This window comes from Sarcophilus harrisii, chromosome 2, assembly GCF_902635505.1.
Source record: "Sarcophilus harrisii chromosome 2, mSarHar1.11, whole genome shotgun sequence".
Classification (NCBI taxonomy): domain Eukaryota; kingdom Metazoa; phylum Chordata; class Mammalia; order Dasyuromorphia; family Dasyuridae; genus Sarcophilus; species Sarcophilus harrisii.
Window position 1 is genome coordinate 598,535,233 of NC_045427.1, and position 72,089 is coordinate 598,607,321.

The 72,089-nt window shown below is 36.8% G+C and overlaps 2 protein-coding genes across 2 annotated transcripts in view; both read right to left on the bottom strand.

Annotated features, from left to right (window-relative positions):
* Positions 1-11,372: 11,372 nt before the first annotated feature.
* CDHR1 (cadherin related family member 1) lies at positions 11,373-55,158 on the bottom strand. Its single transcript, XM_003755146.2, has 17 exons — positions 55,098-55,158; positions 53,876-53,971; positions 45,209-45,354; positions 43,015-43,065; positions 40,137-40,226; positions 39,553-39,639; positions 32,585-32,701; positions 29,319-29,462; positions 28,067-28,145; positions 26,900-27,000; positions 24,618-24,821; positions 24,072-24,224; positions 22,885-23,049; positions 21,728-21,795; positions 16,409-16,637; positions 13,968-14,222; positions 11,373-12,496 (listed from the first exon to the last, which is right to left on the bottom strand). Exons 1-17 carry the CDS (start codon positions 55,156-55,158, stop codon positions 11,957-11,959), a joined length of 2,586 nt encoding a protein of 861 aa, XP_003755194.1. The 3' UTR covers positions 11,373-11,956.
* Positions 55,159-71,438: 16,280 nt separating this feature from the next.
* The window catches only part of C2H10orf99 (chromosome 2 C10orf99 homolog), a 6,042-nt gene continuing 5,391 nt past the window's right edge, over positions 71,439-72,089 (bottom strand). Inside the window, exon 3 of the mRNA XM_023494623.2 lies at positions 71,439-72,089. This exon is cut by the window's right edge and continues 380 nt beyond it. The gene's annotated coding sequence lies outside the window, so the exon portion shown is untranslated.

Sequence of the window (72,089 nt, forward strand, 5' to 3'; positions counted from 1 at the left end):
GCAGCCACTGGCAGGTGGCTCCCATACCACAACACTTAAATATTGTGAACCAAGTGTTTGTGAGGAGTCCGTGACTGCTGTAGCTAGTGTGGATAATGCAGTTCTCAGATTCTCTGAGATGGGGGAAAAAGTAAAGTCTACCTGGATCCTTTATGTCTTGTGAAAATCTTTGATGCAAAAGTTACAAAATAAAGATAAATGCTGGACTGAGAGGTGGGGGACCTGGGTTTAAATTTCAGTTCCATATTAGCTTTTTAATTTTTATTCTCTGGAGTTTTGTATCCTTATTTGTAAAATTCTGAATGAGGAACGTGTATGTGTATGTTAGAATGGTTTTATATATGTAATATATTATATATAAAATATATAATAATATTATTAATTAACATATTAATTATATATGTATCATAATAATATATAACAAAACATAATATGTAATATATAGTAATATATAATTATATATAATAATAATATACATATTAGGCGAACATTCTCATTTTGTTCCATTTCAGTGTGCTTTTTTCAATGACAAGTCTAGAAGCATGCATTCTATTAGGATACATACAGGCTTTGCCTCCTTGCTAAAAACTTGCACAGTCAGAAACTCCTGCTTGGTCACTTTGGCTGCAGTCGCAGAGAGCCTCTGTCAATGTTGATTGCCAACTGAGTCAGGATGCCTTCCCTCTTAAACAGGCTAGATAAAGAAGCAAAGAGATAAATTCCTTCCTCTTTTTTCAGAGACCTCTTTGTGGAAACTTTGTGTGTAAACTCTCCCTTGGACTTTCATTGGGGGGTAGAAGGGATCTCTCTCCTCCCTCATCTTTCTCCCCTTCTCCCTGGAAGTCTGGATCCATTCAGTTATCAATCATTTTTGACATAGCATTATTCTATCATAGAGACCTACTCTGACTTATCATCTATGAGTCACTGATGGCACATATTCTTTATCAAGGGAATGGAGTCTGTATCCATCCTCAGGGAGCCAGAAGACGTGTTCCATAACCTTGCCCCATATTTTAAATGTTTTATTAATGTAATTTTAAAGATTTGTCATTTCCCAATAATTTCCCTTCACTAATAGAATTCTTCATTTTCAGTATGTTTTGTTTTAGAAGTGCAGCACTGTATTTTACTCAATTAACCACAATTATAGAAAATCTAGTTGTTTTCCCCACATGGCCATATCCCACAGAAGCTTCCTGTTGCATGTAAAATATTTGGGAAGAAATAGTCACTAAAGAGCTAATAGTACAAGCCCAAATGTATAAATTAGTGGTATATTTTCTACAAGTGTACAAGATTATCTGATTCTACTTACTATGTACTTTGAACCACCTTATTCATTGGTTGTTGACTATTATGTGGTGTTTGAAGCCTGATAGACAGGGAGTCCTTTTGTTCATTCTCCTGTTTTAGGGCTGATAAATTTAGTGTAACAGAAATAAGCTAAAGTAGAATTTCCATTATTTTCTCTGGACTTTTCTACAAGACTTTACTACTAACTAAACCCCAAGTATTAATATCCTCTGAGACCTTAGCTACCAGAGATAGCATGTAAGCCTTTGGATTTAGCTCTCTCATAACATGTTTGTTTTCTAAAGCAAATCATACTGTAGATATATAAATATAAGTAGTTAATTGGCCAGGGTTCACTTTCTTTCAGGGTTTAAGGAGACTGTATTTCCAAGGACAGATTTGCAGAGTAGATTTGTCTGATTATGACATTCTCTCATGTTTCTGGGTGTTGCTTGTTTCTATAGTTTCTATATTTGTTTCTATAGTTGTTATACATGTTTCTATAGTTGTGTGAATGCAAGGTTCAGTATGTTAACTATGTTTGGGCTCTGTGATGGGAAAGAATCATATTTAAATTCTTTTTGATGGAAATTTATTGAAGTTTCATAGGGCCCAAGTTATAGATCATGATTCACCTAAGGAATTCTGATCTATGATAGAGTTGGCTGTCTTTCAAAAATAAGATTCTTACAAGAGAAAATGAGGACCTTAGACCTTAGAGATCAACTGATTTAACTTACACATGAACACATACCCCCACTTCTATCCCCACCCAGCTACCTTTAATCCACCAAGAACTGGTTCCCTAACTTCTGCATGAAGACCTATACTGATGGAGAACTCACTTCTTTCTGAGAGAGCCCATTCCATTTGGATAGCTCAAATTGTTAACAAGTTTTTCTTTTCCTCAAGTATAAACCTTCCTCTGTGAGGGTTTTATCTCATTACTCCTACTTCCGTCATGTGGGGCTAAGAAGAACAAGTACACATGAAAGGACTTCAAATGAAGACAGCTTTCATACTTTTTCTATACGTCTTCTGTTCTCTAGGACAGATATCCCTAATTCTTTCAACTTATTCTTGTATGATATGTTTTCTAGCCCTCTTACTAACCTGAGTCACCCTCTTGTGGAAGCTTTACACTTTATATTTTCCAAAAATAATCTCAACTAATGGATCATTGGTGGAGCTATGAATTAGTCCAACTATTCTAAAAAGCAATCTGAAATTATTTGAAGAGAGTGAGGAAAATGTCCATACCCTATTGACCCAGAAATTCTGCCAAGCAGAGAAAGTAAACAATAAAAAAAGACCTAAGAAAGTAAATACAAAATGAAAGACCTCAAGAAAGTAAATAACAAAAAAAAAAAAAATCCCATCAATATAAAAAAACTTACAATAGCACTTTTGTAATGGTAAAGAGCTAGAAATAGAATTTATGCCCACTGGGTAAAGAGCAGTTTTGGTACATATCCATAATGGAACATTATTATACTGTAAGAAATGATAAACACAATGAATACAGAGAAGATTAAGGAGACATACACGAACTGATTCAAAGCAAAGTAAGCAGAACAAGTAAAAACAATATATATAGTGTAAATAGAAAAAAATAATTAAAGTTGAAGCCTGCAAAATTATGGTGACAAACTTTGACATCAAAGAAGTAATAAGAGAAGCTTTCTCCTCCCATTTCTTTGAAGAGATAGATAATATAGATATGAAACTTTTTAATATATTACTTAGTTCTGCTGGACTTCTTCTCCCTCCTATTTTTTGTTACATTAAGTAATTAAGTAGTGTTACATTAAGAAATACAGAAATTATAAAAACAAAATATATACAAAATTTTTCTTTAAAAATATGATGCCCTGAACTGTGGCTTGATCTGGGCAGAATATAGCAAAACTGTTTTTATGGACACAAGGCCATGCAATATAGGAAAGTACTAGCTTTTTTTTTTTTTGGCTGCCTGTTGCTTAGTTGAGTCATTGAGTTTGTAGTGAATAAAATCCCAAGATCTTTATCACATGAGATACCTATTTTTAATTATGAAGCTGATTTTTGAAAATCAAGTGCTATAGGCATGAGTCCAAAGAAATTTATTACGTTAGTTTTTAAACTTCATTTTCATGATGTCTGAATCTGGAAACAAATGATTCAATGGGAAAAAGTCCCAGGTCTAAAATTCCACATTGGGAAATGATGCTTAGAATAGGATATGATATTTCATTACAAGGAAGAGTAAAAAATTCCTGGTTAACACTCAAAGATATAACTTCATTGCCCACTTACTTTAGAATCGTCACGATTCCTGGGTTTGCTGAAGACGGTAATTGGTTGATTAGTGTTCCTCAAGCTGCTTAAGCTTCTATCTCAGATATTTGGCAAACTGTAGGATCATCTATCTAAATTCAGAGATAGCACTTTTTTTGGAAGACCAGGACAAGGGTTTAAATTTTTTCAAATGAAATATTTAATAAAAATTAAAACAATTGATAAAGAAATAATGAAACAATATCACAAACTTCTCTGGGGATTGTTGTCTCATCTCCTCAATAATGTAATGTTGATTAAAGTCACAGACATTAGTGAATAAAAGTACTGGGTCAAATTCACTGTCAATATATATGATGGCCCTATGACCCAGGAGCATGATTAGTTCATGTCTTGTCAGAAAAACAAGAACATTGAGGGATTTAGTTCTGTTCATGGTCATCTTCTCTGGGAAGGATATAGTTACAGAAAATTACTTGCTTCTAGTCAGCTCTTATTGAATGGCCCAACACTTCCCAAGCTCTTAAAATTCACCAGGGTGGAAATATCCATCTCAGACCATTATTTAGTCATTCGTGCTTAGGATATGGAATTCAAATCAGAAGAGACAATCATAGACATGAAGAAGAGTCTCAGGCTTGTCTAGACCAGCCATGTGATTTAATTGCCATGGTGTGAACATCTACCTTTACTGATGGGGGGTGGGAGTAAAGGGGGACAACAAATCACATCCCTTTCCCTCATAGGAAGCTTAAAGAAGAACTGTTAGAATCTCAAGCCACATGTGCAGGAGAAGAGAGCAAGAATGGAAGTTGTCTCTTCTATTTAAAAATCTACCAAATGGGCAGCTCTTCATGGCTTAGTAGCCTATTTTTTTTTTTTTTTGATATAACCTTTTTCCCTTGTTGCCATCAAGAGAAAAAATGAGTGCAGTATTATGCCAGAATGTTAAGTCCTTCAGCACTGAGCATATATGTTCCCAGAAGTTGTCTAGAAAGGGGGAATTCATCTCCATTATTGCTTCATAGAGCAATCTATCATAATCTCTCTTACACAGTTAATCTTGACTCACTTTATCCCATCATTTTATATCCTTTTTGGGTCTGAGCTTTGCCATTTAACACAGCAACTATTCCTCTAAGCTCTGTGTTATCTGCAAAGTTGACAGATTTGTTCCACCCAGACTTCATCTAAGTTATCTGTAACAATGTTGAATTGTACAAAGTCAAGGACAGATCACTAGAGCACTCCACTAAAGACCTCCTTTCAAGTTCATATTGACCCATATGTGATTATTCTTTGTTCCCAGTCATTCAATCAATTCCAAATCCTCCTAATGTTGCTTCTTTACGTAAAAATATAGCATGAGGTTTTTGTTTTGTTTTGTTTTTTTTTTTTTTTAGTTGTGTATGACTCTACATGACCCCATTTGGGATTTTCTTGATAAAAATACTGGAGTGGTTTGCCATTTCCTTCTCTAGCTCATTTTGCAGATGAGGAAACTGAGGCAAATAGGATTAAATAACTTTCCCAGGGTCCCATAGCTAGCAAATGTCTGAGACCAGATTTGAACAAAAGAATATCAGTCTTCTGGTCTCTAAGTCTAGCACTCTATTCATGATGCCATTTAGCTGCCCTATAGCATGAAGGACATTATCAAACACTTTGCTGATACTCAGTGAATACCAGCTTAATGAGCTTTCTGTATACAAGACCATGGTACTGGGAGACCTGGAGTCACTCACTGGATTGTCAGCTTAAAGCAATAAAGAAAAAAAATTTCCAAATACTTTGCTGATTCTGAATATAATAAATTATGAAATGTCCTTAATTTCTCCAACAAATCCTGTTCCAACTGAATATCCTTGTTAAAATGTGGTAACATTGGGTGAATTGGATCATAAAGCTGGAAGGGACTTTAGAGATCATCCACTCCAGATGTACTATAACTATCACTTCCTTTTGGGTACTATGCCTCTAATTTGAGCCTAAAAGATTTTTTGGATACCATATCATTCTGTTGACTCACATTAAGTCTTTTGTTCAATAGAACTTGCAGATTTTAGGGGATAAACTAACATCTAGCCACATCTGTCATGTCACCAATTGATATCTTGAATTAGATATCCTTTGGGCATCTCAGCCAATCAGTCAGCCAGTCAATAAACTTTTGCTAAATACCTACTATTTGTAGTGCTAAGTACTAGGGATACAAAGAAGGCAAAAGATAGTTTCAGACCTCAGGGACCCCACATTCTAATGGTGTAAAAAACATGCAAACAAGTTAAAAAAGACACATACACACACACACACACACACAGAGAGAGAGAGAGAGAGAGAGATTACTGGCGGTAATCAACAGAGGAAAGACACTAGAATAATGGGAGATTTTGACATATCCAAAACAGAATTCATCAATATTTTCCCAAGATACTTTTGCATTTTCCTATTACTGATTAGGGCACCCCCATCTTTCCAAACTTGCAAGCTTGGTGTCATCCTTTCCTTCTTACTTTCACTCATCCCACTTTTCCAATCCACTGTTAAATCTTATCATTTATGCTTCTGTGACATTTCTCAAATATGCTCACACAGCCACCAACCTAATTCAGATTCTCATCACCTCTTGTCTGGACTATTGTAATAGCCTTTTAATTGTTCTACCTGCTTGGTCTCTTCCTACTATAATTTATTCTCCATTCAGCTGCTAAAGTGATTTTTTTTTTTCTAAAGTGGAAGTCTGACCCCTCATTCAATAAGTTCTAGTGGTTTCCTATTACCTCCAGGACAAAATAAAAGGTGCCTCATTTAACATTTAAAGCTTTTCCCTTCCTGCTTTTCCAATGTTTTTATATTTTACTTCCTTCTATGTACAATATAATCTAGCAACATTAACCTACTTAGCATCTTTAATAGAATACACCATCTCCTTTCTTTTTGCCTTTTTAATGATTGTCTTCTTACTCTGGAATATTCTTCCTCCTCACCTATCCTTCCTACCTTCCAGCAAAGGTATCTTGGGAAAATATTGATGTATCCCACCTTCTGTCCTTCTTTCCTTTCTTCTTTCCTCCCTCCCTCTCCTTCCTCCCTCCCTTCCTTCCTTCGTTTGTTCCTTCCTTCCTTCCTTCCTTCCTTCCTTCCTTCCTTCCTTCCTTCCTTCCTTCCTTCTTCCTTCTTTCCTTTCTTCCTCCCTCTCCTTCCTTCTTCCTTCCTTCCTTTCTTCTTCCTTCCTTCCTTCCTTCCTTTCTCCTTCCTTGTTAATTTTTTTCTATTTTCTCCTGCCCCCAGTGTATTCCTTTCATTCCACGTTCCTTCAAGAAAAATGATGTTTTCTACAAACAAGGACCACATGAAAATATTCCTTTAGCCTTTTTCTTTTTTAACCTTCTCCTCTAGGAAGGGAACCAGCTTATACTTTGTAAAAACATACCTGTTACTTGATATTGGCAGAAACTCAACATAACCTGCTCTCTGCTAATCACTTCAAAACCCCCCCTTACCTCCATAATTGTTAGAAGCAAGGTCCTCAGTTCTCTATCCTTCTTGTTCCAGATTTTTGTGCATAGCTCACTTATCTGGCAATGTGGGCAAATTGGGAGACTCAGGAAAGAAGTTTGGCTTGGATTTCTGCCACGTTTTGGCCACTAGGTGGATCAGTTCATAGAGCACAGATCCTAGTCTTGGAGATCTGAGTTCAAATATGGTCTTAGATATTATTTGACCATGGGAAGGTCACTTAATCTCAGTTTCCTGAACTCTAAAATGGGGACAATTATAGCAACAAAAATTGTTGTGAGGATTTGGTATATAGTAGTTAAATACTTTCTTCCTCCTTCCTTTTAGAGGTTATGCAATAGATAGAGCACAATGTCTGAAATCTGCAAAATCTGAATTAAAATTCAGCCTCAGATGCTTAATAGTTATGTGACCCTGGTCGAGTGACTTAATCTCTGCCTTAATTTTCTCAACTGTAAAATGAGGACAATAGCATCTACCTTCTGGGGTTGTGAGGATTAAATAAGATAATATTTGTAATGTACTTAGCACAGTGTCTGGCACATAGGAAGCACAATAGAAATATTTCCTTCTTATAAGCTTGCTTAGCTGCTTTAATTCTTAAAAATCAGATATATTTTTTGAGGCAGAGGCAAAGTACCAATACAAACAAAAGCTATTCTCAGATATTATCTATGACAAGTTAATAAGTCATAATAATGATTGATAGAATTTCTATAGTGCCATAAGGCTTACAAAGCACTTTAAATATACTTTTTCCATTTCATCCTCATAACAACCTTGGAGAGTAGGCTCCATTATTATCCCCATAAAGATGAAGAAACTGAGGTGGATGTACTTGCCCAGTGGCATAGAGCTAATAAATGTCAGAAGCAAGATTTGATTTTAGATCTTTCCAGATCTACTAGTCTAACCACTATACTGCCGAACTGCCTGGGAAGATATACAATTTTCAACCATTCTTCACCTCCTTTTTTTTCTTATTTACTTATTAAACTTCAGGCATTTTATTTATTGCCTCACTGTCTTATGAAACAGAGAGGATGGGTGAAAGAACAGTGATAGAGATCATGTACATATGATAAAAAAAATGTCTTTGATTTAAAGGGTTTTATTCATAATTACAAAAGATGAAATACAACTTGATAGGAATGGGAACGTTCAATGAAAAAAAGTCCCCAAATATCAATCATATAAAACAAAACTACCCCACCCTAATATTTGTTGGACTGTCACCCTTTCCTTCTGGTTAATTTCATTTGTTCTTCTGGTCTTTCCTCTGTTCTGAAATTGCTAGATATAATTCTTGACCTTAAATAATGGCAGTGCTATTCATTTGAAGAAAAACTCCACATGGAGTCTGGGGATCAGGCAGCATATCTGTGCTTCAGGTTATTAACGGAACACATTCTATAAATACATTTATTCAAAGAAAAGTTATGTGTAAGTCAAATTTTAATAAATAAAATCATCTGAAATGGAGTTGGTGCTGAAATAATCAAGAAAATCTCCTCTATTTCTCCTTGGTATGTGTCCCTGGCTTTTTTAGAATGGATTTGCTTAAAGGAAATCCCATCTATATAGGATATGGATACCTTCCTTCCCCATTCTTAGGGAAGTACTATCAAACCTTTAAGATCCAACTTTTTAAATTGTAGATCATAATTCCACATGGGGTCTTATAACTGAATGTGGGTGTCATGAAATTATGATTTGTTACCAGTAAATCTTTGATTTATATATCTATTTTATATATTTATATACTTGGGGTAATAAAAAAATGTGAGGGAAAAGGAGTCACAAGACAAAAAAATTTAAAATGTCTACTTTAAGCATATGCCCAAGCTGAGTTTTATATAAAGTGTTGTGGGAAAAGTTGACTCAAGAAATCTGATTTATTGTGTTGGATCTGCCATTTGCTGTCTTTTGGGATTCTGAACAAATCACGTCATATTTCTAGGTCTCAATTTTTTCATAAATAGAATAAAGATATTGAACTAGATGAGTTTTAAGGAACCATTCTGCCTTTAATATTCTATGATTCTATGGACACAGCCATCTGAAAGCAAGGGAGAAAGGGTGTCTATAGGAATATTCTGTCACTTGATTTCTTATTTCTGAAATTTCTGTTGCTTTCTTGGCTGTTTCCTTTTATGATACTGAAATAAGTGATTGACTGAGCAGCAGAGTTGTTGTGCAAGAGAGTGACTCTATTAAGGAAAAAACTCCCAAAACTTGACTTCACACAAACATTGTGATTCTGTGGCAAACTCATGAGAGGCAAGGAAAACCCAATACTTTGTGGAACAACTGTGTTCTAATGAGTGTCTTACTAATAATGATCATTTTCATTTATATGATACTTTAAGGTTTACAAAGCACTTTCTTCACGACAACTCTGTGAAATAGGTAAAGCAAGGTATATACCAATTTTATAGATCAGAAAATTGAAGTTCAGAGGATAATTATCTTGCTTAGGTTATCTTGCTAGTAACTGTCCCAGGGTTCAAATACAGGTCTTTTAAATCTCAGACTATTTTTGCCGCCTTATATTTGCTGAATGCCTTGTATTTTCAAAGCATGTTCCCATTCCTTAGTAATTCATTTGATCCTCACAATTCTGTGAGTTAGGCTGACCTCTTTTACTAAAACTATTGGAACACAGAGCAATTAAGTGATTGACCCAAAGTCACATGGCAGAATCAAGAATATTCAGCAGAATACTAGGAGAATTTAATTCTTCCAGGTCTCTTTAGGCTTAGTCCAATGTTGTTTCTACCATAGTTTGCTGCCTCTTTAAGGAACTACCACACTAGGACAGCTCCATGGAGAAAGGACAAGCTTAGAATACTTGTGGGTTTGTATAGCATTGTGGTATATGCAGATGTATATGGTTCAGTTGGATGAATTTGAACTTGGGCACCATTTGTAGTTCCTGGATCATAGTCAGACGCTAATGGGCTATTCCCCCAGTGGGCTTACATACTTAAGTATTTGCTTCCACCAATGGGAAAATTCAGTTTGTATTTTTTTTCCATTCCAAATCCTGAAGGTACTAAAGATGAAAGCATAATCTATCAATTTTTCACCTTAAAGATATAGACAAAATATTTTCTCCTTCTCCTATAGTTGAATGAGCATTTTTAGATCACCTTTGACCTCCCTTTGTCTGTGTCTGCTTTCCTAACAGTTCTTTGAATTTGCTTTACTTAGGTCAAGACTGAACATTATTCCTACTCTCCCTGTCACCTTTTATCCAATGAGGTGTTTTACATTTTTTTCTATTTTTTTTTCATTTTTTGGGGAGGTTTGTTTCACTGATCTTGATGCTATATTGAGTCATTAGTTTCCATTTGTTCAATTCTAAATTTTAGTGAACTAGTTTCTTCAGTTATCTTTTAAAAATTTTTTTTTTTTTTGCATTTGGCTAATTGAACTTTAAAATTAGTTGTTTTCTTCATTAGATTTTTTTTCCATTTTGGAAATTTTGTTTTTCAGAACTGTTTTCTTTTCCTATTTTGCCAGAACTATTATTTAAGGAGTGATTTTCTTCAAACAATTTATGTGTTTCCTTTTCCAGAGCTCTCAGTTCCTTTCCCCATTTTCTTCTACCTCTCTTTTAAGATCCTTTTGAATTCTTCCAAGAGAGCCTTATGAGATGGACACCAACTTATATCACTCTTTGAGGCTTTATCTGGAAACGGTTTGCCTTTAATGTTCTCAGGATTTGAGGTCTGTTCTTCCCTGTCTCCATAAAATCTATCTATGGTCAGAGCTCTTTTTGCTTTTTTGCTCATTTTTAAAGGTTGAAGACTGTTCCTAGGACAAAGGGGAGATTGTCCCAAACTTCTTCTACAGGAGAGTGGCTTCACACAGCTGGAGCTGATGCTGCCAGCTTCCTTCCCATGCTGGGTGTGCATGGCATATTATGCTGGGGTACAGAGGCTCATTATTTGCTTTCTGTAGTTGTGTTGGAAGTCTCACAGCTAGTCTGCTGATCCTCTGGCTTCTGAGCCATGACATAGGAGCCAATAATGCTGTATATTTGCTAAGAGGCTCCCACTAGATTCCCCTGCACATGGAGGATTCTCTGCCATGGGTATCCCTGTGCTGTCCTGCACCTGTGCTGGGCTGCAACACCCCCTTTCCCCATGGCTGGTTGAGAGAGACCTTTTATGAAGTACTTCCAAAATATCTTCTACTGGAAATTTGTTCCATTCCAAATATTTGTGGATTCTGTCACTCCAAAACCTATTCAGAGGCTTGATCTGGTGTTGATCTGAGGGAAGCCAGGAAGAGCTCAGATAAAGATCTGTTTACTCTCTGGCCTCTAACACTTTTTATCAAGGAATTTCCAGTATTTGGAGTTTGTTTGATGATAACAGCCTAAGCTGGCATTGCATTTTCGATGTCTCATCACATCTGGCAGGAGTCCTGTGCATACATTTAAGTTCTTTTGGGTCAGGATGTTCAGAAATAATGGCCAAATGAGCTTTAGTTTTTCTAGGGATGAAAATAGGAAGAAGAAAACCTATGCAACTCCATTCAATGGCAACTTGAACACCAGTTATCAAATGAACACTTTGTTCACAATGGAACATTTGGTGAAGTTTCAGGGGAGAGAAGTTAAGTGCATGTGGTCAGACTATGATCTAATGATTGTTACCCACATTCTGGGCCACTGCAGAAATGATTTCCACTGTTAAATGGAAAGGGAAATTGGCAGAGAATCCATGCAAATGAACAATAAATACTTGTACAAAAACGTGAGTGACTGTGAAGCTGAATTGCTTTCAGCTGGTTCTAAGTCATCAGGGACAAGGATAGTGGGATGATAGCCTTGGGAGAGTCTATGGTAGGTTTCTCAGACATAAGGTTTATTGTTGGCAGCCCTCTTTTCAAACTTCTGCTTGAGCTCAGAAACAAGGGCAGATTGGACTGGTTTTGCTTCCAAGTTTTCCTTCATCAGCTTGCTGGTGCGCTTGGGAGTCAGTGAGCCTGAGACTGTGGGCACTGTCCATTCCGTGAGGCTGATCTTAGGGATAGTGTTAGGCGGAGGAGGCGGGGTTGGTGCTTCAGGAGGAGCAGTGAACATTGAGCTGTTGTTGTTATGGTTCTCATTAGGTAGCTCATCCTTGACGGCAAACTTGTCTCCTGTATGAGACCTCTTGAATTTGAGCCATTCTGTCCTGATGGAGCGGGATGGCGGGCTCGGTCTCTTTCGGATCACCCGCCGGACTGGTAAAATCTTGTTGGATTTCTTGTTGCGCCAGAACATGGCAGTGGAGATGAAAACGGTAATGACCACCATAATGGCTATGACTCCAGCCAGCACGCCTATGGCTTTCATGGGATTGTCTTTAGTTTGCATCAGAAATGCAGCCATGGGACCTCTATTCAGGGTCTGTCAAGGAATAAAAACAGAGCACAATGTATCAATGGTTACCTCCACCTACGGAAGCTGGACAGGAAATTGTAACAGTTTCACTTACCTAGTCTGGGGACCATGTCAGAGAGAGTCAGGTAGGATGAATATACATACATTTATATATACATAACAAACAGTTCCAAGTACTATTTGCATTTTAGAAATAAAGAAATTCAAATTTAGAGAAGTAGAATGATTTTATTACCATCAGACAGCCAGTAATGAATCAGGAACTGTATTTAGGCTTCCTGGTTCCAAATCCCAGTTTCCTTCCATAGAACTATGCTGCACATCTACTTGTAGAGATAGGAATAGGACCTGTGATTTAACTGACAAAAGGAATCGCAAGTGACAAAATTCCTCTTCCAAGGCAGTCTTAACTGATCAGACCAATGGGAGATCAGGTGTCTTGTTCAAGATCACATAGCCAATATGGAGCAGAAATGGGACTTGAATCCAAGTTATCCAGACTTTAATGCTGGTTCTCTATCCACTATATCACTTTGCCTCTCTTTCTTTATGTGGATGTATTGTTATTTATCTTTATATGTGATGGTAATAAAATAATTTTATTCCTCTATGATAAATGGGATGTGGCATGGCACTGAAATTACCTTGTATTCTCTTTTACAGATAAAATCAAACTCTAGACAGAGGCATTGGGTCAGGGGAAATGTGAGTTTAATTTCCATAGTGAGCAAAATATAAATATCATTTGTATGTTGTAAGTTAATGACAAAAGAATATATGGCTCATTCTTTCATTGAACATATGGAGGAGGTCCATGGAGGATGCAAGCAAGCTTATCCCCACTGAATCTCAAAACTGGAGATTTGTACCTCTACAAGAATCCTTTCCACTAAATCAAGATTTTCTGTAAATTATTGTACACAGTCACAGCAAAATTGTGTGATGATCAACTATAATAAACTTAGCTCTTCTCAGCAATACCGTGATTCAAGACAATTTCAAGGACTCATAATGGAAAATGCCATTCAAATCCAGAGAAAGAATTATGGAATCTAAATGCAGATCAAAATATGCTATTTTCTCTTTTAAAATTTTTCTTTTTTGTATTTTTCCTTTTGTTCTGATTTTGCTTTCATAACACAACTAATATGGAAATATGTTTAATATGATTGTACATGTATAGTCTATATTGGATTGCTTAGAGGAGGAGAGGAAAAGGAGAAAAAGAAAAATTTGAAGCTCAAAATCTTACAAAAAATGTTGAAAACTATCTTTACATATAATTGAAAAAACAAAATGCTACTAAATGCAAAAAAAAATTAAGTGCAATATCCCCCCTCCCCCATGGTAATAATAATAACAAAAAGAATCCTGTTCACCACACACCTGTGAATGAAATGGTTATGAGTTTCCCTTTTCCTCCCCAAGCACCTTTTTTTTTTTTTTTTTTTTGCTTCTTTTGGCCTATTCAGCTCACCTCATCTAAGATATCAATCTTTAGCACAGCTGTGGTACTGAAGGATGGGGAGCCTCGGTCCTTGGCCTGCACCAACACAGACCAGGTGCAGTCTCTGTTCTTGGTGATGTTGTGGATAATGTCCAGTGAGTGAACAAAGGCCTTCAATCGGATCTCACCCGTGCTTTCATTGATGTCAAACACATTGGCAGGTTCTGCCTGCATTATGGAATAGTCTACGACATTATTTGGCTCTTCTGCATCATGGTCTGTAGCCTGCACATGAGGAAAGATGGAATCAGACTTTGGGAACTCAAGTATTCCCTAAGCAATGATCTTGTAAGGAGGCTAGATGAAACACAAATGATGAATTTCCTTGGACTGTGAAAGGTAGCTGAGTATAGAATAAGCATTTAATAGGGCTGGATTTACATGTAAGTAGAGTAGTTAATGTCTTACATTTTGCAATTTAAGGGGTTTTAGGAAAACCATTTCTCCCTGAAATAAAGATATCTCCCTTATTGCTTATGAAATTTTTCATTAAAAAAGTGGTATGTAATTTCATCAATAAGAGATTCATTTAAGTTGGTATGAGGTTAATCCTGGGAGGATAAAGGGTAATCATGATCTAGTGTGAATAAGTATAATCAGGTTGATTTCTCCCTAATAGTTGGCTGGGAGCAGCTGCACTGTGGGAATGAAAATGTTTTGTATCATGGAGTGCTTTATGAAGAGGGGAGGACTGGATGAATGGCTACAGTGAAGAGTTTTGAATAGGATGTAGGTATTGAGCACCTGGTAATGGGGTGAGAGAGCTAGGAAGCAGGAGGGAAGCAAGGGAACAGAAAAGAAAATGGGAGGGGTACAAAAACCCCTTCACTTTACCTATTTCTCACTTCTTCCAGTGGCAGGTCCTGGTGTTTAAAATGTAATCTTCTTCTCAATTGGGGAAGGCAGTTTGTACTATAATTCTTATGGAGGATACAGATCTGCATTCAGATTCCATAGTTTTTCCTCAGGTCTTAGAAAAAGACCTGCATGTGTATATGTCATGGAATCTTGCATGGTTTTTGGTTTCATGATAGTAATCACCCTCTGCTCAAGTGCTAATTATTTATTTTTGTAATCAAAATGAATTAAAATGATTTGTTTGGAGGATTTTGAATCTCATGCTTTGAGTCACGATACTAAAAGGCAAAGCAATCACGCATGGGTGCTGTGTTTATTTATAAATGTCAAAATGGGGCTGCTGCCAGAGGCAGAAGCTTTTTAACTCCAGGGTTAGCATGATAGAAATATAGAATTTCCTTTTCATTATAAATGCATTTGAATGCCATTGAAGATATTAAGAAGCCCCTCAAAGAATGATGGATCTGAGAGCCTGATTTGTTTTTTTCCCAACAGATGATATGTCCTGGTTGTTGGTGTGACAGCTTTCATTCTATAACTTCAGCCAAACCCAGAGAAGTTTTCCCAAAGTTTTTGAACATAGAGAGAGAAGCCAAGAGAATGTAGAGGATTGGATTTGAGGCAATATGGCATAGTAGCAATGACAAATCTGGTTCTAGTTTGCCTCTATTTTAATTTTCTATATGACCTTGAGCAAACCATGTCTGGTTTCCTTAGGTATAAGATGCAAGCATTAGATTCTGAAAAGCAATTTGGTTTTTGTGCCTCCAAAGTCACTATACTGTGCATAATATTGACCTAGTTATCACACTCCTAAGCCTATATTCCAGAGAGAGTAAAGAAAGAAGAAAAGGATCCATATAAACAAAAATATTTTAGCAGCTTTTTTTGTAGTAGTCCTGAATTGTAAACTAAGCAGCCGCTTTCCCATTGGGGAATGGCTAAAGTTGTGGTATGTGAGCATAAGGGATTATTATTGTGTCATAATGAAGACAAAATGTTCAGTTTTAGAGGAAACTGGGAATTCTTTTGTGAACCAGTGATGCTGCATGAAGTGACAAGAGCTAGGAGAATAATTTACACAATAACAACATTAAAGAGAAAAACAACTTTGAAAGACTATAGAACTGATCGATGCACTCATGAATCATGAGTGTAGGGTATTAAAGATGAATCATGTCAACTATTTCCCGTCAGAGAAGTGATGGACTGAAATGCAGGCTAAGACATACATTTTTGGATGTGACCTATGTAGAAATTTGTTTTGCTGGACTATGCATATTTATTGTGAAAACTTTGCTTTTCTTTTTATAACTGTTCAGTTGAAGGGAAGTACAGTGAAGAGGAAAGATAATAAAAGCTTATAAATATTTTTCAAAGTCAAATTAAAAACAGATATGCAAATATTGGACTAGCTGGTATTTTAGGTGCTCTTTCTTTCTTAATATTCTGATTCTATGATTTCCTGTTGATAGTGGTTTGTATGGCACAGGGTTAGTTCATAGCATTTGGGGAATGGGAGCCTCCCCTAAAAGGTCAGTTTAGCAACCCACCTCAATTTTTACTGGGGTTCCTAGGATCATTGTCTTCTCCTGAATGTTTTCATCAAACTCTGGGGAATGGTCATTGACGTCAAGCACTGTGACAAACACTTCAGCAAGGCTGTACTTGCCCTCTGTATCTTCTGCCTTCACATAGAAGTTGTACTTGGAAGTGACCTCAGCATCCAGGACAGCCCAGGGCTGAGTATAGATGATTCCTGCAGATGGGTGGATCAGGAATCTGGAAGGGTCAGATCACATACACAGGTTTATATAGACGAGGAACCAACAAGGCAAGAAATTGAAATATGGACCAGTCCAATCTTTTCTGATAGTCAACTCATACTCTCCTCAAGTTTCCCTAGGGAGTCAGAGAAGTTGAAATATTAATATATTCCCCTCTCTTAGAATACAGTTCCCTGTGATAGCAAGTTATTCAATCCCCAGATTTAAATTCTCCAGATCACCAGATAGTGGTAAGCCTCATAAACAATCTCTTACATATGGAAAAGCTAGTGGAGTTTGTCAATCCACTGGTCAATAAGTTAGCAGTTATTAAGCCCTTACTGTGTTCTTAGCATTGTGTTAAATGCTAGAAATACAAAGGGAGGCAAAAAAAGGTCTTCATTTAAATGAGTTTCCATTTTAATGGGGGAAACAACATGCAACTAACTCTCTCTCTCTCTCTCTCTCTCTCTCTCTCTCTCTCCACACACACACACACACACACACACACACACACACACATAGTTATTTGCATGTTGTCTCTCTCTCCACACACACACATACACACACATGTGTATATATATGTATATATGTTATTTATGAGTAAATTGGGTCTCAAGCTGTCCGTAAATGGAGAGAATATTAACTTAAAATTATCATCTAGCAGGTCGGGAATAAGCTGTAACAGAACTCAAACAATATCATACTTATTTCCTTAATGCATTCATTGTGTCATTTGAAGAAGTGAAGAAGTGTGTGTGTGTGTGTGTGTGTGTAAGCTTTTATTATCTTTCCTCTTCACTATAGTTCCCTTCAACTGAACAGTTATATATATAAAAAAAGCATTTTGGAATTTTGGAATAGTAGATAGAGAACAATCTCAGTTTCAGAATACCTATATTCGTGTTTAGCTTTTGACTCTAAGTTGTGTGACCCTAGGTAAATAAATAATTTGTCTTCTCAATGTCCCAGGCAAGTACCTAAGACTTTATTAAATTAATTAAATTAATTTAATTAATTAAATTAAATTAAATTAAATTAATAAAATTAAATTAATAAGACTAAGTTGCAGTTCTTGTTTTAGAGTAAATGCTTAATTAGTGCTCATTGACTGATTTATTGAGTATTGCAGAGCAGGCTCCCTCTGCATTGGAGGAAAAACCAACAACTCTCCATTAAAAGGAGTTATAATAATTCCACCTGATTTTGCCCTGCTCAGGCCATATCTCTAATATGATCATCAGTCCTGGGATCCAAATTTTCATTGAAACATAATTGATAAATTGGAGTATACCCAGAGGAAGGCGATCAGGATTGATTGAAGGAAGACCATGACATGATTAATGGGCAAGGGCACTGGGGATATTTAGCCTGGAGAAGATAAAACTTACTGGGAGGTGATGTCTTTATCTAAACATTTGTCATGTGCAAATGGAAGCTGCTCCAGAGAGGAGAATTAGGCCAGTGGAAGAAATTTATAGGGAAATAGATTTTGGCTCAGGAGGATTAAATATTAATAATTCAGAGCAGTGGTAGAGGCAGCTTTACAAAGTGGTGAGTTCTCTGCCTCTGAAAGTATTCAAGATAAGGCTTTTGAAAGATCACAGCTCTGTAGTTTTAAGTTACAATCTCTTTGGGCTTCCTTCCCTGTAAAATCAGGGATACAGTGGCTGTAACCTCTTTCAACTTTAAAATCCTAAGGCTGTGCTGTAAAAAGGTTCTTTGCATTTGGGAAGAGGTTGGATCAATGACTATAAGATCTTAAGATTAAGAACAGGAAGTCATTTTAGAGATCATATAATCTATGCTTTTCATTTTACAGAGGGAGAAACCCCAAGAGGGGAAGTGACTTACTTGCCAAGGTCACACAGCTAAAAAGAATCAGAGCTGGGATTCAAAACTAGGATCTCTGACTTCAAATGTAAGCTACATGGTCTCTGTCCTCTGGGGATAGCAGGCTCTGAGTCTCTGTATGCAGCAGGAAGATCTCTAGCCTCAGGTTGCTCAAGGATTTTTTTTTTTTAATTTTATTTATTTATTTATTCTTTGCTGAGGCACTTGGGGTTAAGTGACTTGCTCAGGATCACACAGCTAAGAAGTGTTAAGTATCTGAGGTTAGATTTGAACTCAGGTCCTCCTGACTTCAGGGCTGGTGCTCTATCCATTGCACTACCTAGCTGCCCCTCAAGGGTCTCTTAAGTAGCTAAGGCAGTCAGCAAGTGTCAGATTTAATTCTTCTGAAGAGGAATGAAAGGACTGAATGTTAAACAAATTAAAATTTTGTTATTTTTGAAATTAATTTTTGAAGTAATTTGAAATTAAACAAATATTGTATTTGTTTACAATTAGTATCTGACCCTGATCTTGACTTGCTTGCTCTCTCTGTTCCTGGACTATTTTATTTATTTACTTATTTCAGTTTAGTGAAGCTTGTTTCTAATTCTCTCTCACAGATTCCTTGGTCCTTGGGAAGCTATTTATTACCTGCCTATTAACTATGTGAACTTTCTCCTCTTAGAATATTATTTTCTCATCCATAAAATGAAGAGGCTATATCCGATAATCTATAATGTCCCTTCTAATAAATCCCTTTAGCGTATGGTAAGAAGTGTGGTTGACTAGCCCATAGCTTCTCTGCCTCAAGCTGTTCTTCTTTGTTGATGATTGCAACTGCCTCGACTTCCGGGGCAATAAATAGGATGAAAGTTCTCAACAGGATCAAAAGGCTCACTGAGAATGGGATCTCAGTTGCTCCCTCTTTCCTCTAGTCTTAAGTCTGTTTGGGATATGACAGCTTGATTTCAGGGTCTTTCATTCATTCATTCAGCAAACACTATTTAAGTGCTAAGTATGTACAAATTGCTAGATATTGGGGATGTCTGATATCAGGGATAAGGATGACAGGGGAAGGGAATAAATATTTATTAATTGCCTACTATGGGCTAAGCACATCACAAATATTGTTTCATTTGATCCTGAGAGATAGGTGTTATTATGACCCCTATTTTACAGTTGGGAAACTGAGGTAGGCTTAAAATGACTTGTCCAAAGTTACACAGCCAGTGACTGTCTGAGATGGGTTCTGAATTCAAGTCTTCCTGACTTCAGGAATGGAACTCGATCCATTGTATCCACCCAGTTGAGCAGAGCCATCTACATTATTCCTTTGGATAAAAGATGCATCTGGAATCCTGCTCTTATGATTTTCTGGAGGAGCCTTTCCAGGAAGGCTTCCTTTTGTGCTAACCTAATCTCAGCTGTTACTACCAGGTGAGCTTCTTTTCCCCTGTTCTTTTGTTGTTCAGTCATTTCAGCCATGTCCAACTCTTTATGACCCTATTTGGGGTTTTCTTGGCAAAGATACTGGATTGTTTCACTGTTTCCTTCTCTAGATGAGGAAAAGGAGGCAAATAGGGTTAAGTAACTTGCCCAAAGTCTCCCAGCTAGTAAATGTCTGAGGGCAGATTTGAATCTGGGTCTCTCTACCTCTAGGGCATTCACCCTATATCCTTCTGCCCCTTCTTAGATTCTGTTCTCAAAAATCTAAGGAACAATGATCAACACAATCCCTAACATTTATTAATTAATACATATTTATTAATAATTAATATTAATATATAATAATATAATATATATTAATATAACACTCAAAGCCATCCTGGGCACAGTTATGATTCCCATTTTATAGAAGGGGACACTGAGGCTGAATGATGTTAAATGACCTGCTCAGGATCGTACAACTAGTAAGTGTCTGAAGCTGCCTTTGAAGTCAGGTCTATCCCAACTCCAAGTCCAGCATTGTGTCCGCTGCACCTCTTAGCTGCTTCAGATGCTCCTTATTTCTTATACCATCACCTCTGATGGTATAAGATTCAGCATTTTGGTTTGAGAAGGCACAGAGCTCAGTGAGAGGAGTTTATTTCTCATCTCAGCATACGAGAATAGCCACCCATATAAAGTAAATGTACCAAATAGAAGCAAAACAAGAGCAAAGTAAGGCATAAATGCATAGAGTAGAATCATATTCCAGGCAAAGGAGCCCATCTTTTAAAATGGCATTATGGGCTATGGGGCAGGGGGAACTAGATATCTGAGATAATCTTTCCTGCAGGTTCTGTTTGCAAAGTGAATAAAAGGGACAGAGCACTGAGCCTTGTATCCAACTTCAAACCCTATTTTAGATACTTATTAGCTATGTGAACTAGGGCATATCATTGAACCCCTCCATGCCTCAGTTTCCCCAACTGTAAAATGGGGATAATAACAGCATTTACCTCCCAGGATTGTTGGAAGGATCAAATGAGATAATATTGGTGAAGTGCTTAGCATAGTGCCTGGAATGCTTGTTTAAGATGCTTGTTTCCTTCCTTCCCCAAGCTTGAGAATGTAGGAAAGTCTAATCAGGCACTGCCAGACTCCTCCTGGGAGCCCGGAAATTTATTTATATTTATAGATGAAGCACTTTTGGAAGGGTAGAAGCCAGAATAAATTGTATAGGCAGCAGATGTTTAATTATGTGGTTTGTTAAGCTTTTGGTCTCTGTCTGACTGTTGTGCCTGCTTTTGATTGCTGTGTGAGAGGAAGAAGCAACTCCTGGTCTGTCTTCACAGAATGGTTTTTGAAACACAAGGGAGACAGCTTCTGCTTTCCCACCTATCTGGAAGTCTTATCTAGTCTCTAGAGAGTTCTTCTAGCTTTGGAAAAAGGTTTGGATTTTGGGGTCAGAAGATATGAATGAGTTCAAGTTCCAGTCACACACACTAGCCTTCTAGCCTTAGATTGATAACTTTCCATTTCTGAGTCTCAGTTTTGTTATCTATAAAATAGGAATAATATTATTTGTATTACTTATCTCATTGGGTTATTGTGAGAAGATCATGTTCTAAGTTGTAAACTCTAAAGTGTAGTATAAATCTAATTAATCTTCTCTCTTTTTGCTCCACACTTTTCTACTCTCTCCCAACCTGTGCTTCTTTCCAATCCAATTTCTCTCATCCTGTGCCAGGAGGCACTGACCCTTTCTATCCTAGCCCCCTTTTTCAACCACAGTGATATGAGACCTGGGATAAATCTGGATTCTGTGTCCAAGTCTGCAGTTATACTTACAGCTCTGCTCCTGTCCCATAAATGGAGTATTTGACTTCACCCCATAGTCCTGAGTCTGGATCCATTGCCTAGAAAAGCAAATTAGAGAGTTCAGACTCATAGAAATGCCAAATCTGAGAGACAGAAGGAACCTCATCCTTTCCTAGAATTAATTCCCATGAGAACAGTCCTGGGAAGTGATTATCATATATGTCAATAGGTGCTAAGATCTTTTCTTTTTTGTGCCTTTTCTTAGGTATACTATTCCCTGCCCCTTTATAGAGAAGTTTAACACTTGCCACTTGGACATCCTTTCCATTGCCTCATAACAGGATTTTGGAATCTACTTACATGGGAAAATTAAGTCCAGACCAGTATCCTCCCAATAGATCTCAGGTATCAGTGGGAACAGTAGATTTGGCATCAGAGCTGAATAGAAAGTAGACTGGAAGATGGAAAGACATGACTCCCCATTGTGAGTCTGTCAGTGGATTTGATTCAATTCTAGGATCTCTTGATCCCACAAGGAGGATTTTAAGATGCTTCCTTAACCCCATTCCCATTTCTTTCATCATGACATTTAGAAAGAAAAACTTCATTGACAGGGAAAATAAAGAAAAAATCCAGGCAGAACACAATCTCTTGACTCTTCCATAAGTTAATTTGTCATTTATTGGTCAAAGCCCTTCCTAGAGTTCTGAGGCAGATTCACTCATACTCGATGTTTTCCTTTAAGCTATAGGGTAGTGCCTGGGCTAGATGACAATGAAAAGATACAAATATATAGGGATAGGACCAGGAAGCAGAGAGAGGGAGGAAACACATGACTCTCCATGAGAGGACTGATGGTAACTTTGGAGATGTTGCCTCTTTACATTCCCAGTTCAAGCATCTTTTGCTTTTCTTTTCCTGTGACATCTGGCAGAAAACAGCTATAAGAAAGCCTCCCTCCCCCATTATCCCTTATCACAATGCCTTCTAAAGCCCCAACCCCATTTCTCAGATGCAATTGTAGAGGAAGAAGTCAAGCTCCAGAGAAAACCAAATCCCAGACCTTTCCCACTGAAATCAGCTGGACAATAAATTCTTCATCTCCCCCCACCAATTTGCCACAAGCATCTCAACTTGCAATAATAGTCCTTTCTCCTCTCATACTCTCAGGCTTATCCCCAACTCACTTTGACAGCCACCACATTTGACCCTCCCGGAGAATTCTCTGGGATCCGGGCAATGTAGTAGTCAGAGGAAAACTTGGGAACGTTGTCATTGGTGTCCAGCAGGTGGATCATGATGTCTGCTGTGGAGCTGAATTTCTCGGGAGTGTTCACTTCCACTGCCAGGAGCTGGCGAGGGAAGAGGAGGAAGGTTGGAGGCATCTGGGCAATACTGCCAATGATAAACACAACCTGGGAAAGAGCTTTTAGGCAGCCAGAGAAAAACTCATCTCGATGCTCCCGAGGCAGAGAAACTCTGGTTGCTCCTTGTACAAGGACCAAAATCTAAGGCACGTTTGCCAAAGCTGACATGGTAGATAATGATAAGTCAGGTCAGCTTTAGGCAAATCATGAACCTGGAAAGACTTGTCAATTTTGCTTTTCCCTCTCTTAATAGCATCCATTTCTTTCCCTAAGAGATTCCCTAATATTCCATCCTAGCAATTTCTGCTGGACAAACTGGCTGTTTAATCCTCTCTATGGTGTTAATTGATCATTGAATTGTTAGCTGCTAACATTGAAAGGTCACCCTACCCCCATACTGCTGTTTTTCCTCTCCTAATATCTTTTTGCTTCCCTGGGAACCTATGGGAGCATTCTATCTTGGAATCATGGAGATTAGTGCCAGGAGGGACCCTTTCAGTCCAACTCCCTCATTTTACAAATCTGGAAATTAAGCACAGTGAAGTGATTTTCATGTCCTTTTTACAGCTACAAAGCAAGAGAGTCTGGATTTGAACCCAAGCCCTCTGATTCTTTTATATAATAGGGGAATCCTCAAGCACAACAATATTTACTGGGGAATAGAGGGATAATCTTAGTGGTTACTATGCTGCTACTCCCTCATCTCTGAAAAGAGTTGTCACCTGTCATCCTTTCAGAAGGGAATGGAGAAATAGAGAAATGATATTCCAGCTGTGACAAGTTGCCAACCCTTGATTACATAGAAAGGATGGATGAAGAGGCTCAGGACAGGTGTGGATCATGGGGCACTTGCTTAGCCCTGGACAAACCAGGAAGGGATGGGGCATCAGGACTCAGTGGGTAGGACCTGTTATTGCACTGAGAAGGAGAAGGGAAGAGCCCATCCCTCAGTTTGGCTCTTTCCTTCTTGACTGAGTTTGGGGACCAGTGCTGGACTTTCATGGTACCTTGAAGGTTAACAACTTGAACTTCTCAAAGTCAATGGCAGCTGAATTTTCCACAATGACAGTGACCTGAGCTTCATTCAAGACAGTCTGGGGAACTACCCGGAAGATGCCCCCAGCGCCCACAAGCCTCAGGTTGAATTTGGCATTTGCTCCCTGGGGAAAAAAAGGTAGAAAAGGAGAGATAGCAGGAGCAGGGGAACAGAAGGTAGGAGTGAGTCAGAGAGAGGGAAGAGATACAACAAAAATTATGAACTCACTGGATCCTCGACTTGTTTTTTAAAAACTATATTTTGTACGTTTCATTAAATATCCACTCTGGAAGGGACCTTAGTGACCATCTAGGTGAACTCCATCACTTTAAGGATGGTGAAAATGAGATTTAGGATTTTTAAATAAGAATAATTAGGTAATATGGAAAGAGATTAGATGACCCAGTTTCTCCTCTCTGTATCCCATTTCAAACCTATCCCCCCTAAAAAAGGCAGTGGCTGCCTAGATTTCCCCCACAGCCACACATTTCCCCCAGAAGACAATGTTCCAGCTTACCTGATCAGAGTCATTGACTGTAATCTTGAGACCCCGAAGAATCTCCCCTTCAGATGGATGTTCATACATTGTCAGCTCAAACGCATTCTGGAGTCCATTCTCCCCATAGAACGTTGGAGGATGGTTGTTGAGGTCAACTACCCTGATGATTACAGTAGTTAAAGCCTGAGCTGCCAGGATCCCTTTGGAACTGACCTCCGACACCTACAAGAGGGAACACTGGTGGTTCAGGGCTGACTTCCATGCACACATATACACTCACATGCAAAAAAACCCAAAAATAACAAAACATGCTTCATCTTCACATTCCATCCTGCTGTCTAGCTTTCCATCCAGGTCATCTGCTGCTTCTTTTTCCCTGTACCCAGCACCTTCCATGCCAGGCCTGGGCCTCCAGACTGGACTTCTGCACTCTGGACATCCAAAATAAATTGTCCCACTACCTGGAGAAGTAAATCCCAAGGAGCTCTCTCTCTCTCTCTCTCTCTCTCTCTCTCTCTCTCTCTCTCTCTGACCAAGTCCAGTGGATGGGTGACTATGTAATTAGTCCACTGGGACTAGTGGACTGACTGTACTGGGTCTAACTGGCCTTAAATACTAAACCATGTTTCATCTTCACATACTATCCACCTATCCAACCATCTAGTTTCCAGCCCTTCTATTACCTTTCTTTAAGCAAATCAATAATATTGTAGTATTACTTCTGGAAAGGAGATAGCATCTGACTGCCCTATATATCAATTCATCATCCCTGTGACTTACTAGTCCCAAACTCCCTTTCCTGGTCATCCCCCCTTAAATATGTTGACTTCGCCAATTATTTCCATGAGGACAAATACTGATACTCCTCTTACTTGTATCCTCAGGCTTAGCAAAGTGCCTAACATGCAGTAAGAACTTCATACATATTATTCATTATACTTGGAATGAATTACTCCAGATCCCTGCATATCTACAAATAACAGAACACAGTTTGCAGGAGTGGAAGCAGTTCCAAATTTGTAGTCAGAGGACTTGAGTGTGAATCTTGAGTCTGTCACTTATAGCTCTTGAATGTTGGGAAAGTTGCTTATATTTATGATATCAGCCAAACACTTACAACTCTCTGCCTCTCCACAAACACACAAAGACACACAGAGCTCTCTGTTCTTATATATAGGCAGAGTAGACACTGGTATATGTGGTATGATTTTTAATAAAATCCTAAAAGCCATTCTCCGTCTCAAAAAAATCTCTTGCCCATAAAATTAGCTAATATCTGAATTTCTAGGCTAAAATAAAAATTTAAATATCTCATGAATAGTTGCCCTCACTTCCTCCCCAGCTAAAATGCAGGTCTCTCCTTAGAAGGATGGCTCATGTTTTACTAAGCATTTATGCTTGTTCATGAACAAGATCCTTTCTTGATAGTAGATATTAAAGGGACAAAGGGTTTGGATAAAATGGGGCAGATTATAGGTAGCTTCTGGGAAACAGGGATAGCAAGCTAGAAGGACAGAAGTATTAAATCCACTTTAGGGATTCCTCCAAAGCCAAGCTCTTGAGTAGGGCCAGACTTTTTGTTATTCATGGGAGCTCTGTAATATTATAATACGTAGGTAACAGGTAGGGACAGGACTCCCTGCTACTGTTCCCCACCCATTCCTGGAAAAGATGTGCCCTTCCCAAATCCCTCAATGTTGGTGCTTGGCAAAATTATGACCCTTGTTTATCTTGCCTTTAGGATCACACCAAAACTCTTCCTTATGCCCTATCTTCTCTTCCTGGTTTTCCCCTAAGTGTCCAGTCCTTCCTTTCTGCTTTCCCAGCCTTTCCCATATAAGGAAAAAAATTATTAATTAGTTGTATAATGGAAAAAAATTTTTCTTTCCTAGTTAGGGAATATTTCCATAAAAATGAAAACAAAATTGAGTAACTGTGCAAATTATAGGCAAATGACTTCTTTCTCTCTCAGGCTCAATTTTCTTATCTGTAAAAGGGGTATAAAATACTTATGGGGTGTCTTCACAGTTTTGTAAAGAACTCTTTCACAAAGATTATCAATAGGAACCATTATAATTATTAAACTCATTTGCTTTGGTGAGTTAGGTATTTAATATTTCCTCCAAATCAACTATACTCAAAAGAAAAAAGTTCTATGTGCCCCAAATTACATAAATGATGAGCCATTTCATCTTCCTACAAAAGTCAACGTTAGAGTCATCAGGACTTGTGGTCTTGCCTATAAACAAATTCAATAGAAGTGACCAATGGGTGCTTGGAGAGTTTCTCCCCGTTCTTACCTGAACTTTCAGCTCATATACTTCCTTCTTGAGCTGGTTGGGGGGCACTGTGACAGAGATGCCTCCTGAGGTCTCATTGATCTTGAAGGCTTCATCACTCCCTGTTTTAAAATAACATGAACTAGTTCCCCATAGAACCACAAGGTAGAGCAGAGACTAGAACAAGAATAAACTCAAGTATTCTCATCAGGATGCAACTAAGAGGTCCCACAGAAGCCAAGTGATCTCCTGTAGGCTGAAGTTTTATAATATGGTCCAGGATTATATATTTATTGTAGAGGATCTCTCGCATCTTTTACTAGATTGCTTGTGGATGCTGCTACCCCTGTCCCCCACCAAAAAAAATCCACCTTCTCCTCTCCAATAAGTGGGTACAAACCCCTATACATAGGGATGAAGGCAGAAGTCATGGTGTCCATGTGGCTATACTATTATTATTTTCCTCCTTGTGAGAAAAGAGTGGCTGTGATTGTGGGTGTATGTATGAGAATGCTGATTGTGACAGCAAGTAGTCATCTGGCTGCCTTGGAGTACCCCTCTCTCTATAATCACTATTTATGAGGCGTGACTTCCAAATAGACCAGACTTCTTTAAATCTTTAAAAAAGATTAAAAAGATGTGCACATAGGATAGAATATAAGCTATTTCATGACAGGGGCTAATTTTAATTTCATTTTCATAGCTCTAGGAACTATCATATAATAGGCACTTAATAATGTTTGTATTAGATTAAAGGCTAGTGGGTATGGTTTGTGTGAGGTTATTATATAATAATGGAGGAAGAAGAATTTTTGGAAATGAATGTATGTGTGTATGAATATGAAAGGAGAAAGGAATGTAGGGTCTTTGAGGACAGGGACTATTTTTTGTGTTTGTATCTTCAGTCCTTATCAAGTGCCTGTCACTTAATAAATGCTTGTTGACTAATTGAGTAGGAAATAGTCTTTTGCTATCTTTATATAGAATTGAGAATTAAAATATTTGATAATAAATATTTTGAGCAGTTTAATGCTCCATGGAATATCATAGCTTTTATCCTTATCTTCTTATGTACCATAACTTAGTATATAATACCAGTTATATAAATGGAACCCAAAGAATTTATGAATCAAAAGTATGGAGAACAGCAGACCAGGATCCTTTCTTCATATGTCCCCCAGAGCTCACCATTCACAATACTATAGAGCACCATGTTAGGATTACCCCGATCACCATCTACGGCAACCACTGTCAGAATCTCTGAACCCTGGAAGAAAATAGAGAACAGTTACATGACAAGAGAGAAAGAGACTCTTGAACTCCACAAATAGGTATTCCTAGAGCATCCCTGCTTAAGAGAAGGAAATGGCTGAGTACTTGTTCTTAGTCATAGTCAATATTCAAGGCATATGAATTCTTAGTTTGCCACTTACACATAAAATCTGTTTCTGTCATTGCAGCACTGGAATAATTTTTTGACCCTACTTATTCATTTTCATAGAATTGTAGAATCTCAGATAGAAACTCAAGTTCCCTTCTGACCTTAATTTGAAGCAATGATTCCTCTACAAAATTCTTAAAAAGTCCATCCTCTTATTGAATATCTCCTGAACTAGGATACTTCTGAAGCAAACCATTCTAGTTTGTAACTACTGTAATTGTTAGGGAGACATCTTTTTATTGAATCAAAATCATCTTCTTTGTAACTTCCACTCTTTAGCCTACTTTTGCATTTTGGGTCCAAATAAAATCAATCTAATTATCCAAAAATCATCTAATCCTTTCACATGGCAAACCTTCAAATATTTTAAGACAGTTTTCATATTTCTCTATAGTTTTGTTTTTCCCTTTCACTTCTTTTTCTACTTCCGTTCCCTTCTCTCTTTCCTTCCCCTCATTTCTTTCTCTTCCCTTTCCTCTCCTTCCCCCTTCCTTCCCCTTTCCTTCTCTTCCCTTCCTTTCCTTTTCCTCCTCTGATTCATTTCTCTCTTTAAGAACAATTTGCCATTTATTTTATATAGTACAGAACAGGATCTTGGGCAGAAGAGGAATTAAAAGTAAATACATTTTGTTGTATAGAATTATGGAGTTAGAAAGTACCTCAGAGAGAATCTAATTCAGCACCCTCATTTCATAAAATAAGATAATGAGTATTGGAGAAGGAGATTTATCTAATGTCACATAATGGGGTAGTAGCAAGTCAAGACTAGCTTTCAGGTCTTCAGATTCCCAATCCTGTGCTCTATTCATAGAATCAAACCAACTCCCAGTGAGGTTCCAAGAATAGGATGCAATTTGCACAGCCCAGTAGAGGATGTAGGTATTCAAAAGGAATGATGAGGGTTTTAACTGTCTGCATGAGTGGTCAAAGAGCATGAAAGGGGAAATAAAGACAAATTTGAATTCCCTACCAATTTTATCAGGATCAAATCTCACTCACCGGCTGGGAATCCTCATAGACATAGCCATAATAGGGTGTGCCAACAAAGACAGGGTCTGTGTCCTGGGCGTCATCCACATTGATGGTGATGGTAGTAGTGGTTGAGAATATCACATAATCTCCTCTGAGCTTCCCTCCACCATCCTGGAAGAAGAGCAAGAATCAGAACTGACCCAGAATCAACGGGCTAAGTGTTTTTTAGCCAGATGGTTTTCACAATGAAGCAATGAACAATAACAAATAGAAAGTACATGGTTAAGCATTTATTTATATGGTATAGTCCATAAATGCTAAGAGAGCAGCAGTGTGGGGTAGATATTAGTGAGTGCTGGTGCAATTGAGACTTCATGGAGGTGGGATTAAACTGGGTCTTGAGAAATGGGTAAGCTTTGCTTAGGTGAGGAGGATGTGAAAACGAGAAATAGGTAATATTAAGGAGTATGGATAAATTAGAATTCAGTACTTCAGTGACCAATAATCTTCAATATGTGGATTCCTTCTTTTAGTATTGTAATAACCACATTGATAATTTTGATGATCTCGTTCATACTTTTTCGTGATTCTGTCTATATTTTCAATAACAATAGCTAATATTTATATAGCACTTAAAGGCTTACAAAACACTTTCTTATCTCATATATAGCTTATATACTTTGGACTGTACCCTTTATCTTTTGCTCTTATTCCATGACTGACTGACATCTTTTTTCTAATCACACATTTTCTGCATAATATTCCTTATGTCACTTCTCCCCCCCCCCCCCCCATGAGGAATTTAGGGTTAAGTGACTTGCACAAGTGACTGGTTAAGTGTCTGAGGTCCAATTTGAACTCAGGTCCTCCTGCAGGAAATCTGCATCAATTTTCTCATCTGTAAAATGAGAAAGATTGGATTGGATAATCTCTTAATCTTTGATTCTGTCACCTTAAGAAACCAATTAAAAAGAAAGGGGAAAAAAACCAATCAACTGGCAAGAAGATTTAAAGAATAGCAGCACAAAGAAACATTCCTAGGAAATTAGCCCTAATTGCCTTACCAGGAAAAAAGTGACATAAGGAGTATGAGTCAAGAAATATGTGAGTAGAAAAAAGATGTCAGCCAGTCATGGAACAAGAGGAAAGAATAAAAGGTACAGCCCATTCAAGAGTTAAAATGACACCCTTAGAATTGGAAGGGAAGGAAAAAAAAAACTACCCTGGATGGCCAGTATATCAGGTTTATATGAGATAATACTTGTAAAGTGTTTTATAAGTCTGAAAGTGCCATATAAATGCTAGCTATTGTTCTTGAGAATATGGACAAAATCATGAGAAAGTACGGATGAGATCAGTAAAATTATTGCTATGATTACTACTACACTGAAGGAAGGAATACACACACGTGTTGGATTTTGCTTTCTATCAGAAAGCAGCTATCCAGGAGAATTGGCATTTCTAAATTAGGTTCAGTTTCCTAACTTGAAAAATGAGGTGTTTAGATTAGGTAACTTTAAAAGTCCTTTCTAGCTTTAGGAGCCCAGGAGTCCATGCTACACAGGAGAAACTGTATAAGTAAAGGCACAAAGATAGGAATGGACATTGTGCTAGAAGAGATAGTAAGGAAACTCACCTGTCTGGGAGGAGGAGAGAATACTATTTTTGGACATGAGGTCAGGTATCCATATTTATAAAGGTAGCATCACTTTGTATTGGTCATGTATTCCACAATGCGTAGGTTTTTTTGCTCAAAAGACCAACAGCTCAATGAAACTACTTTGTAGACAGCAGCATTCTGCAGAAGAACTTCCATTGATAGGGTCAAAAAAATCTGGTCAAATCTCACTCATGGTGTTTATAATATAATAAACAGAACTCCAGAGCAAAGGAGATGCTGCATGGGATGGAATCTGGAGTCTATTATTATATGAGTTCAAGCAAATTCATTTAACTTCTCTGGGTCTCTAGCTCCTCTTATAAAATGAGAATTAGTCAAGAGGCTTTGAAGATTTTCTCTTGCTACTGATCTGCGACTCTCATCATAGGGGAGTAAAAGCAGAGTAAAAGCTTTTTTAAACATTAATTTTTATTATTATTAGATTGATAAAATTAACAACCACAACCTTTTCCAAATACAAAGAAAAGTGGAAAAAGAGTATCATATATAAAACTATGATTCATTTTTTTCTGTAAAGTTTTTTTTTAAATATACATAATAAAATAAATATGGTGGGGCAACTAGATGGCACACTGGATAGAGCACTGGCTCTGGAGTTGGGAATATCTATGTTCAAATACAACCTCAGAGACTTAACACTTACAAACTGTGTGGCCCTGGGCAAATCACTTAATCCCAAATGCCTCACCAAAAAAATACATAAAAAAGTAAAATAAGTATGGTAGTTTCTAATTTATCCAGCTTGTTTGAATCTCCTGAATTTCCTTCATACTGTGTAAGAATCTTTGCTGAATATGGTGACTGGTAGTGTCAGAGTGTCAGAGGCTTATCTTTCCAGAGGAAATGTAGCTTTAAGCAAAAAGAAGAATAACTGAACCTCCTCTTCTTCTTAGAGGGTCAAACTCATTTTCTATTTCTAAACCCATTTTCCTTTTTACTGGTTTATGTGTAGATGTGCCTACTATTTCTACTAATGACATGTATATTTGTGAAAGAACACCCAGGTTTATGAGGGAAACATTCCATTGCAAGTTTTCTTACTATGCTATTTTGTTAAATACCTTTGCTTGTGAATTAATTGGCCCAGAGAGGATATGATTTGCTTATGTTTATACAGGTAATAAGTAGTAGAGCTAAGATTTAGCTCAGGTTCACTAATTCTCAATTTTAGCACTATCCCACTGTACTATCCTTGCCTTAGATCTCCTTTTCTTTGGGTTCAGGAAAGAGATCAGAAGGGATCAGAATATTGTAGCTCAAGACCTGGAAGGCATCACAGAAGTAATTTTGTTCATTGCTCTCCTTTTATACACCAGGAAACTGATCCTCAAAAGATAAGTGATTTAGTAAGGTATGAATGTAGTTAGCACAGACTCCAGAGCCGATAGACATTCCATTATGTTATTCTGTGTGTTTCCTTCATCTTAATGAAAAAGCAATATTTAATTTAAGAGCTATAGTAGGTCCCTCACTACATAATGGCCATCCTTCCAAACCTTGATTTCCCATTTCAAGAAGAACCTGCCTCCTTACTTACTGCTGACAAAGATTGCTCCCTCTCTGGATCCCCACATCAGCCACCCCAGATTTCCAAAGAAGACCCCTGTATTACCCTGGCCACGACGGTGACAAAATGAGTCCTTGACTTCTCGTAGTCCAGAGTGGCTCCAGCTCTAATGCGCAGCACTCCACTGTGGCGGTCCATTGTGAACTTGTTGGTGAGGAGATTCTGTAAGAAAGAGGAAAACAATGTAGTTTCTGAGGCGTGAGCCATTTTCCTGGGTGAGCACAGGGTCCCTATCATGGAGCTCTCTCACCTCCCTTTCAGGAGCATCAAGTAGAACTAAACCCCACTCAAAGCCCTCATTGTGTTTTCTCTTGGGAAGACATGGTCACACTGACCTCAGTGTGGATTGAGCAAGGAGAAATAAGGGAAATAAGCTGGCAAAAAGGGTAATGGGCTGAGAGGAGACCCAGATCAAATACTATTTTTGTCAGTTAATACCTTGAACTAATCATTTAGTTTGTCAAAGTCTCTGTCTCCTCACTTCTAAAATGAAAGGGCAGAGTAGACCTAGTAGCATCTAACGTCCTTTTAAGTCTTAAATCTTATGATCCTGTCATATAATGGAAGCTTAATAAATACTTGTGTTCTGGGACTGATTGACCCTAATTTATTCCTTCAGATACCCCCTTTATAGAATCAGAATATAATAGACTTAGAAGGGACCTTTTAGGTAGAATATACGATGTAAAATAAAATAGATGATACTATGGTCCCCAGAGCCCATTTTCCCCTGGGGTAAGCAGAATTATTAATTGTCACAGTTCCACCTCCTCCATGTAGTTAGTATTCCCTCCAGCCCAACTTCTTAGTTCAACTAGATTGTTTAGAACTGTGTTGTCAAACTCAAATAAAAACATGCATCATTAAAATTGATATAAAGATCCCATATCGAATTAGAAAACCACATATTAACATCTATTCTTTATTGTACTTTTATTTATTTTGTTAAATATTTCCCATTTCCATTTTAATCTGATTCCTATGCACACAAGAGTGTTGTGGGCCATATACAGCCTGACACCTCTGACTGAAGATCAGTTCCAGTCCTAAATCTATAATCATAATCTATCCAGTCTTGTTTTACAAATGAAACAATTTAGGTCAAGAGGTTGAGTAACTTGTTAATTAGCTACTTGTTAAGAGCTAGTTAATGGTTTAGTTGGGACTAATCTCTAGCTACAATACTCCCTCCCTTATGAATAAATTTCTTTTTCTGGGCCCTAAACAGAGCAGAGAACAACTGAGACATGATAAAGAGTTATAAATAGTGCCCCTTCCACAAGCTATTTCTGTTGGTTTTAACAGTTCAGCAAACAAGATTCATTGCACTCTGTCAGCAGTGATGACTAAATGAGAGACTAAAATTTCCTTTTTTTTTTTTTTTAAAACTCTTGACGTCAGGCAAGCACTACCCCTGGAGCAAGAATCTTGTAGAAGAAGTACAAGTACTAAAATCTGTAGGCTGGTCGTGTAATCTGCCTATTCTTCCCCAAGAACAAATCTTTCATAGCCTTTGGTGATCTTCCCTTTCTGATTTCCTACAGAAGAGAGATTTTGTAGTCTTTTATTGTTTGACTCACAGATTTAGAGGTAGAAGTGACCCTTGAGATTTTACTTTCTCATTTGATAGTTGTGGAAACCCAAGTCAAGTAAATGGTCAAAGTAAAATGATTGTCCAAGGTCGCCCAGATACTAAATGACAGAACCAGAATTTGAACCTAGTTCTCTTGTTTCAAATCTAGCACAATGATTCTATGTGCTTATCTCTTGTCTCTCTAAGTAGACTGTAAAGTAGGAACCATGTAAGCTCAGTCAGATTTTATGTGTCCAAACACCTTAGGGGATCAATCATAGGTTATGGATTTTCAGATAAAAGCATCCTTAGAAATGATGTGTCAAATTCAAACATAAATTGAACTGCATATTGACTTAGAAAATCACAAATTAACATTGTCTATGTTGCATTGCATTTTTATCTATTTTTAAAAATAGCTCTTAATTGAATTTTAATTTGGTTCTGGCCAAACTCAGGAATTTTGCTGTCAGATTGACAGCAAAATTTTGTAAGTTTGTAAGTTTGATACCTCTGATATAGACCAGTTCTTTCATTTTATGGGTGAAGAAACTGAAGTCACAGAGGCAGTATGTAGCTGGGATAAGATTCAAATCAAGATCCTCTGAATTCTAATCTGGCATTCTAGTGACTAATATTTTTCAGGTAGCTGAGGGCTTCCCCTCTTATACCTGTGAAACATTTTAAATAATTTCATTTATACTTTATCCAAAATGGGGCATAGAGTAAATATGATCTTTCTTGTACTGATAAAATCATGACTCTTGAAGTACTGTAACTTTTTCTAAAATGTATCACATATATTCCCTTTTCAGTTTAAACAGAGAACACAACATGATTTTTCTTGATGAGTCAGACCATTTTAATGAAAATCTATTAATATAATGTCTTAAATACAGACATAAATTCAGGGCCCTCAGAGATATGTAGAGCTATTTGTTCATATATGAAATGACCCCACATGGCGGGCAATTATGAATTCTCATGTCTGTTTTTTAAATGATTTTTTCCCCTCTCTTCACAAACAATTTGAAAACAGGAAAATAGCTCAGAGATCATCTAGTTTCCAATTTATGAACCTCAGTAAAATGTCTATGAATTAATAAGAACGATAATAATAATGAGTATTTATTTAAAATTTTAAGGTTTGCAAAATTCTTTACAAACATTATTTTCTTTGGTGCTCACAACACTGGAAAGTAAAAGCAATTATTAGCCCTATTTTGCAAATGAGGAAGCCAAGATCATAAAAGGTCAATTGATATATCCAGAATAGCACAGCTAGTAAATGTCTTAGGTTGTGTTTGAACTCAGATCTTGAACACAAATGCAATGTTCTAAACACAATTCTTAAAATGTCACTAAGACTTCTGGGACATCACACACATATAATGTACACATATATAGAATATATATGAATATATTTGAATATACACACACACACACACACACACACACACACACACATAGATAAATATGCCTTCTCTCAACTAAATAATATGTCTCACACAAATGTTTCCTATAGTGCTTTATGAAGCTGACCTGAGGATTGGTCTGCCAGCTGGAGGTATAGCTTCAACCCCCTCAGACACATACTATGATTCAGTCATGTCCAAATCCAGAAAATCCCATTTGGGGTTTTCTTGGCAAAGACACTGAAATGATTTGTCATTTCCTTTTCCAGATGAGGAAACTGAGGGAAACAGGGTTTAGTGGTTTGCCCAGAGTCACACAGCTACATAAAATCTGAGGCTGGTTTTGGACCAGTTCTTCCTAATCCTATGTCTGGCGCTCTATCTATTTCTCAGCTATGTGATGATGAATAATGCACAAATTAATTTAAAAGTGTTCATTTGAAAGTGCCACTTTTTGTACTCATTCAACAGACACAAATAATACTAATATTTTTTGAGTCCACAATATTTCTTGAAAGTAAAAATCTGTCCTTATATTGGAAAGGTTGAGAATGATTGACCCAGGCCATATTTTATAGAGGAGCAAATGGGGTACAGAGATGTGACATATTTTTATATTATACTTCCTTTTTTTTTTTTTTTTTAACTGGTGGCCTTTTAGCCTTCACCTCTTCCTGCTGTTAGATACCTGCAGGGATTCTTTTTATTTGTTACTTTTTATTTGCTGTGTGGGTTGGGAAGCCAGATTATCCAGGTTGTTAGAATTGTGTAAAAATAAATAGGTTTTGAAGGAAGGATGGATAAGTTTTCTTGAGCCAAATTTCATTATAAAAACTTTGTGATATTGATTTTGACTGCTTAGAGTATTTTGTTGTTGTTCTTGTTGCTTTTTTATTTCCAGATTCTTTGTTATGGTTTTAAAATATGTCTAAAATAATGGTGAGACTAAAATACAGCAAAAACTCAACAGATACCCTTGAATTGAATTTTTAGGTGGGACTTAGAACATTGGCCTGTGCATTTAAACTGATTTTCCTTGGTCCACAAAGCCTCTGTCCTTTCATGTAAAGGATTATCTTTAATCTGTACTGAACTACACAGCACTGACCCATTTCTGCCCCCACACTTGACTCTCTCCCAGGCCTCTGCTTGCCAAATGGCTCTGATTACTGAGCAGAGATTATTGAAATTGTAAGAGAGCTGGGCAGATTAGACCTCTCCCCTCCCTCTTTAGACTGCCATATGCACTTGGGAATAGGTGGCTTCATATTCCTATTTAAAAAAAAAAAATTCCTTCCAGTTCTCTCAGATATAACAGTTTGCTCCTAAATAATTTCCATTTTAATGCTTCCTCTTGTCGTCTGAAAAAAAAAGTCTGCCTAAACTTGTCTCAATTCTCTAAGGCAAATAGGGCCTTAGAGATAGAATTGGATATACTTTCATTTTAAGGCAACATTGTACAAGGTATATCTGAACAGTGTTTATATTCCTCTAGGGAGAGGGGACTGGTGGGGAGGCAGTACTAGCAAGGAGGCTAGAGGGCCTCAGGGATTGTGGCCTGTAGGTGGTTATATTATCTGTCAGAAGGTCTCCAGACTCAGATACTTACTGGCTACGTGGTTCTGATCCTGAAGGCTAAGCAGAGTGGTCCAGACAATCTCTCTTAAGGTTCCTCTATCTTTCTGGGCTTCAGGGTCATTATCTCAGAAATGAAAGGGTTCGGGTGTCCCTGACAACTCTAACTCTCTATGATGTTATCATCAGCATAGATTGAAGTCAAAGAAAATTTTATTGAGAAAGTGGTACTTAAGCTGGACCTTCAGAAATGGGCTAGAATTTGGAGAAGGGAAAGAAGGGCAGCTCAGGAGTGAGTTGAACACCAGCATGACTAAAGGCACACAGGGAGTTTAATCATTATCTGTGTGGGGCCAGAGAAGAGAGTGTCCAGAGAAAAGAATTTGCTCTAGGGCGTTGGAGGGAATAAAAGGGGGAATAAGCAGATGGGCACAGTCCTGCCCTCTGTAAACTGATCAAAACTTTGGCGGACAACAGAATCCTGTGTTTGGACTTTCCCTTATACTTACCCATCTTGAGTCATAGGTCTCTAGGGCTTCTTCCAGTTCTTTGCTAACCTGTTAAGGGGGGCTGATGAGTTGGTATACTAACCCTCCCAAGTACATGTGCATTTTGTTAGGGCCTTGGGTGAATCCAAAGCAATGCTATTAATAATGGGAATTTCAGGCTCTTTGGTAAGTCAGTGAGATAGAATTAGGACAATATTGGGAATAGGAGGGGTTTCAGTGCACCTCAAATTACTTCATGTATTAACTTTCTATGGCTCTATAGGTTAGTCCTGCAGGGCAGTAAAACATAAAATCAAAAAAGAAATGGAGGAATGAGCAGTGGGGAGTAAGTGAGGCTGAAAGGGATTAAAGAAAAAAACACACTTGATGATTTCACAAAGTGTGAATGAATGGGTTGATGATCTCTGCAAAGGTAGCAGCCAAAAAGGTGTTCCTATAGTATGTTTTTTGTCCAAATTAAGTTCACAGACCAAAAGTATGGGATAGCCGGAAAAGTAAGAAGTTCCACCTTTAACAAGAAAGGAGGGTGTGGTTCTAAATGTATTAGGAGGATGTCAGAGCCAAGTTGGGCAAATTATTCTTTCCCACGGGGTTACTTTTGGATACAGGATGATTTGCTCCTCCAGGTTTGACTCTGAGAGAAAAGTTTCATAATGACTCTTTCAGAAGGATTAGGAATAGAGAAAAGTGAGGTTGGTGCATTAGGGGAATATGGGAATTACCTGGAATAGATTGACTTGGGTAAGGGAAACTCCTGAACAAATTGTTTTCTTCTCTAATTTCCTGGAACAAGCTCGGGGCACACCCTTATTTCTATATCTATAACTAGGCTCACACTATCCCAATGACCCAAATTTTCTTGTCCTTCCTTTTCCTAGGCTATTTGACTCCCATCTGGTCTTCAAAGTCCAGGTAATGTCCCACCCATTCCAAATAGCCTTTCCTGAATACACCAAACTCTCTTTTTTGATCTCTAACAACCCACCCCCAGCCAACTCTCTAAGATTTTAAGTTACAGATGAATTATTTGAGGTGAAATCATAGATGCAGACTTTAAAAATGCACAGAATTGGGATTGGGTATATAGCAGCTATAAAGATAGGACTAGAATGGTGATTTCACTAACAGAGGGAACTTATAGGTTCTTCCTAGTCTTGCTTCCACCAATACAAGTTGGAACCTCCTCTGGATTTTGAGTTACCTAGTACATCAAGAAGTTAATGATTTGCCCAACATTACTTAGACAGAAGCTATCAGAGGCAGGGCTTGAGACCAATTCAAACCAAAAGCTTCAAAGATGGTTTTCTGGACACCATACCACCTAGGCTCTACATACAAGGTCAGTCCAAAATATTTTGGTTTCTAGACTCCTATAATCAAAGAGTTTCACATCATGGCATCCTTTTGACTTGAGACCCAGCAAAGCTGTAATTTTGTAAAGTTTGTGCAGCTGATCCATGTCAGCGATGGGAACAAAATCCAGGTATCTTGATGACTAATTCAATGCTTTTGGGATTACTTTATGAGGCAGCTAGGGGTAGAGTGGGGAGAGTACTGATCCTAGAATCAAGTCCAGACTCAAATAATTGCCAGCTGTGTGACTTTTGGCAATCATTTTGCCTTTGTTTGTCCCAGTTTCCTCACTTTACATCCATCTATCTCAGTTTCCTATAAAAGAGGATAACAATCATATTTGTGTCACAGAGTTGTGAGGATCAAATGAGATACCATTTGTAAAGCAGTTTAGCACATAGTAAGTACTTAATAAATGTGTGATCCCTTCCTCCTTTAATGTGGAGTTTTATTCCTTACCTCTAGGGATATACATTTCCCTCTTGTATATCTAAGGGAAGTCCTGGAATCTTTGGTAATATTGGAAATGAGAAGCATCTACCTGGGGAAAATTAGAAATTGAGGCAAGCCCAATGCTCAAAGTCCTACCTGTAGAAAATAGGTGACGCTTCCTCCAGATCCTGTATCCTTGTCCACAGCTTGAACCTTAAAGATGCTGTTCCCTGCAGGTGTGTCCTATGGGAGGGGTCACACAATCACATTGGGGTCTTAGTACTAGAACCTGTACTACTCTTGTGCCCTGAGAAAACAGAAGAGACTCCTTCTCATATTCTCTCCTCCACTAGATTCAAAGAAAAGAGAGCACTAAAGAGGGAGTGAAAGGGTAAGAAGTCTGAAGTGAGAGAATTCTGACATGCAAGGAGACTTCATGTGTATGAATGACTATGTTACAGAGGAAAACGAAAAAGGAAAAGGACAAGAGAAATGACCTGCAAGGAAATGGGTGAGGGACTGGGAATAAGAATGAAAGAATGAGAGAGAGGTGGAAAGAAGCTATCAAGGGAGAAGAGTGAAGGAATCTTTCAACCTTCATACTTTGCTTGCTCCAATGCGTTGCATTCCCCAACCCAATCAAACCCAAAGGCCCTTCCTGTTCAGAGCCAAAGTCCAGGTAGTACATCCATGTTCTTTTACTCAACTACTTGATTCTCTTTGGGTGAAATATTACTCACTTCAGGAACAAGGATTATGTAGGGTGTATTGATGAACTGTGGGGCTTCATCATTGGCGTCAGTCACCAGAATCAGGACCTTCTCTACCACCTGGGGACAGCAGAGAGAACATGGGGTGAGATCCACACATTGACAGACTGATGTCATAGAAATAACCACTTAAGGATGGTTTGGGCTTTTTTTTAGGTCCTGAGCCAAACTAGAGGGTTCTCACTTACTGCATAAGTAAGTAACCACCACATTGTACCCCCATGACTCTAGAAATATAGAATCCTTCTAGAATCTCTGACATATTTGAGCTAGGACTCCATCTTCTGTTACTTACTTATGCAGTAAGTGAGGGTACACATGGGGGTACAATGTGGTGATTTATTCCTTTTGATAATGAGTTGGATCAGATCCATATGATCCATAATATTTTATATGTATAGTATGTACACTGTAATACTTTTTGGAATCCTTTCATGACAATAAAGTTCTGTCTTGTTGAAGGGACTTTCCTTTGCTGTTTTCTGATGCTCCAAACTATGCCCACTCTATTGTTAACAACTTAAACTAATTATCTGCTCCATATGATGCTAATTTTTAAAGTGTTACCTAAACCTTCAATTATGTTACCATTAATGCCACGGAGGAATCATTTGTTCAATGCTTATGACGGTGCTTATTTATAAATCTGGGAGAATAATACAGAAAGTTACTCTCCGAGTCCATTCGGTTCTCTGGAGTCTACATTGTATTGGACTACCTACATTTTAAATGTTAAACAAAGTTCTACATATAGTAGATGCCTGTTGGTTGGAAAAATGACTAAACAAATTAAGGTACATTAACATACTGAACTCTCTCTTTCTCTCTCTCTCTCTCTCTGTCTCTCTGTCTCTCTGTCTCTCTCTCTCTCTGTCTCTGTCTCTCTCCTGCTTTCTCTCTCTGTCTCTTTCTCTTTCTCTCTCTCTGTATGTTTCTGACTGTCTGTCTGTCTGTCTCTTTCTTTTGCTCTGTCTCTCTCTCTCTCTCTCTCTCTCTCTCTCTCTCTGTTTCTGTCTGTCTTTGACTGTCTCTCTCTGTCTCTCTGTCTTTCTCTTTCTCTCTCTCTCTGTATGTTTCTGACTGTCTCTGTCTTTGACTGTCTCTCTCTCTCTATCTGTCTCTCTCTTTGTTTGTCTCTGTTGCTCTCTGTCTCTGTCTCTGTCTCTCTCTCTTTCTTTCCCTCTTTCTCTCTCTTTCCCCTTTTCTCTCTCTTTCTTTCCCTTTTTCTGTCTTTCTTTCTCTCTCTCTTCTTTCCCCCTTCCTTTCTTTCACTTTCCCTCCCCTCCTTTCTCTAACACCCTATATGCTATACCACCCGATACATATGTGAAAATTGTTAAGTAGGTAAAATCAATAAGCTATGACAATAGATTGAACAAGAATGTCGAGAGAAAGGAGTTGAAGATGATACACATACATATGTATATATATATTTTTGTTGTTCAATATTTCAGCTGTGGCTGACTCTTTGTGACCTCATTTGGGTTTCTCTCGGCAAAGATACTAGAACGGTTGGCCATTTTCTTTTCCAGCTCATTTTGCCAATGAGGAACTGAGACAAACAGGGTTAAGTAACTTGCTGAGGGTCACCTAACCAGTAAGTGAGGCTAGATTTGAACTCAGGAAGATAACTCCAGGTCTAGAACCCTGTCTACTGTGCCACCTAGTTGCTATATACTTTACATACATACATACACATGCAAACAGAGAACAGAAAATATAGGTGTAAAGAACAAAAAAATGAAATTAAATGCTAATTATAGTGACAAAACTTGGGAACTGAGAAGGGATGGAAAAATATACCTGTTTCCCTTCTTTACAGAAGAGGGGGAATATGGGTGTGAAATATATTATATACTCTCAAACTTTGTTGTTAATTTTGCTGAAATTTTCCCCTCCTTTTTTATTTGTTGTTACAAGGGGTGATTGTGGGTAGAGAAAAGAGGAGGAATATTTTTAGAAATGAAGTAGTCAATAAACATTATTGAGCATCTGCGATATAGCAAGCAATTTATTAAGCTTTGGAGATATGAAGAAAGGGAAAAAACAGTGCTTGCTCCCAAAGAATTCAGTCTAATTGGAGAAACACCATGTAAATAGCTATGTACAAACATGCCGGAGACAAAATAAATTGGAAGTAACTAACAGAGGGAAGACACTAGAGCTCATGGAGAATAGAAAGGCTTCCTGTTGAAGGTCAGATTTTAACTGGGACCTGACTTATAAAGGTAAAAAAATTCATTAAAAACTAAAAACAATTAAATAATTTTATAGTCTACATCTTTAACATTATATGGTTGACCACATAGGGTAGTAGATGAGTTCATTCCTGAATCAGGTGTGGGTGACCAAAGAAATTATTCTCTATAAAGAATCACCTTTCAGAGTAGTCACATTAATAATAGAGATGGTTGTAATATGATCTTGGTTATGTTATATTTCAGTAATCAAGGGATTGTTCACATTAAAATACTGACCAGAAGGTATTTCTGGAGGCCAGGAATTGATCCTGATATTGAAAAAATTGTAAGATTGTAACCCATACCAGATATCTTGATGCCATCGACAACTATTTTTCTATAGTAAGTGACCAATATTTAAAAATTTTAATTTAATTTTTAAAAAATTAAATTAAAATTTTTAAAATTTTGATTTCATAAACCTTTTCCAGGGGGAGAACTTTTTGACTATGGCAATTTTCTCAAAATGGACCCCAAATGCTCTTAATGCCAATTGAAGTGTTTGTTGACACAACTATCTCGCCATCCTGTGAGTTACATGGGCAGCCCAAAGATAGTCGTACATACTTGTTTCTGACAGCCTGGCCCTTCAGATTTCCAGTACTCACTTTATTCAGGCCATCGGAGATGCTGATGATGGCTTCAATTTCATCTTCTCTCTGCAAAAAAAAAAGAGAAAAAAAAAAAGAAAAGAAGACAAAAAAAGAAATAAATAAGAAAAAAAAGTAAGAAAAGGGGTTATCTCGAGACTGACATATCACAATCATTCTTGTAATCATTGATTGATTCCTGACATTTGATGTGTGATGAAGGTATTTTAAATGTGTGAGCCTTAAACAGGTCACTCTTGAAGGTTAGAATGATAAGTCTAGCTTAGGGAAACCCAGGCTCCAATCCTAAATGTGCTGTCCTGAGTAAGTGGTTATCTTTTTGGGTAGCTTCAGAGTTTTAGAAGGATCAATAAATTACTGTAGAGAAAACTAATGATAACTTGGTGTAGAGGAGAGAGAACTGGCCTCAAAGCCAGGAATATGTCTCTGGGTTCTATCTCCAGCCCAAATTGACTATGCAATCCTGAGAAAGGTATGTGATCCTTTAGTGCTCTAGATCAGGACTTCTTAAATTTTTCCCACACGTGATCCCATTTTGTCCAAGAAATTTTTATCCAACCCTGATTATATAGATATATAAAATAGGTATCCAAATCAAACATTCACTGATGTTAAATTATAATTTTGCAACCCCCACATTCAGTTACACAATCCCAATTAGGGGTCAAAATCTATGGTTTAAGAAGCTTTGTTTTAGGCGAGTAGTGTTGACTTCCATTGATCGAGGGAATTTTCAATACAATAAAACCAATCCCTAGAGTATGGATTAAAACATTTGGCTACATTAAAAGGTATTAAGGATGCTTGCTTACATTCTTTCTTTTTTTTGCCCTCTTTTTCTCCTCCCTGTTTCTGTAAACCAGTGCTACAGAAATTTAGATCTGTGATCTACAACTTAACTTGTATTGGGGTCTTTCTAATGGTGTTGCTGGATCTGTGACATCCAAAGAAATCTTTATAACACTAGCTGCTCTTTGGGATCCCTCTCTCCCTTGCCTAATCTGAAAAAAAAATCTCTGTAAAGAATAAGATTTTTCACCCTACCTGATATTATAACTTTTGAACACTGAGTTAACTCTTTGCCATGGAAACCATGTGGAGTATGTCTTAAAGGCTTAGAATATTCACAGAGGGTCATTAAATGACTTATCAGAGTATAATAGAATTCTAGATAGAAGGGATTTTAGAGATCATAGATTCCAATTCTCATTTTGCAGATCAAGATGCTGAAGCAGAGGTTAAGTGATTTTCCTATTGTTACACATCCATTAAGTAATTATAAAAGGAATTTGAACCCATGGGTTCTTGATTCCAAGTCTAGTGCCCTACCTGCTATACCAAATTGCCTCTCATGTACCATGATATTATCATATATTAGAGGCAGAGTTTGACCTAGTTCTTCCAACTTTAAAAAGTTCTCTTTCCACTGCTAGTACATTTGGGATTTTATTTGTAGTATTGTTTTTATTAAGCAGAGACCAATATCTTTCAGCTCTGACCCTCTTAAAAACTTGTGAATTAGGAGCCTCTCTGCAAGGACCTGTTCATCTCACTTATGCAATCAATCTATTTCTGAAAAAAATAAATTTAAATTTTTGTAGCAAATCTAATTTTAAATGTTCTAAAGAATTGCTTGTTCTAAGGGAGATTAAGAACAAGTAAAAGCTCTTTAAAAAAAAAAAAAACTAAAGGGACCCACCCCTTCATCCTTATCAGTACCCCACCCCTTAATTCATATTTGGGGAAAGGTCTCACCCTTTACAGAGACTTTTTCAGGTTGGACAGAGGGTAAGAGGGATCTAAAATTGTAAGTGATTTCATTGTAAAAATTTATCTGGATGTCACAGATGACCCAGATGACTCAGCACCACTGTCAAAAAGTCCCCAATACAATCAGACTAAGTTAGACATCACAGACCTAAATTTCTATAGCAATGGTTTCCAAAGACATAGGGTGGGAGGAAAGAGAGAAGGCAAAAGGGAAAGAATGCAAGCAAGCATCCTCATGGAACCCTGCTCCTGGCGTATTTCTTAATTCACTGTTTTGGCAAATTACAGCTTTTATATAGTGTTTTGCTTAATGTGGACTCATTTGCAAAGGCTTTAATATTCTTTCAAGCTCATGTTACAACTGGGAAACAAATCTTGCATGTGTTCTTAATATAGATGCATGTCGTGATCTTCACCATACCTCTCTGTCCAACTCCTCAATCAATGTGATATTTCCAAAGTTTGGATCGATGGAAAAGAAATTTCTTGAACTGGACTCAAAGCTAATGCCGTAGGTGACAAAGTCTCCTTCTGGGTCAGTTCCATTCAATGTGTACACATGAGAGCCTGAAAGGTTGGAAAGGAGAATAGGCCTGTAATTCAGTGTCATATTTTTTGCTTTACTGTGTTTATAATCATTTAGTAATGATAATGATAACTATGATGATGATGATAACAGAAATTATTATTATTATTATGAGAGAGGCAGAGTAACGTAATAAGTAGAGATTCAACCATAGAGTTGGGAAGATCTGCATTCAGATTCTTATTCTGATATATTGCTCGTGGAATCTTGGTTAAGTCAAATAATCTCTCAGGGCCCCTAGGAAATCCTAAAAGACTCCATATTGCAATGGATGCTATTCTACATTGAAAGAAGGAATTTCTTCTCTGGCAGTGCCCTGCACCAAAGAAATCATGGGTCCTATTAAAATTGTTTTGAAGCAATATTAACAATTAATAATAACATGAATGATTTAAAAATAATATTTAAGGACTTACAAATTTAGTGCTTTAATAAGGTAGATAGCAAGTTTTTTGTCTATATTTAATTATTTATGAAGTGAATCAAGATTATTTGAAAATATAAACACAACACACACACATATATATATACACATACACATATACATATATTTCTATTTGGTTTAGAATAATTATTTAATTGATAGAATGGATTCCTATTGAAGAAAACGCTTCCACCAATACAAACCACCGTATACTTTACAACTTTTAGTCTTGGGGATTTTCCTGTGATTACTGAGGGAAAAAGATGACTAGTTCAGAGTCATGTAGCAGTATGTGTCAGAGTCCAGATTTGAATCTAAGTCTTCCTGACACCAAAATTTTATCTATTAAGACTAATTGATACACAGAAAGTCCTTAATAAATTATTGTTGCCTGAACTTGACTTGAAAAGCAGTTAATCTCAATGTTGGGAAGGATCTTGGAGGTCATTTAGTCTATCTCCTTCCCTATTTCCTGCTATGTATGTGCAAGCTATTCTTTGGGAGCTGGGCAAGCCCATCATCTTGGGCATCCTGGAATGCAGAGTTATATAAGAGGGGCTGAATGTTGAAAAAAAGATACAGCATAAACTCATCAAGTGAATTTCATCAAGGCTCAAACTACTAAGTTTGAACCACAAATATTTCATATTAATGTTGCCTCTTGCTCTGGTTTTTAAATGAGCTAGTGGTGATAGAATCACTGATCGCTTTATTCTCTTTCCTGATAAGGAACTTTTGCTTGGACTGCATACTCTTTCCTCTAAATACTTGGAGCGGATGGAACCTGACTCTAGATGGCCAGAATATGGGAAACTGCCCAGGAGCTAAGTTATTTCTCATACTTTCCTTGGTTGCCACAAAAAGATTAATGAGGCAGGTCAATGAGTTCCTTTTCTCACAGTGGTTCTACTCCTGGGTAATCATTTGAGACTCTTTCAACCTGGATATTCAGAGGGGAAAAGCAAAACTCAAAAAGAGAAAAACAAGAAATAAGGAGGTTATCCCCTATCACAACACTAGCTGGAGGAATATTGGGTAGCTGCCTATGGGATGTAGTTCAGGGATTTGCTCAAAAAATAACACTGCATGGAGGAAGAAAAGAACAAGACAAGTTCCTTCCTTTAAGGAATTGACAGTCTAATAGGGAATTAACTATTGTAGCATGTGAAAATCTGAAAGACTAGTAAGTAAATAATATCTGGTAGTTTGGAGGAAGAAGGAATAACTTCCAGGTTAGAGTATCATGGAAGGGACTCATGAAGAAGGTAGCATTTGAGCTAGATCTCAGAAGATGAATGGGACTTTGATGGGTAGATACATAAAGGGGCATTTCAGGCAGAAGAAACACAGAGGGCAGGAACGGAATGGGGAAAACACTGAATATTCTGGAGATAGCAGAAAGAATCTTCTGAATTTTTAAAGTTGATTCTCTTATCCCTCACCGTAAGTATCTGCTTGACTTTCATTCCAAAAGGACTTGTGGAATGAACCCTAGGCACTGAGCCAGAAAATGTTGGTTCAAATCCTGACTATCCTCATAAACTAGACTTTTAGACAAGGGTGAACTAATCTTTTGGGGAAACAACTGAATCTAGCTCCTTGATCTAGCTCTAAGTTCATGAGCTTATTTTATCTCTAAGTCTCAGTTTCCTCCTTTGCAAACTAGGGATAATAATGCTTTTACTATGTAGATCATAGGGATTGTAGTAAAGAAACTTTGTAAATTGCTATCTAAATATAAACAATTTCATTCTACATTAGAGATCAAGTTTCAATTGCAAATGTCCCAAGGAGAGGAGCTCAATAATATTCATTTTATGGCATAAATGACTAATATCAGGTGTTCTGCAAGCAAGATTTCCTAGATGAGATGGGAAGGAAACACAAAGGGGGAATTAGAAGGCAAAGGGTGAATTGGGGTGCAGGAAGGTGAGAGAGCCCGGAAGAAACTTCCACTTTACAATGTTCCTGAGTCCCTGTCTGGCTCAACCTTTTCTAAAAAACAAATTTCCCTATAAAAGGAAAAGAGATGAAGAAATTGTTCATGAAGAGAGAGCAGGCTCAGGCTTGCCTTTCACTCATAGAACCAGAAATGGTGTCAATTAAAAAGTGAAGTTCTGAACAACGGGGCCAGGAGTGCTCCATGATTTGTAGTAATCAGCCTCTTTGTGCACTAGATTCACAGAATATTAGTGTGAAAGCTCAGCACTCACACTCATTTTGTAGAGGAAACTGAGGCTCCAATATTGCTCCTTTAGTAAATGGCTGAGCTGGAGCTGTTGTCAGGGCAGCTGACTCTAGCTTCTCTTTTCACTATGCCTTCTTGTCTTGGCCATTTTTGTGGCGTCAAACTAGTCAAACCAGTCAGCTAACCCAGAAAAACTAATGTCCCTTTAGTGTATGTGTATAAACACTCAAACACACTCAAACACATATGTATATACATATATGTGCACATACAATATACATATAATATTAATTTTGTGCATATTTTATATATAGATGTATATATATATATATATATATATATATATATACACACACACACATACATATGTTTATGTATAACTTGTAACAGGGCTGGAACTTATTTTCCCAAGAGGATGGACTCACCTATCTCCAAACATGTAGCTTGCACCTATATGGCAGGAGACAGGGAAGGAGATGAACTAATGACCATTGAGATCCTTCCCAACATCAGGTTTAGATGCCTCTTGAGTCAAATCAAGTCAAAAATAATTTACTAAGGACATGCTGCACACTAATAAAGTCTAATAAATAGTGATCTAGCCCAGAAATCAGGAAGACCAAAGTTCAAGTCTTACCTCTGACACTTGCTGGCAACATGACTTTGAGCAAGTAATTTTTCTTTCAGCTTCCACAGGAAAATTCCCAAGACAATAAGTTCCAAAGTAGAAAATAATCTGTATTGGCAGAAGGATTTTCTTCAATAGAAATTCCTTCTACCAATTAAATAATGAATCTGAACCACATAGAAATAGTTTCTATAACATGTACATGTACATGTATATATTTCAAATAATCCTGATTCATTTCTTTTTTTTGCTTTATAATGTTCATTTTTTTATTCTTATAACTTTTATTGACAATCTTGATTCATTTCACAAAAATATCACTTAATATAGGTAAGATCTTTCTATCTATATTATTAAAATATTTAATTTGTAAGCCTCTAAATATTTATTTTAAATAATTCATATTATTATTAATTGTTAAAATTTTTTAATAGAACCGATGATTTCATTGGTACAGTGAACTCTCAGAGAAGAAATTCCCTCTTTCAATATAGAAAAACATTGTTTGGTAACATAGAGTCTTCTAGGGGCCCTGAGAGATTGCATGATATGCCAGAGACAGGCAACTGTTTGCATAGCCAGTATAAGTCCAAGTTAGTTCTTGACCCCAGATCTTCCTCCAGTTCTTCCACTGCAATCCCTTTCTAACAGTAGTGTAGTTAAAATCTTAGAATGCCCAATTAATACTTCTCCTATCTCCTTGGCTCCACCTTTTTTCCTTTTCTATCTTTAAGGGCCATTAGCAGATGTTGTTTATCTCATCTTTAAACAGTGAAAAGGTAACTGTACAATCAGCCTTGAATGTAAATCATTTTATAGTTGATCAAAGTGAGAGATTGAAGCACTTGCCCAGAGAGATCCCTATGTTGACTCTTAACCTTGGTTTCTCCCATAAACCATGCGTGTTCTGGGACCAATTGCCAGAGTTCAGGAAATCCAATTGTTAAATTTTCAGTGTGAATATTTGTACCTCGGAAATTGGCAAATACTACAAATCAGAGCTTGACAACATTTTGCTGATTGCCCTGACTTAAGAAAGTGATTTAGAAAATGATAATAATGCAGATTAAACAGAAAGGTATTTTTTGGTATACTTCAACCCCACACATTTATCAGCATAACCCTGCTATGAACCCATTCTCTCAGAGAACCTTGGGACCTGGCACAGAACTCTGTTTTTTTTCCTTCCATTAAACCAAACCAAACAGAAGCTATTCTTTACCACAGATTTATGAGGACAGCTTGTGCATTTATCTCCCTTAGCGCATATATCAACAACACCTTCCTAACATTTTCCAATATGGAGAGAAAGGTCAATTTGAACTCTTCCTTTAGTAATTAAAAGAAACAAATATTTCCATGTCTTCTCTCATTGCTAAGAAGAAATAGGAACATGCCTTCCTCAAAGTCCCCAGGGGTTTTGAAGCCATAGCATTGCTCTTGCCATTGAATTCATTCCAGGCTAGGAGAAGAGCCAATATCCTCAAAAGTTGACTTTTCACTGCTCAGATATGCTCACTTCTCAGGAAGACATAAGCCAGCTTGACAGGGTGGAAGCCCCTATGTCAGTATCAGAGATTTGGAGCTGGAAGGAACCTTAAAACTCATCTACTAATCATTTATTTCATAAATGGGGAAACTATGGCCCAGGGTCACACAGCTAGTGAATGTCTGAAGCAGAATTTGAACTCAAGTTTTCCTTCAGGTCTAGTGTTCTATTTACATCTTTTGGATCACATCATCTTAAAAATGTCATAGATTCTATTGTGTATAGAAAAAAATCCAGACTGACCTTTAAGGTTTTACACCATTTGCTTTCGTCCTATTAGCCCAGACATCTTATTCCATTGCCATTTTCACTTTCAATGTTCCCATGTAAATGGACCGTTGCCTATTCTCATTTCAGCTGACATTTTTCTGCCTAATCTCCCTTTTACAGATGATTTTCTTGGCTTGGAATACACTCCTTTCTCATTTTCACTTGTTGGAATCCACCTTTTTCTTCAAGTCTCCATTCAAGAGTAATATCCTCTGTGAACCATTTCCTAAACTTTTCTTCACCCCTCACCACCCCAACTGGAAGTGGAATCCAAATCTATCTTTCCACCCCAGTAGCAGGCTTATGAGGAAATGCTGAAATAATTCTCCTGTGTCAAAAAGGCGGGCATTTCTCAGACTTGTCATTAGCCGTGGTTCTGGCATGCATAATCCTATCTACTTGTTATTTGCTACCTGAAATCACTTGGTGATCAGCAGTATTAGTCAGCTCTGCGAACATGTAAGTGAGAGTCTTATACATCTACACCAATGGGAAAATAATATTTGGTTAATTTCTAAATCATTTCCATTTATTTTGGGAATAAGTTTATAACTTTCTTATAGGGAAAGGGACAGGAATTAAACCTGCAATTCCATTGGTATAAGGAATTCCCTAGAGAGGAAGCTCCCTTTCATAATTCAGATTGAAAGCTTCTTTACAATTATAGAGTTAAGAGTTGCCTGAAGAAGTGGAAGGTGAAGTGTTTTGTTCAGTGCGCTATTTACTGGCAGCTGATGTGTCAGAGCCAAAACTTGAATCCAGTCTCCCTGGCTGTAAAGCTGGCTCCATGTGACACCATGGTTTTCTGTACTAATTATGCTATAATACTTACATTTAAAGAGAACTTTCAATAGATCAACTCTAAACTCATAGGTATCTGAGGAGTTTCTTCTTAGGAAAGAAAGGATTGATCTTATATGTGACTAAGAAAGGCAAGTCATCTGTGTGATGTGATTTAATGGACCAGGGAAAGACTTCTACTTGAAATTATTTCTCCTATCTGGGAGATGGACCATTTAAAAGCCCACTATTATATAGTTCTTCCTTTGCATTGAATTCAATCCAATTCACCAACATTGACTGAGTACCTTATATTCAAATGAGGATCCATATTTTATTGGAGAAGAGAATACAACAGAATATAAACAAATAAAAACATATTCTTTCACCTTGTCTCAAATATACTTTCCCTGTCCAAGTCCTATCCATTCTTTAAGGTTCAGTTTGAGCCCCACCTTTGATGGCAGCATCAAGCATTCTCTGCTTCTTTTGGCTCACAGTGATTACTCCCTGCTTCTGAACTCTATAATATTTAAAATATACAACCATATATTTGGTATTTAGCATAGATACACTACCTTGTAATAACAGTGTTATTTTGTATTTTTCATCAACTTTCCATGTATTTTAGTCCAGTCTTCCCAACCAAATTGCAAGCTCCTTGTAGACAAGCATTTTGTCTTATTTAATTGTGTCACAATGGAAAAACCACCTGGGGTGGGAGGATTAGATTGGAGTTCTAACTCTGCTATTTAATAGATGTGTGATCTTGAGCAAGTAATTTTACTTCCTTGATCCTCAATTTCTTCTTTCATAAAAAGGACTAATAATACTGGTACCATCTACCTCTTTGGGCTGTAGGATTCAATTTCCTCATTTTACAGATGAAAACAAGATTCAGATACAAGACTTGCCTGACATCAGCCCAGACAGTAATATAGTTAGGATTTGAATTCAGGTGATCTCAGCCCCAAATCTAGTATTGTTCTTAATGCTGTGAGAAGGGTTTGTAAACCTTAAAAACATAAAAATGTTCATTATTTTTGCTATTGCCTCCTTTCATACCCTCAGAGTCTCTCCCCTCCACAGTGGCCTAACCAGCTTAGACACAACAGCTGTTCAATAAATATTTATTGACTTCAGTTTTCAATAAATCAATCATCAAACATTTATTGCTTGTCTACTTTGTGCCAGTCATCTAACCTGGCACTGGGAATATGAAGAAAGAGCTGAAACAGTCCATACCCTCGGGGACTTCCATTCTAAGGGGGGAGGGAGAGGTTGACAATATAAGTAAATACTGAATAGACACTGATCCGGAAAAGGTGTTCTGTGCATGAGAGGGAGGGGGTGGGGACAGTAGATTGAAACAGTTGGTCACCTGCCCCCACACTGAAAATGGGAAGAGCAAGATGTCAGGAAAGCTAATCTATAACAGTTTACCAGAGACTGTCAATGAACAAAGAGAGATTTGCTTCAAGGTCACACTGACTGTTTCCTTGAAAAATGTTCAAAGGAATATTTGACATTAGAACACATTCAGGGAACCAGGATTGGAAAAAAATCACTATTTCAATGATTTGCATTGTGAGAGTGATGGTGATAATGGATCCCTGTTACTCTTTTCTCCTTTGCTCCAACATGAAGAGCCCAATTCCTATCATTTCTGCACCCTCCAACAATTTATGATGGAGAGGAAAATGTTAAATAGCAAACTTCTTTTTTTCATAGCTGGGTGATTAGTCCTTTCCCTATTAAACGGTCTTCCCTGTGATTCTTACTATCCTTCAATAATATCACATTTCTCTAAGCACTTTAAGAATTACAAAGCATTTTCCTCAAATCATGTAAGGTAGGTATTACAATGTTAATATCCCCATTTAACAGATTTAGAAACTGAAGCTCTGAAAAATTAACTGACTTGTTTATGGGTTGTTATGTAACCCGTAAGTGACTGAGGCAGGATTTAATCTCAGGTCATCTGATTCCCAGAAACTGTACACTTTCTACTGGGCCACATTGTTTTTCTTTGTTCAGCTAAAGTGACACTTCCCCTGCCAATACCTTTTTAATCTTTTCAGTTGTTAATGTTCTCAAAACACTTTACTTTTTATTTATCTGTCTACTTCACAACCCCCATGTGGAATTTCAGCTCCTTGAGGGCAGGATCAGGGTTTTTTTTTTTTTGTTGTTGTTGTTGTTTGTTTGTTTTTTGTTTTTTGCCTATGTATCAACAGCACCTAGCATAGTACCTGGTACATAGTAGGCATTTTGTAAGCATTTGTTGAATTGAATTCCATTAACTAGTCCATCTTCCTCTGGAGACTCTTCACAGACTTTCAGAGCTTCAGGATATTGAAGACATTCTGAAATTACTAAAATGGGAGACAGCTAAATAGGTCAAAAGACCACTGGCTTTTAAACCATATGTCTTTATCTCTCCCCTAAATACACATGTGCTTTTTGGCATATGTGAGCTAGAGTTGGTGGAAGTGAATATTGAGGAAGAAGATAATAAAATACAGATAAAAACAGATCTTTTCTAAACACACCTCCTCTTCAGGTTAATTATGAGCCACTAGTCCTGTTAGATCCTGATAGTATAAGGGAGAAAACCATAAATGATAATCATTGCAGTGTAACTATTGTGCCATCATACTGACCCACAGGGGTGTCCTCTGAAAGGCTGAAAAGGGCCATATTTCCATTTGTGCTGCTGGCTCCATTGTCGAAGAAATAAGGAGCGAAATTCGCCTGGGCTGGAAAACAACAAAACACAAAGGAGTTCTTTACACCTCATTCCCCAGTGGAATTGTTTTTCTCCAACCCAGCTCAATGCTCTGACCAATTCCTGGGGGAATCCTTTTAGTTCACAATATACTCAGTGACACTAATGAACTTGTAACTCAGAAAGGGATCTGTAACACCACATTACTAGAAGGACACCTTGCCCCTGCATCAGACCAGATAACACAAATACTGGAGTTTCACAATAACTAGATACTCAAATAATCCATCACCATTGAATATTAAAGCAGAAGGGAATCTTAGAGATCCTCTAATCTGGGAGTTCTTAACCTCATTTATATGTCATAGACTCTTTTGAGGCAGTCTGGGAAAATTTCTGGACTTCTCAGAAAAATATTTTTAAATGAATAAAATAAATACCCAGTTTGTAAAAGAAACTAAATTATATTCAAATATATTTATCAAAATGTAAAAAAACCCCTAATTTATAGACCCTAGATTAAGGCCCCCTGTTCTAAGGCAACATCCTTATGAGGCAGATGAGACAATGATGTCAAAAATCATACAACAACCTAAAAGTATGTGCTGGTATTAGAATCCAGGTATCCCAATACCCAGTCTATCTCCCCTCTCTCCATGAGCTCACATTGCCACTGAAACAGACTTCAAAATGCCCAAAGTTTCCAGCAAAGCTATTATGACCAATTCTCACCAACAACACAGACACAGACACTCTAAGGTATGAACATCCACAGAAATACAGTCACAGAAATGCACTGAATACATGTGGCAGAAAAGCCAAGGAAGAGAGTCTGTTATTGGCAACCATTTGGAAGTTACATCTACCAAAGAAGCAAAGAACCAGAAAAAAAAATGACCACTTACGTGCTGCCAGATATCATTAAAAAATTCAAAACAAAACAAAGCAAAAGACAGTCATTAGTCATAAAATTAAGCACAGTAAATGACCCATTTGAAATTAAATAAAAACTCAAATCTGCTTTTTGTGAAAATAAAGCAAAGGTACCTTTACTCTTGTTCACATCACCAAATTTCCTGATGCCCCGAAGAACCCAATGAGGATGGATTCCTCTTTCTCCCTTCTTCCTGATAGCCTCAGAAATAGATGGTACTCACCCAAGCAAACCTGCACCAGTGCCAGGACCAAGGAGGCAGGGAACTGCTGGCCATGTTTCATTGCTCTGGAGTCTAGGCTCCTTAGCAGGGGCTGGGCTAGGATGGGCCTCTGGAGGGGATAGAAGCGTGTCCTTCAGTGCCCTACCATGGCCAATTGTAAGAGAGGAAAGGAGGGGGGAAGGCAGCAGAGGGCGAGAGGAACAGATGTTAAGATGTTAAGAGGATGACACGTCTTATTTTCTGAGGAATTTAAAAAAGCTCCTTCCCACAACCTAATTAAGACCAATTAATGTGCAAGGAGCCCAGGGACTCGTTTCTGAGTGGAGAGAGCTTGGGAGGAATCCACCCCATTCTCCCGAGGCTAGGTGTGTTTGTGGAGACTTAGCCTGTCTAATGAATCTGCCAGCCTTCACACCTACTGAGTTGAGCTCAACAGTCAAAAAAGCAAGTGAACAAAAAGAAGATATCTTTTCTCTGAATGTTGCTTTGAAAAACCTCATCCCCTTCTTTTCTGTCTTTAGATTACTTTGAATTTGCATGTGGATAGAGTTTCCTATAGTTCAGCAGGGAAGGATTTGTTGATGGGTTTGCTGAATAAGAAACCGAAGTATTGGAGCTACTAGTTTGGAGAGTAGCCATTTGAAATGAGAAAACCACCAATGATTGACTGTATGAACTTCTACGGTTTCAGAATAGAGCTCTCCTGGGTGCTGAAGACCTTGATTCAACTCAATAAGCTAGGCTGCAATATACTATCAGCAAAGGAACACTGCAGGGAGTCAGGAGAGCAGTTGCTTTGTGTTAGAGTTAAAGAAGAATTTTAGATAAGAATTCTCTTGAGTTCCTCTTCCCCCAAAGGTTCATAATCACACAGAACTAAACTCAATGACATTGATGGTCAAGCTTGGCTTTGTGTTGTCATTCAGCTGTGTCAGTAATGCCTAATTTTTTGCAACCTCATTTGGAGTTTACTTGACAAAGATAGTGAATTGATTTGCCATTTCCTTCTCTGGCTCATTTTACAGTTCAGGAAACTGAGGCAAACAGAACTAAATGAATTGCTCAGGGTGACATAGCTAGTAAATATCTGAGGCCAGATTCAAACTTAGGAAGGCCTGACTATAGGCCTTGTACTCTATTCCACTGTATCACTTAGATGGCTCTTATGCCACTTACCTACCCCCCAAAAATATTGGCTGGAGGGGTAAACAAAAAAAGAATTATCTTGGATTCAGATAGAGGACCAACCTAATCATGCAATTTTATTTATTGCCTCCTTCCAATCATCCAAATAATTGCCAAAATTATCTTTCTATAATGCAATTCTGATCATGACACTATCCTACTAAATAATCTTTGGTGGCACCTTAGTTCCTCTAGAATAAAATACAAATTCTTCATCTTGACACTTAACACCCTTTATAATTTGGTTTAAACCTGCAGTTCAAGGTTCCTTGCACATTATTCTCTTTCATGCCCAGATTCCCAAGTACTTTTCTTTCTTCATGCTCTCATTCTAGCTCATATCAGATACAAGCTAACTTATTTTGGAATCAGTGGTTAAAAGTGAGATAGAAAGACACACACACACACATATATATAAAATAGGTGGATGGATGGATGTTAGACAGATGCATAGATGGATAGAAGATAGATAGATGATTGGCAAATAAGTAGGTATGTAGAGGTAAAGCATTTATGAAGTACTTTCTGTGTGCCAAGCACTGTACTAAATACAAGAAAACTAGATTTTCCTTTTCTCTCCAGGAGTTTATATTCTAAGGGAAGAAGAACATCAAAGTGGGTAGGCAAGAGAAAAGGGAGTGGAGTGTACCCAAGACTGCTGGTAAAGAAGTGGATCAGTCCAAAGAGTAAGCTGAAAAAAAATGAGCTCCCTTTTGAGATGTCAAACAAGGTTAGGTATTCAGCAATCAGGGAAGCAGGTCCCAGGGAAAAAAGCATTTTGGCATGAGCAAAACTACTGGTGAGGAGTTGGAGAACTCCAGAGAGTGAGGTGAGCTTGAAGGAAGGCAGATATCAGCTCAGACTAAGAAACTATCAGAGCTATCTCAAAATGGTAAAGAGTGAATTCACTGTTGGAACTTTATTGAAAATTTACAGTATCATAAGGTTTAGAGTTGAAAAGATCCAGAGTTCATCTAGTCTAGTCTCATCATTTTGTAGATGAAGCTATGAATCTCAGAATCATGAAGTGACTCAGTCAAGGTCACAAGAAGAGTAAGTCCCTAGTTTCACTCTACACTCTCCCTATTGTACCATAAATGGTTAAGTAGAGGAAGATAACCAAGTATGTTGAAAAACAGTTTGGTTGAGAAATTGTACTGGAATACCCTTGCCAAGAACTTTTTTTTTTTGCCTTAAAAGGAGACAGCTGGGGACATAGGAGCTAAGAAGACCCCTTTAATTTATAGTTTTTGAGACAGTGCAGTCCAAAAAGTTCAGTGTATACAATGCTGGAATTTCACCTAACTCATCTGGTCTTAACTTGGATGGAATACATAATAACAGATTCAGGGCCACTAAAATTCCCTAGGGCTACCTTGGCCTTATTTTAAATTCAAGGCAGATTTTTAAAACTATTGTCTTATGTAAAGTGTGATTCTTTTTGAACACCTGTATTTGAAGAGAATTTAAGTAGACTACCCTATTGGGGGAGAGAAAAGAGACATGTTGATGTAAACATCTAAAAAGATGGGAAGGTGGAAGGAATAGGCAGATCCATTAAAAAGTGTGAAATGTTTATTGGTCTGAGGATGTATCTGTTATCTCAATTCAACTAGTTATTAGAAAGTCAAAGGGATCCTAGAAATAGAAACTTGATTGGAGAGGCAGGGGATAGAGTGCTAAAATGGAGGCAAATAGTAATGGAGAGTTTTGGATTGTAGAGAAATTTAGTTGGGAAGATCCATGTTGTGAGGAGCATGGAAATATCAGACAAAGGAAAGAGAATAATATGTCTTAGTCCTCTTAAATTCTTAGCTGTCTTGAGACAGTTGAGACCTGGAGTCAGGAGGACCTGAACTCATATCTGGCCTCAGATACTTACTAGTTGTGTGACCCTATGCAAATCACTTAGTCCTATTTACTTCAGTTTGCTCATCTGTAAAATTAACTGGAGAAGGAAATGACTAAATACTCCAGTATCTTTGCCAAGAATATTTCATATGGGCTCAATGAAGAGTAAGACATGATTGAACAACAATGCTAGAAACAATTAAATGGAAAAGTTAAAATGTTACCTAAAGAACTGAGCCAGGAATTGCATTTGACATCCAATTGCTTTTGGAAAACTAACCATGACAAAGAAAACAGATCAGAAGTAAGGTGGATTCTCAGAATGGCTAAGGTGACAGGAAAAGATAATAATGAATATTGGAGGGGAGATGGGACACTAATACATTGTTGGTGAAATTGTGAAATGATCCAACCATTCCGGAGAGTAGTATGGAACTATACCCAAAGACTATAAAACTATGTATACCCTTGGATCCCAGCAGGGTCTCTACTGGGCATGTATTCCAAAGAGATCATAGAAAAGGGAAAGGGACCCACATGTACAAAAATGTTTGTGGTGGCCCTTTTTGTAGTGCCAAGAAACTGGAAACTGAGTGGATGCTCATCAGTTGGAGAATGGCTGAATTAGTTATGGTATATGAATGTTATGGAATATTATTGTTCTATAAAAAATGATCAGCAGGATGATTTCAGAAAGGCCTGGCACGACTTATATGAACTGATACTAAGTGAAATGAGTAGAACCAAGAGAACATTGTACATAGCAACAACAAGACTATGTGATGATCAACTGTGATGGATGTGGCTCTTTTCAATAAGGAGGTGATTCAAGGCAATTCCAATAGACTTGTGATGTTTAGAGCCATCTCATCCAGAAGGAGGACTAGGGGACTGAATGTAGAGCACAATATAGCATTTTCACTTTTTTGTTTTTGTTTGCTTGCTTTTTATTTTCTTTCTCATTTTTTCCCTTTTTGGTCTGATTTTTCTTGTGTATCATGATAATTGTGGAAATATATATAGAAGAATTGAACATGTTTAACATAAATTGTATTACTTGCCTATAAGGGAAGGGGTAAGGGGAAAGGAGAGAAAAAAATTGGAACACAAGGTTTTGCGGGGTGAATATTGAAAATTATCTATCTATCTATATCTATATCTATCTATCTATCTATGCTTTGAAAATAAAAAGCTTAAAAAAAAGTTGAATAGTTCCCCTTTACCCAAGAAAGTAAGGTGGAGAAATTTCTTAAATCAGTCATTGAAACCTTCAGGAAGTTGGAAGAAGGCAACAGAATAGCTCAGAGGAGGAATCTTTAGAGACCATGTTGGGGAGAGAGATTTAGAGTCAGAATGAATTGAGTTTGGGATTTCTGCCTCAGATATTCATTTGAATATATCCCTGGGTATGTCACTTAATCTCTCAACATCAAGTCTGTAAAATAATAACAGCACTTAATTCCCAGGAGTGTTTGTTTGTTTGTTTGGGGAGGATCACTGCTTTTTAACTTTTTAAAAAAAATATATGTAAATCCAGTATAGGGTATTTATACAATTAACTTGCTGCATAAGAAGAATCAGATCAAAAAGGAAAAAAAAAAACAAGAAAGAAAATAAAATTCAAACAAATAACAACAAAAGAAGTGAAAATACTATGTTGTGATTCACACTCAGTTCCCACAGTCCTTTCTCTGGGTGTAGATGGTTCTCATCACCACAAGATTATTGGAACTGGGCTGAATCATCTTATTATTGAGAAGAGCCACATTCATTAGAATTGATCATCATATAATCTTGCCATTGCCATGTAAAATGAAATTTTGGTTCTGCTCCTCATTTTATTTAACATCAGTTCATATAAATTTCTCCAGCCCTCTCTAAAATCACCCTCCTGATCTTTTCTTACAGAACAATAGTATTCCATAACATTCATACACCATAACTTATTCAGCCATTGTCCAACTAATGGGCATCCACTCAGTTTCCAGTTTCTTGCCACTATAAGAAGAGCTGCCACAAACATTTTTGCACATGTGGGTCCTTCTCCCTTCTTTAAGATCTCTTTGGGATATAAGCTCAGAAACACTGTTGGATCAAAGGATATACCCAGTTTGATAACCTTTTGAACAGTTGCAAATTGCTTTCCAGAATGACTGGATCCATTCACAGTTCCACCAACAATGTATCAGTGTCCCAGTTTTCCCACATTCTCTACATTTGTCATTATCTTTTCCTGTCATCTTAGCCAATCTGAGAGGTGTGTAGTAGTACCTCAGAATTGTCTTAATTTGAATTTCTCTGATCAATAGTGATTTAGAGCAACTTTTCATATGGCTAGAAATAGTTCTAATTTCTTCATCTGAAAATTGTATGTTCATTTCCTTTGACCATTTATCAATTGGAGAATGGCTTGAGTTCTTATAAATTGGAGTCAACTCTCTATATATTTTAGAAATGAGGCCTTTATTAGAACCCTCAAATGTAAAAATATTTTCCCAATTTATTGCTTCCCTTCTAATCTTGTCTACATTAGTTTTGTTTGTACAAAACCTTTTTAACTTAATATAATCAAAATTATCTATTTGGTGTTCACTTATAAGTTCCAGTTCTTTGGTCACAGATTCCTTCCTTCTTCGCAGATCTGAGAGGTAACCTATCCTTTGTTCTTCTAATTTGCTTATAATATCACTCTTTATGTCTAAATCATGAACCCATTTAGGCCTTATCTTGGTATATGGTTTTAGATGTGGGAATGCCTAGTTTCTGCTATACAAGTTTCCAATTTTCCCAGCAGTTTTTGTCAAATGGTGAGTTCTTAGTCCCAAAACTGGGGTCCTTGGGTTTGTCAAACATTATATTTCTATAGTTATTGTCTATTTTGTCCTGTGAACCTAACCTATTCCACTGATCGACTACTCTATTTCTAAGCCAGTACCAAATGGTTTTGATGACCGCTACTTTATAATATAGTTTTAGGATTGGCACAGCTATGCCACATTCATTGGCATTTTTCATTAATTCCCTTGAAATTGTTGACCTTTGGTTCTTCCAGATGAACTTTGTTATTATTTTTCCTGATCTGTAAAATAAATTTTTGGGAGTTTGATTGATATGGCACTAGGGATGTTGTTAAGATGAAATGATGTAGTATATAGAATAATTTTGTGAACCTTAAAGTGTTAGACAATAGTGGCTATTTTTTATTGTTATTAAATAATTTTATTTTCAAAACATATGCAAAGATAGTTTTAAACATCCATTCTTCCAAAACCTTGTGTTCCAAAATTTTCCCTTCCTTCCTCCCACCCCCTTCCCCAAGACATCAAGTAGTTCAATATATATTAAACATGGATTTATACATATTTCCACAATTGTCATGTTGCACAAGAAAAATCAGAACAAAAAGGGAAAAAAAGAGAAAGAAAACAAAATGACAGTGAGAGCTAGGGGTAGTAGTAGATTCTAGAAAATATGAACCACCTACCTCTTAACCTAGACAAACAGAATCTATTTCAATTAGAAGTCCTAAAATGATATCTTATCATTCAGACCAGAAAAGAATAAGTTTGATGATTTTGGGGAATTAGATCAGGAAGCAATGATGGCAAATCAAGGTAAACAAAATTTTAGATTAGGATTTCAGCCAAGGAAGGGGGAAAAATGACATCCTTATTTGAATATAATTGATTTCTTTTATGACCCAATATATTTTTATTTTATGTATTAAAATATATATTCTGAAAAAAGGTTAAGAACTCCTCTTCTAGATCCTAATATGTTTATTTAGAAGACCAATGTTAGCTACCAAGATTCTTTTGCTGCTATTCTATTTTAAGAATAATTTTTCCTTGAAAAGTTCATGTTTAAACATGGATGTTCTTTAATGGCTTTCAATCTCTGACTGTCCTGGTAATAAATCAAAATATGAAACCCCACATTGATGCATATCTTTGGCTCTTGTAATTTATGGCCCAATAATTTATGCAATTCAGTTTAATTCCACAAACATTCATTAAGTGCTTTCATTTAAAAAAAAATAAATGTTTTGATTAAACATGTCTATTCTATGTCAAATTGATTACTATCTCAGAAAAGGAGAGAGTGAGGGAAGGAGAGAAAACAATTGGAACTCAAACAAAAAGAATGTTTTAATTTATCTTTATGTGTAACTTTGGAAAAATAAAATAATATTTTAAAAATAATGTAAAATACTCATTTTTTCAATTACTAAATATTTATTTTTCCCTCCCTTTCACTTGTTATTCACTAAAAAAAAGAAAAATACATAACCTTTGTATCATATAAATATAGTCAAGCAAACTTGATTCTCAGTTGAATATATCCAAAAACATGTTTTTTTATTCTGCATATTATCCCATCATTTCTCTAATAAGAGGTAGGCAGCCCTCTTCATCAATCCTTTGAAACCATGACTGATCATTACATTAATTAGAATTTTTATGTTTTTCAGTATTAAAAAAAACAATGTTGTGACATATGTTATTTTCCTAATTCTATTCACTTCACTCTTTGTCAGATCACATATATTTTCTTGGATCTGTCTGAAACCATCTTTTCTTCATTTTTTCTATACCTCATTAGTATTCCATGACATTTGTTCAGCCATTTGCCAATTGATAGGTATCTTGGTTATTTGGTCTTTGCCATGGTAAAAAGAATTGCTCTAAATATTTTTGGATATTTATTTTGGACTTTTTCCTCTTTCTTTCATATCTTTGGGATATAGGCCAAAATGTGGCATTATTATTGCATCAATGGGTACATGTTATTTAGTGACTTTTGGAGACATAATTCCAAATTGCTTTCCACAATAACTAGACTAATTTATAGTCCCATCATCAGGGCTTCAATATGCCTTTGCTTCTATTTTAAACCCTGTAAAGGAGACGGGTATGTTGCAGTGGCAGTTAGGGTTAGATTTACAATCGTACAGGATCAGATTAAATGCCAATTCAGCCTGTATGATCTGTAGAAAATTAGTTACCCTTTCTGGACTTCAGTTTCCTCATCTGTACCTCTGTGCATCCAGCACAGTGTCTGGAACAGAATAGTCATTTAAAAAATATTTCTTGATTGGTTGATGTGTTCTCAATATCCTCTATGATAAGCATAAAAATATTTTCTTTCATTTGTATGGTGTTTTACAGTTTCCAAGATCCTTATGGAAGATTGAATAGCACAGTAAAGAGGGACTCTAGAGTAAGAGAACTGTCTTTGAAACTTTGATGCTGTGTGATCTTAGGCAAATATTCTAACCTCTTGAGCCCTAGTCTCTTTATCTATAAAATAAGGGGTTTGGGCTCAATAACTTTTTCGGGTTCTTGCAATTTTAAATCTATCATGTTACATTACCTCATACGAAGCCTTGTTACAAGGCCAGGCATGAAACAGGCAGAGCAGATATGATCAGAGATGAATAAATTCACCATCCTTGTGACTCCCCAAACCAAAAACTCTCTTTCTTGATAATCCTCATCAGAATGTAAATTCTCTCATGGCAGGGTCTGTGTCAATTTGGTATCTGTTTTTGTATTCTCATCATTTAACACATGCTCACTCACTCATTCTTTCATAAGAAAATCAACTTGTTCTTATTTGGAGTCAAAAATTATTTTCATTTCACAGACCAATTATTCTATATACTTAATTTCTCTTCCCCAAGCAAAGATAAATGATCCCAATTCCTTTAATTTACTTTCTATTATACAGTTGAAGGCAATCTAGCCCACTAGATTTTTTTATTATAAAATATTATAGTAATAATTTTATTATAAAATGTTGTATAATATCATATTATACTGCATAATTCCAATAAAATATATAATTTCACTGTTATCAAAAATATATAATCCCTAAGTAGTCTAAAGCTCTTTAGTCCCTAGGGAGATTACTGCTGATCATGATTTTGTGCCATTTATGTCTAACTTTAAATATGACAATGCCGAGCCACTAGAGTTCAGGCTGAATTTATCAGTAAGCCAGATGCAAAAAGGGTCTGTCTGCAATGTGAGAAATCTCATTTGCTCTTGCCAGCACATCTCCTAGCACCTTTAGAGTGTGAATTGCTCAGGCGGTACTCCAGATCTCACACCTGCAATGGGAAGTGATGAAGTCTGGTAGGTGTGACAAACACCACTTCTGTCCTTGGGGCCCTTCTTCCTCCATCCAGGAGATACAATCTCAGTTCATTTCCAGGTCATATTGCAACTGTTTTTAGAATGATGAATTTATGACAGCTGGACTGACTGTGTAGTAAATGAAAATTATAGTGTAAACTGCAAGACCTTCCTGGATCCTTCCTAGTTCAATCTGATAACAACTCATACATAAATACATTCATTACATACATTCATTGGTGGTACACACATACACACCAGTCTATTTAAAAATAGATCTGCAGGGGACACGCCCTATTAATTCTTAATATAATTCTTAATGAAGTTAATTCTTAAATTTATATATTCAAATATGGGCCAAGCTATGGATGGATAGCCTTCACTCTAAAATTCAGGGGTCCTCAAACTACGGCCTGCGGGCCAGATGCGGCAGCTGAGTACGATTATCCCCCTCACCCAGGGCTATGACGTTTCTTTATTTAAAGGCCCACAAAACAAAGCTTTTGTTTTTATTGTAGTCCGACCCTCCAACAGTCTGAGGGACAGTGAACTGGCCCCCTATTTAAAAAGTTTGAGGACCCAGTCTAAATAGTCAGTGTGTGCTCCAAAGTCAGTCCTTAATTCCTCATTGATCATTTAGAAACTTTACCAGTAAAGAATAGAGGTATGGAACAAATAATGCAGAGGGTACAGGTTGGCAGAATCTATACTTCCAGGGGGAAATTTGAGTCAAACAAAGTAATTCAATCTCAATATATTCAACATTTCACTTTCTTTCTTTAAAGAAATGTTTCTTGGTATCTTTTGTTTTTTTGCCTACATTTCTCCCAGAATCCCTTGCCAGAGAACGAAACTATTAACAAAAATATTTTTTTAAAAAAGAGGAAGAAGAGAAAAAATTAGCAATTAATAAAGACAACTGATATTTATTGGTTATTTCAGTTCAAGAACTTTGTTAATAAATAAAGGCAAAAACAAGTTTCTATTCTTAAGGAACTCATAGCCTAATGGGAGAGAAATGATGCAAACAATTATGTACAAATTAAACTTTGTACAAGAAAAATTGGGAGATAATTATGGGGGCTAAGGAGAACTGAGAAATGCTTCTTGCAATCTCTGTAGCTTTGGCTGAAACTTGAACAAAGAAAGCAGATATGAGGAAGGAAAGAGTTCCGGGCATTGGAAACAGTCAGTGGGAATACTAGGAATTGAGAGATGAAAAGTTCTTTATGATTTTATGCCATTCTCTTTTGATTGTTTTGTGGTTGTTCTTTCCATTATTATTTTGTAGTCATTGTATATGTTGTTTCCTGGCTCTGTTTACTTCACTCTGTGCCCATGCTTGTTGTAGTTCCATCTTTTTCTGTATAATACAGATTACCCTGACCCTTATTGCTAATATCAAGGTTTGGTACATTTTACCCCTCATTTAGTATTCTTTGTCATCTTTAAGGAGGTTGGTGGGTCCAGGCCCTCTGCAAATGGTTCCTGATCCCCATGAAGATATTCCTCAAGAATGAATTCCCTATAATCCAATTCCATTTAATTACTAACAGTTGATTTCACCTTTAAAAAAAAAAATATATATATATATATTTCAAAAGGTATAATGACATATTTAAATATTTAATGAACAATTAAATGCTAAAATATTCTCATTTAGTTCCAATTCTGAGCCTAAAATCCGATCTTGGTCTTAAGTCTCAGGTATCCTGCTTTTCCAAGTCAAGCTAGGTGGTAGCAATACCCACCTACAATTTTAGATCCAAGGTTTCTATGACTCAAACTCTTGAGTCCAATGTAGATCCAGTGGGGGACAACTGACAACTAGTCCTATCTATATGTTTTAGGTACCAATCTCTTATCTGAGAAATTTGCAAAAAAATATAATTTTTACCCTTTTGGCCATTTCCCCTTGAATCCCAGATACATAGGTTTGGTTTGTACAGCCTTTTCAATTTCATGTAATCAAAACTATTGCTTTTATATTTTGTAACTGTCTCTACCCCTTGTTCGACTAAGAATTCATCTTCTACTCATCACTGTGAAACTGATCATCACCTGTGAAAGGCATATGATATGTTTCTCTCCTAATTTTTTAAATAATATTATCTTAAACACTTAGGTTGCACATGCATTTTGAATTTATTGTACAACATAATGTAAGATGTCTCAAGAGCAAAAATCTATTTTTCTCCCTCTCACTTCTTTTTCTCATCTTCTACCACCTTCTTTTTCCACAAGAAAAAAAGAAAGGCAAAATTTTTGTAACAAATATGCATAATCAAGCAAAACAAATTTCCATATTGTTCTTTTCCAATAAATCTATGTCTCAATTTTTGCGCTGTTCATCACTTTTGTCTGGAGGTGAGTACCATGATTTATCATTTCCCTTTGTTTTTATTTTAATCAAGGAAGGAGTTTTCCCAAAAGTAAATTACATTTTTAGTTTACTGAACACTAGGTTATCTAATTCTCTTATTTTTTATTTTCCCATGTTTAGTCTTTTTCAATGTTATGCTTTTCTATTTTTGTTAACCAACATCACACAATTTTTAAAATTGCTGCTTCATAATATAGTTTGAGGTCTGAAGGTGCTATTCCTCCTTATTTCCTTTGATAGTCCAGACCTTTTTTCTCCAAATGAACATTATTGTTTAATTGAGTTTTATAAAATATCTCTTTGGTAGTTTTGTTGATAAAGCATTAAAATTATAAATTAACTTTGGCACTATTGCTAATTTTATTATTTTGACATGGTTTAACTATGAGAACCTTTAATTTTTTTAATTTTTAAGTTGTCTGTGTAATTCTTGATGTCTTTCCATAATTCCTCCATAGATAATCTATCCAATATAATTAAAGTTTCCATCTAGTTCTTTTCATTTTTCATAGATTCCACTGCAATATATAGTCAGAGTAATAGAAGATAAGGCTGGAAGTATAAACTAAGGAATTTTTACTTCATCCTATAGGCAATGAGAAACTACTAAGGATTTTTGAATGGCAGATCTATAACATAATTGGAGTTAATTCAGTGAAATATTAATCTCTTCTTCCCTATTATCATGAAGAACTGGATCAAGAGACAGTCACATCCATATTACCTGAGGTTTTATGATACTTTGGTTTCAGGGAGAAATTAAAGTTGTATTTTATAGAAACTCACAAGAACATTAACAAAGCATCATTAAAGAGTGGAGATATTTTCTTTTCAATTTATCTTGAATTGGAGATTGTTGGACAACTTGAAATGAGCAATGTGTTGAATTTATTGGAAAAGATCAAGACTTATGGTTAGGCACAATAGCTTGTAAAATGCATTTTGTGCTAGATGAGGTTGAAAATATGACATAATTCAGCAAGATCTAAGAGCTCATATTTGATTCCTTTGGATTGATAGAGCCTTATGACAACATTTAGAAAGAGTTATTAAATAACATAATTGGTTTTTTAAAAACAAATATTCTGGGACTTATATGTAATGATAATATTGATAATAGATAAGATGTATGTTTATGTATATACATACATACATACACACTATATATCATTTTATATATATATATATATATATATATATATATATATATATATGTATATTCCAGGCACTGTGCTAAGCACTTAACAATTATTATTCCACTTGATCCTTAAAACAACCCTGGGAAGTAAGTACTATTGTTATCCCCATTTAATAGCCAGGGAGACTGAGGGCAAACAGATTAGCCCAAGCTTACACAGCTAATAAGTGTATAAAATCAGATTTGAACTCTAATCTGTTACTCTTGTCTACCACATCACCTGCATTCCTATAATAAACAATTCACATGATATTAAAAGCCAGTTTTCCCATTTTACAGATGAGGAAACTAAGAAAAATTAAAGACTTAACCTAAGTCAGTAAGTGTCCAAGGGGGGAATTTGAACCTTGGTTTTCCTGATTCTGTCATCTATGCTATTTTCATTGTTGCCTCTTATAAAGTAATGATTTTAAAAGACCAAATATTTACTCCAAAAAGACTGCTAATGTTCAAAAAAGCTTTGGAACTTCTCTTGCACTTATCTTCTTTGTCAGAGCTGAACTTGTGCAGAGTTGCTACCTTGTTCCCAGGTCTATTCATTGTTGGGCTGAATCTCCCAGGTCAGGTCTTGAGGCTGTGCATCCCATGATGATCAAGCCATTGGTTTGGCTTTAAGGAAAGTGATGTGGACTCTCTGAGAGATTGATTTAGCCATCAGCCTTTTATAGGCATATTTGGTTCTGGCTTAATGAACAATCAAAATGTATTCCCTCAGAATGGAGTGATCATATAGGAAACAGAGAATATCTTCTTCCCATTCTCCGCAATATCTACTTTTGTAAGTAGACTCACCAAATGCTCATAATCTCATAATTTGGTCTTCATTGGACAGCTCCTGGAAGTTATAAACAAGTTCAAACTCTTAGTTTTCTTTATTCCATTTGTTTGGAAGTGGAGTCAGTGATAAAATTATCATTATGAAAATAAAAAGAAGAAAAAAGTAATAAAAATAAAGAGGATTATTGAGGCATTTAAAATGTATAGAACAAAACAAAAGGAAGGTCAGTAGGAAACAGACAAATACAGCTTCAAAAATAACATGTTGAATGTATTATATGCTTAAAAAGAAAAGCAAGCTTTAAATAATATTTCATCTATGATCTTTTTCTCTCCTATTTTATATAGGAATATGTTTGTCTTATATGGCATTTGTGAATAATTTTTAAAAAACCCTAAAAAGCTCTAGATTCCTCTGTCACTTCACTGTATATAGCTCTTAATTGAATTGGGCTGTATAGTTAATAGGTCTCATTGCTTGAGTTATAGATATGTGAGCCATTGTATTTCTCAGAACTAGAACAACAATATTTGGTGTCCTGTTAGTTAAAGTACACGCCTTAGTATTCTTTGTGTGAAACCACTGGTTGTCCATATAGTAATGAGTAACTCTATATTTGTTAAGACTAAAGTCTTAGTTTAGCTTGAAACTTTAATGGCTTAAAAAGCAAGACCTCCCATTGTCCCACTGCCTCACCTCAAACTGCTTCATAAAAAGAAGTCCCTGCATTTGGGCTGTTCTGTTCCCCAATGCCTCTGAGGAGGTGTAATGGAAAGGCAACCCTTTGGAACATTGAGCCACTTCAAAATGTCAAAGTGGTAACTAGGTAAGTGAAGAATGATTATTTCAGATTCAATAAGGAAAGCGCATTCCTGCTTTTTATTCAAAACCACCCCCACCCTAATCCCCACCCCAAAGATTATGGTCATTCATAATTCTCCTTCCTGGAAGATTTCTCACATTCAGGCTTTTATTTCCTTTATATCCTCCTCTTCTACTTCCAACATCCCTTACTATATGGCTCAACAGCCAGTGTTATATATATTTACTGGAATGTCATAAATATTTATTGTCAGCTGCCTAGCAATCTCATAGCTTTAGTTTGTTTTGTGGGATTGTAAGGAAATGCTTTTCCTCCTGGTATTTAATTTTTGTAAAACTGGGCAGGGCAGAGGAGAGGAAGGGAGGGCAGGGCAAGAGTAGAGAAGGTGAGGCAGGGGAATCTTCTGCTATTAGAAAAGTACAAGTTGGAATTTCCAGTTATAATTCTTCTAAGAGTATTTCTAAGAGTATGGTCCAGATTTGTGATTTCATGGTGTTGGGGAAACTCCATTCGCCTGCAGAGATCACTCCTATAAATTTTAGTCTTTGGGAATTGTCTGAAAGGTATGGTTTGTTCAAGATTACTAGTGTGTATTGGAGTAAGGATTTGAATCTGATTCTTTTTCATTTCCAAGTCCATCCTCTATCCACTAAGCCACACTACCTCTCATTTGAGATCATAAAATTTTAGAGGAAAAAACCATTTAATCTCTAGACTCATTTGAAGCCATAATCAGCTGGCCCTAGATCACACAGCCAGTTCTAATAGTAGAGCCATGGACAATACTTGTATTCTTTGAGTGTTCCAATCCAGTCTAGTACTAGGAAGAATGACCTAAAATAAATAAACTTATTAAATGACATTGCATGTCATTTAGAAAGCAGCTGAAGTGCTATATATTAGAGTTGCATTGTGTGGTGAATGAAGGACCAGCTTTGGAATCTGGGTTTAATTCCTGCCTTTGATGCAGTTTCTCCATCTAACCATTGACCCACTGGGAAAATTACCTAATTTCTCAGTGTCCCAGGCAACTCCCTAAGAATATGCATTAAAAAAGGAGTTGATGATCTTATACATGTGAAGGTGAAATTCCCTATCCCAATGAAATCACAATTCTGGACTTTCCCCAAAATATGATAATGGGAGACATTGCAAATGTCCTGGACAGACATTTCTAGGAAGCAGAAAGATGGCAGACTTTGAAGTCCTAGGATCTAATAAGGAAGAAGATTTAGTGGGAAATAAGCCATTAAGGACAGAGTCATCTGTCTACTTAAAAGAAAGGTACTTAAACACAATATTGTATATATTAGTGTTCTCAAACTCCAATAGAAACAAGAGCTGCTAAACCACCTAAGGAGCCCTGCTGGATACACAGTGAATTAGAAAAACCCATTTTAACAATAATTATGTTCCACTGCATTTTTATGTACTTGTTAAATATTTTCCAATAATATTTTAATCTGGTTCTGGCAGCACTCAGGAAAGTTGTAGACCACATGCCTTCAGTCATATGAATGTTTGGTACCTTTTGCTTAGGCTCTTTTTCCTTCTACCAGAAATCCTTTCCCCTGAGTACTTAATAATTCTATAGGTTAATTAGTTCACCCATATTGGCTATTCTTTTTCTTGCTTAGATTATCTCCATAGGACCCAGTACTGACTCCCTCTTCTTTCTTATTCCTTCTTTCTCCATTTCTCTTCCTTCTTCTCTTCTTTTTTCCTTTCTTTCCTCTCTGCCTATCTTTCCTTTCCCTTATTCTGGAGGATAGAAATCTACTGGAGGCCTTTCCTAGTTCCTCCAGCTTCTGATGGCCTTCCCTCTACCATCCATTTACTCTTTATATATGTTTATTTAAATGTTGCTTTTTCTGTTAAATTACAATTTTCCTTTAGAAAAGAACTGTTTTTAACCTTCTTTTATATCCTCAGTGTTTGTACAGTGCTGAACACATATCAAACTCTTAATAAATACTTTAGATTAATTTATTGACTGGAAAACATCTTTATTGTTCAAAGATATAGTGAGACATAAAGATGGAGTTTACACTGAAGCAATTAGCTATTGAAATATATGAAAAAAACTGGAATTCTCTTCCCAAGAAGTCTTTCCTTTGGATAAAAGTAAATGATTTTTTAAGCGCCTTGAAATCTCAGGATTTTTAAATTATGTCTTTGAGACTTGAAATCAATAATCCTCAGGGATGAATGAGACCCAAAAGACCAAGTCAGAATCCTTCATTTTATAGATGAAACCCAAGTGGCCAATCCAACACCATACATCTAGTTAGTGGCAAAGTGCTAAACACAGAACTTTATTCCACTGTACTACACAACTTCTGTCTCCTTCCCAGGATCTCAGTCAGCCCCCAAATTACACAACTGGGTATATTGGAAGTCAAATCAAACATGGCTAGTTATAAGCTGAGTGCTAATCCTGTCTTATGGCACATACCCTGTAATGGAACCCTTTGGACTTGTTCTTTGGGGATTTAGCACATAAGAACCACTCAGGAGTTTTAAACCTGTGATTCATTCATTAGTTACAATACTATAACAAACTACAATTTAAAGAACAGAAGGGCAGGATCAGTTAAGTGTCGATGTTAGAGATAATGTGATCTAGGTCTCCTTGGC

Coding starts and splice junctions, on each gene's coding strand:
- CDHR1 (XM_003755146.2), bottom strand. CDS start 55,158: ATGAAACATGGCCAGCAGTTCCCTGCCTCCTTGGTCCTGGCACTGGTG. Junction 28,146..29,318: donor TCTATGAGGATTCCCAGCCG/GTGAGTGAGATT, acceptor ATTTTCTTCCAG/GGTTCAGAGATTCTGACAGT. Junction 12,497..13,967: donor AGATTGATATCTTAGATGAG/GTGAGCTGAATA, acceptor ATTCCTTGACAG/ACCCTGAATAGAGGTCCCAT.